At 40.6% G+C, this 60,948-nt stretch overlaps 2 protein-coding genes across 3 annotated transcripts; both read right to left on the reverse strand.

The window, feature by feature from the left end:
- Positions 1 to 13,686: 13,686 nt before the first annotated feature.
- LOC120300116 (thrombin-like enzyme crotalase) lies at positions 13,687 to 19,559 on the reverse strand. 2 transcript variants are annotated; one of them, XM_039325707.1, is made up of 6 exons: positions 19,432 to 19,559; positions 19,226 to 19,307; positions 17,980 to 18,136; positions 16,711 to 16,970; positions 14,808 to 14,953; positions 13,687 to 14,473 (listed from the first exon to the last, which is right to left on the reverse strand). In XM_039325707.1, the coding sequence occupies exons 2-6, from the start codon at positions 19,275 to 19,277 to the stop codon at positions 14,300 to 14,302; spliced, it is 789 nt and encodes a 262-aa protein (XP_039181641.1). In that variant the 5' UTR covers positions 19,278 to 19,307; positions 19,432 to 19,559; the 3' UTR covers positions 13,687 to 14,299. The 2 variants fall into 2 exon arrangements, with proteins under 2 accessions (XP_039181641.1, XP_039181640.1); XM_039325706.1 differs by lacking the exon at positions 19,432 to 19,559 and adding an exon at positions 18,690 to 18,752 and having other exon boundaries at positions 19,226 to 19,292.
- Positions 19,560 to 31,072: 11,513 nt separating this feature from the next.
- LOC120300052 (snake venom serine protease-like) lies at positions 31,073 to 60,722 on the reverse strand. Its single transcript, XM_039325550.1, has 7 exons — positions 60,614 to 60,722; positions 42,118 to 42,166; positions 41,868 to 41,990; positions 40,514 to 40,756; positions 35,460 to 35,470; positions 32,136 to 32,275; positions 31,073 to 31,793 (listed from the first exon to the last, which is right to left on the reverse strand). Exons 1-7 carry the CDS (start codon positions 60,720 to 60,722, stop codon positions 31,620 to 31,622), a joined length of 849 nt encoding a protein of 282 aa, XP_039181484.1. The 3' UTR covers positions 31,073 to 31,619.
- Between the last annotated feature and the right edge of the window lie 226 nt (positions 60,723 to 60,948).

Genomic DNA, 60,948 nt, shown 5'->3' on the forward strand with positions numbered 1-60,948 from the left:
AGAATACTTAGAGAAGGCAGACATACCAAAGATTCCAGAGGAAATAAAATCTATGTTAAATAAGGAAATAAGAATGGCTAAAATAATCAGGGCTATAAATAAACAAAAGATCAATAAGGTGACTGGCCCAGATGGAATACCAGCGGAACTATATAAAGAACAACATGTACTCAATCAATACCTACCAGAAGTTTTCAACGCCGTATTAACCGATGCTAAAATACCTAAGTTCTGGTCAGAGGCAAATATAATATTGAATCCAAAAGAAGAAGCGGAAAAAACATGGATACAAAATTATAGACCTATACCTAATTGATTTCATACATTCGGATCAAAATGGGTTTTTACCAAACTGACAGACTAAGTGGAATATAAGAACAATCTTAGACATTTTCGAATTTTATGAATCGCATAGGGATCGTCAAGTGGCACATCTGTTCCTTGATGCACAGAAGGCTTTTGATAATGTCAATTGGCAATTTATGATCCAACAACTATAATTAATGGATGTTGGGGAAAATTTTTTAAATGTGATAACCGCTATATATTCTGAACAAAAGGCCCAGATCATAATAAATGGAGAGGCCACTGATAAATTCAACATACAGAAAGGTACAAGACAAGGATGTCCTCTTGTGCCATTGTTATTTATATATACATTAGAAATTCTTGCTAGAATAGTAAGACAAAAAGAGCAGATTAAAGGATTTAAGATTAAGAAAGAAACATACAAACTCCAAGCTTATGCAGACGACTTAGCATTTATATTAGAAGACCCAGAACAATCAGGGCAGAAACTATTCGAAATATTGGAAGAGTATGGGAATCTGGCAAGTTTGAAAATAAATAGAAAGAAAACAAAGGTTATACCAAAAAACATGACTAACATACAAAAAGGAAACCTCGAGGCAAAATTCGGCATACAAGTAGTTTCCAAATTAAAATATCTAGGGATAGTTATTTCAGCATGCTGCTCATCAATTAAAGAAGACAATTATGGCAAATTGGTAAAGAATATAAAAGTAGATTTAGACCGTTGGAAAAATTTGCATCTTTCATTACTTGGGAGAATTGCTGCAGTGAAAATGAACATCTTACCTAAAATGATATTCCTGTTTCAGAATATCCCAATTCAATTAGACAAGAAATTTTTTAAGGAGCTGAATAAATTAACCTTAGAATTTGTGTGGTCCGGTAAGAAGGCAAGAATAAAATTAAAGGCATTACAGGATGCCAAAGAAAGAGGAGGTTTAGGTTTCCCATATTGGGAGCTATATTACCAAGCAGCGGTCCTAACATGGATTAGAGACTGGATAACCTTAGAAAATAAAAGATGTTTATATTTAGAGGGTTATGACCTCCAGCAGGGTTGGCATGCTCACATATGGATGGGGCAAAGCAGAAACCACCAATATTTTTTTAAGACATAAGGTTCTGCAAGAATTAATAAAAAGCTGGAATATAGTTAAACGTCAATATTACACAAAGATTCCGGCTTGGCTATCGCCTTTGGAAGCAGTCATCTATCCCAATTTGTATAGGAAAGACAAGGCTATTATATATAAAGACATCTTGACAGAAGAAGGTTATTTAAAACAAAAACAAGAGCTAAAACAACAAGGAATAGATATGGAGTGGTGGTCTTATCTCCAGATACAAGCAAGACACATGAAGGATAAGCAAGAATGGGGTATCAACAGATAAGATACGGGGTTAGATAAAACACTGCTAGGCCCAGAGAAAAAACAAATAAAGAATATTTATAAACACTTGTTAGAACATAAGCTATACAAGGAGCAGGTTAAAGAAACAATGGTGACATGGGCAATAGATCTAGGATATAATATAAATATGGATCAATGGCAGCAAGTATGGGAGCGAAATAACAAAATCACTTCGGCGACATCGTATAAAGAAAACCTATATAAGATGGTTTATAGGTGGCATTTCCCACCGGCCAGATTAGCCAAAATGTATAACAGATATTCATCTATGTTTTGGAAATGTAAAAAAGAAAAGGGTACCTTTTTTCATGTATGGTGGACATGTAGAGAAGCACAAGTGTACTGGTGTATGGTCTGGGAATGGGCAATAGAAATGACTAGGCAAAACATTCTATACAAACCTGAGGCATTACTATTAGGAATACTAGAGAAAAATGTAAATAAAGAGGACACATATTTAATTATTCACGTGGTCATGGCGGCAAGGATACCATTTGCTCAAAAGTGGAAAGCAATTGAAATACCGAGGGAGGAAGTACTAATAAAGAAAATTATATATCGCGCAGAACTAGATAGGATAACTAAAAGATTAAAAAATCAGGAAGAAACAGAATTTTATCGAATATGGGATAAATTTTATAGATGGAGGGGAAAAAATGAATAAAGAGATAAGTTAAGATAGAGACCAGAAATGTATAGTTTGTATATAGATATATTATATGTAATTAATGTACAATATGGACTGAGATGCCAGTCAAAGACAATTTACCATGTTCAATGTTTTAATCCTTTTTTTTCTTTGTACTCAATAAAAACTTTTTTAAAAAAGCTTGTCTGATATAGTGCCTTCAGAAATATTTATGTGTCTTATATTTATGATCTCATAACATAGTGTGCCAACCTATTTGTAGGTCATGACATTCCAAACATAATAGTCTTCTATTCTTTAATAATATCCAATCCCTTACCCATAATAGTACTATGGCCCGATAATATTTTTCCAGATCAGGGAGGCCAAGTCCCCCCCCTTTCCTTTGAATCCTGCAATAATTTTAATTTGATCCTTGCTCTTTTTCCTCGCCAGATGAATTTGAGTATAATTTTATCCAGGTTTTGAAAAAAATTCTTATCCAGTTTTATGGGTATATATTGGAACAAAAATAAAATTTTCAGTAGCACATTCATTTTGATTACAGCGATTCTGCCCATGAAGGAGAGCTGTAGGTTGGTCCAAATATCTAAATCCCTTTTAATCAATTAACTTATCATAGTTGTCTCTTTTGAGTGTAACGCATCTAGCAGTTAATTGTATCCCCAGATATCTTATTTAATTCGTAACTTGAATACCTATTCTGTCAACCAATTCATTTTTCTGTATCTTGGTCATGTTTTTGACGAGCATTTTAGTTTTTTCTTTATTTATCTTCAGACCTGCTATTTCCCTGTATTTACTCAATGTTTCCATCAATCTTGTCCCTGATTGTAGTAGTTCTTCAATTATAAAAACTAAATTGTCTGCAAAAGCTTGTGTTTTAAACGTTTCTCTCTTGATCTCTAAACCTTTAATCTGTTCATCTTGCCGAATTACTCTAATTAATACCTCGAGAGATAATAAGAACAACAGTGGCGATAACGGACAACCTTGCCTCGTACCTTTTTGAATTTGGAAGCTCTCGGTCATTTCTCCATGAATTACTACTTTTGCTGCCTGTTTAGAATAAACTGATTTGAACATATTTAAAAAATTTCTCCAAAATCCATATATAATAATTGATTGAACATAAAATCCCATTTCACATTGTCGAATGCTTTTTGTGCGTCGAGGAAAATTAAACCATTTGCTTTTCATTGTGCACTTCATAATACTCTAATATGTCCAAAACAATCCTAACATTATTTCTTATGTGTCTTTTGGATAGAAAGCCATTTTGATCAGAATGAATAAAATCTGTTAGGAATCTTTCCAGCCTTTGCACCATTATAGCCATGAATATCTTATAATCCGAATTTAATAGAGAAATAGGTCTATAGTTCTTAATATGCGCCAAGTCTGAATTTTCCTTAGGAATCAAAGTGAGAAGGGCTTCTTGCCATGAGGCTGATATTTTAGCTTTGGTTAGGACCTCATTGAATAGATCCAACAACATTGGGCTTAAAGATTCAATTTTATGCATTTCTACAGGTATACCATCTGGCCCAGGTGCTTTATTACATTTTTGTTTCTTAATTGCCTCCAAGAGTTCTGAAGATGTTATCTCTTTGTTCAACAGAGTTCTAAATTCTTCTGTCACTTTCCGTAAGTCAGCTGATTGTAAATACTGTACAATATCATAATTGCAGAAACTTACATTCCTGAAGATGCGTCCAGTAGTGAACATTTTTCCATTATGTCGGTAAATTCAATAATTCCTCCATATTCACTTTTGCCTGATTACATTCGATGTCCATGTGTGCTGCATCATTGGTTTGCACAAAGACAATTAAACACGAGCTGGCACATAGCCAGGATATCCTGTGATGAACTTTTTTTATATAACAAATTTTATTGGTTTTTTAACTTTTACAATAGAATGCTCAAGACACACCGTGGTGGTTAGGTGATCAATCATCCAAAAACAAAATCATATAATAGCTAAAGTAAATACATTAAATGTTCCCTCTCTATTTCCCTCAAATAATATAACCTATTTAACATAATCCATTTCTACATTACATATCTATAAATCCGAATCCTAATCCTTTATTAATTTACAATTACCATAGTCCAATTTAATCTTAGATAAATATATTATCACTTTGGCTATCCCTTCTAAAATACTAATCCAGATATATTCTAATTCATAATCTCATAAATCATTGATTTTATCACAGATCTCTCTTATTTCTTCAAATAGCATTTAAATCTCATTCAAATAATTATCATATCTAAAAAAAGAACACACCTATTATTACACAAAACATCGTCTTGCTAACTTAACACACTCAATTAGTTGTTAAAGCAATCCGAATTTCTAAAAACCTCTTTCATATTCTTATTCTCATTCCATTACAAAATAATTTTCATACAAATAAACATATTATTTCAAAAAATACATTCTTACTCTGTTTAACATATATATTCTAATAATCACAAATTTTCAACTCTAAATCTTAATCCTTAAATCAATCCATATTTCTCAAAACCTTTTTAATCCATTAAATATAATTTTAAATTTCTCTTTTTAGTCTTATTCTGGCTTTCTTTTTATGCCAACAGGTTTCCATAACAAAGACTCTATTTCAGCAAATAGATCTCCCATTATTGCTTGTAATATCATTTGGGTCAGTAAAAGACCTCCCATCCTCTGTTTTTGATGCCTGGTTCCTGTCTGCTGGATAAAACACTCGATCATGTCCAATTTTATAATTAGTAGTTGATTATCAAAGTTGTCATAATTCTCCAACAGTTGTAATTTCAAGTCCATTTCTGTTAGTTTTGCAACTGTAGATAGTTTAGTTACAATCATTTTTGGGTCATCCAAAGTCTCCATAGGTTGTATGTAAATTAATTCCTCTTCTGTTGCTTTTTGGTCTATAGAATGATCAAATAGAGTCTGAAGGTCAGTCTGTAAATTCACAGTAGAATTTCTGTTTATTATTTCTGCAGTTCTCTCTCTTATTTGGGAACATATTTCCTCAGTAGCTTCATAATTTTTTCCAGTATGAGTTTACAGTTGAGTTGTGAATATGGTTTCTCCATTTCAGTAGTAACACAAACAAGAAACAATTTCTCCACAAGATGACCTCAGTAAACTATGAAAGTCTCTTCCAGACATCAAGAATGAGATTAGCAAAGTCAAAGAGCTATGGAGTCTCATTTCCGGCTCTTCATAGAGTTGTTGTTGTTGTTTTTTCAAACAATAAAGATTTATCCCTTTAAAAAAATAAGTCCAAGACATAGGAAAACAATATTCTCCAACTTAGAAGATATAATAATAAAGTTTTATGATAAGGATTTTTCCAGGGCCCCCAAGTAATCAAAAATAAAAATAGTCAATAAGAAGTTTTTTCCTTTGTTATGGAAAGCTCTTTTCCCCAGATAAACAAAGGCAGCTCTTTCAAAGCAGGGAAGTAATTCCAAAAGGCTTTTAACAGGAGAGTAGTTAGGCAGAAAGAGAGAGGGAAAAGTCTCACCGGGATCATCCACGATGGTTTCTTAACGCTTAGATGTTCTTTTGACTTTCGGCTGGAGCAGCTAAATAATCGGCCATGTTACTGGCCGATCTTTTCTCCGTCGGCCCTGAGGAACTGCCTCGGACCGTGGAAGGAGCTGCCTCCTCCCCCCACAATCAACGAGAGTCCTCCAGGGTGACTTTTTGACCCGATTAAGAGTCTACCGGCAGAGGAAAAGCAGGTAACGAAGAGAGAGAGCCTCTTCGTGTGCCTGCACCCACTGCAACCCAAACCGGAAGTCCTGTGATGAACTTTAGTGGCTCCTCCTACATATCTGTTAACATGTGATTTGCTGAATAACTAAAACTACATTACAAATAAGCCATCTCTTAAGGAGACAGCACCTAACACTATAAATGCCAAACATTCTAACATACAAATCTATATGCTCTAGTCAGGGTTACATTGATCCAGCACATGACCACAAATGTGTCTAGCTGAGGAATCTGGGAATTGAAGTCCACAAGTCATAAAAGGGCCAAGTTTGAAGTTCCCTGCTTTGTAGTGTCCAAAGAATACTATCCCAAACATCTGGGTGAGGACAAAGGGTGGGAAAGGTTTCCAAAAACTGACTCACAAGGAAGCCAAGTAAAAGGGTAGCTCTTACAGCCCCTTCCCCCATTCCTCTGTCCTTTGGAATGCTCACTCCAGCACTGAGATAATTGGAAAAGAATTAATGTTGGTATTTACATTCGTTATAGAGGAAGGGATTACAAGAGAGTAAGAAGGCATACTGTTAAGTACTGAGTTTGACTTGGAACAGGTGCAGGGAGCTGCACTTAAACCATTAGCAGACCTCGTGGCCTGCTAACCCAGACAGGCTGTCTACAAGTTAGTTAGTATGAATTTAAGCGGGAAAATACGTTGCATTCATTGGCTGACACCGCCCTTAGCTGAATGTATAAATAGGTGCGGACCCATCTTGTTTTGAGGTCTGTTTTAGTCTGAAATAAAGAAGTACCTGTTTGTGAGTCCTGCCTCTTCAATGCCTACCAATGCAAGAAACAGAACATTGGCGATGAAAGTAGGATCATGCTGCCGCAAATGCAAAGGCTGACTCACCACGGCAGTGAGTAGTAGAGAATTACAGAGCACTGTCTTGTGTTTTGGAGAGGTTGATCTCCACGACATGCCTTTTTTTTTTTTAGGAGACTTGACTTAGGTCATAGCTGAAAGCTCTTGAGCACTATTTGAATGCTGTTCCAGAACATTTCAGCTGGAGAAGCATCTCAATGTAGGGCTGGTTAAGTAATGCTGGGCTCCTGCCTAATGCTTATCACTTTCCCCTTGTCAATTTGTCTGCTGGGGTATAGAGTTGCCACTAATAGCAAAACCTCCACATTGCAAACTCCACATGGCTGTGCATATTTTGCTAGGCTGTTTCAGGTCTGCTTTGGCTAGATCCTATGGGAAGTCCCCTCAGAGACTTGCCGTGACACTGGGCAGACCCATCAAGGAAACCAGTGTTGGCATTTTTAGCAGCAGCCACACCATGAAATATCCATCTAGAAATCTCTTCTTAGAGATTCCAAAAAAGACTGGTTATTTACTAAAAAAACAAGTAATGTTCTAATTGGCAGACCAGCCTCTTTCTCTTGAGGTTTGTGAAATGTTATTGTCAATGGCTTAGCCTTAGAATTTAAAGCAGCCATTCTGATGTACAAATCAGAACTCACCTGATGGGCCAGCTGTGGATTGCATGTCACACACCCTTTGAACACAGCAGACTTTTTTCTCTTTAGCAGCAGATTGGTGGATATTGGAGGAAAACAAATTTGTAGCTGGCTTTTCCCCTCTTTTCTTCTGATGTCATAAATATTGCACCAGAACTCCTGTAGGTAGACAACTTTGTTTTTGAACCTTTTTTCAGTCCTAACACAGTGTTGCAAAAAATGACCATATTTTTAGCCATGCTTTTATTTGCATAAACAAACAGGGTTATTTTTAGATGGGTGCAAGGAAAAAAGAGACTTTCTTACACATTGACTGAAAATATCGTCTATTCATATTCTTAAGAGTTTCTTTTCCATTTTTTTCATATCAGTCTTACTACATTCAAAGAAAGTGGGGGGGTCACTTGCAAGGCTACTGGTTGCTTGGCGTGCCCATGTTTAATTTCATTTAACCATTCCTAAAAATATAACCTATACTTGTAGTCTTGGGCCATAAGCATCATTGGCAGGGTTCACACAATGCAAAGATCCAGGAGCTTAACTTTTTTTTTCTGGCTCAACAGATTTGCCTACTTTTTGAATGGCCTACTGGGATGCAGCTATAATAATAATAAAGTTGGAAGGGATCTTGGGGGTCATCTAGACCACCCCCCTGCTCAGGAAGGAAACCCTATACCATTTCAGACAAATGGCTGTCCAGTCTCTTCTTAAAAACTTCCATTCACAGCTTCTCGAGGCAGGTTGTTCTATGCAGTGTTTCCCAAAGTGTGGTACGCGTACCCCCAGGGGTACGGGAAGAGTTTGGTGGGGGGTACGGGTTGCACCGGAGTTTAGTGGGGATCACATGGGAATATCCACTGCACTGTGCTTAGCTGCGCCCACAGAACAAAGAAAGAAATAGGCACGTATCGCAGTTTTTACATGGGAACTGGGGCCATCATACATCGTATCGCAACTCATTATGACGGGAACTTCTGCACATCCTTCGCACAGCTCTGGTTCGGCCATTTTTAAACCACGGGAACATTAACAGTTAACATTGAGCCTCGGAGCTGTTTAAAAGCCAGAGAATTGCAGTGTTATCAACGGTTAGACAGTCTTGTGAGGCGTGACACAGCGTGAATATACTGCACTTCGTTATAAAGACAACTTACTTCTTTAATAGTTAGTTACGGGCACCTTTTATCGTGCTTTAGTAAGTTCCACTGATTTTGATTATTTTTATAAAATACAATTTTTATCCCTAACAGAGATAATGGATCGCTGGTTGAAATCTGGAACTACTAAACTGAAAGAAAGTAATGATTGTAATAGCAATCAACGAACAGGAAATAATGAAATTAACGATGAATCGATTTCAATTCTGAAAGAACCTGTTAAGAAAAAAGCAAGGAAAATTCACAAGTACGACAAAGAATATCTTAAATTTGTATTCTCATGGACTGGAGATGAAAATGAGCCTATTCCACTTTGTGTCATTTGTTTTGAAAATCTAACAAATGAAAGCATGAAACCATCCAACTTAAAACGCCATTTTGAGATAAACCATAATCAGTACAAAGATTTTTTTGAAAATAAACTTAAGGGTTTAAATCAGTCTCGAAAAGTAATGCAGGGTTTGACGGGAGGTGACAATCAAAAAATACTAGAAGCTTCGTATCGCATGTTACTTTTAATTGCCAAATGTAGTGCAGCGGAAACCATTGGAGAAATTTTAATCAAGCCTGCAGCCAAGATAATGGCAGAAGTAATGACAGGAGATAGAGCGAAAAAAAGTTTTGACCGCGTTCCTCTCTCAAATAATACAGTTCATTGACGAATCATTGATATGTCTAATAATGTAAAACAGATGTTATTATCTGATATTTCTCAAAGTCGTTATTATGCATTGCAAGTCGATGAGTCCACCGACATTGCGAATTTTGCAAATCTTATGGCGTTTGTTAGATACGAAAAAAATCAAGAAATTCATGACGACTTTTTATTTTGCCAGCCTTTATTAGGTCTCACAACAGGAGAAGATATCTTTAATGTTATGAATACATTTATGCAAGAGAACAAAATTGATTGGAATAGATGTGTTGGAATAAGCACAGATGGAGCAAAAAGTATGGTCAGAATTAATAAAGGACTCGTTGCAAGAATTCAAAATGTTGCTCCAAATGTCATATCCACACATTGTTGCATACACAGAGAGGTTTTGGCAACACGTAAGATGCCCGCTGATCTACAGAAAGTTCTGGATGAAAGCGTGAAAATCATTAACTACATTAAAAGCCGCCCTTTGAATGCACGACTTTTTTCGCAAATATGTGAAGAAATGGGAAGTAGTCATACCCAGCTGCTTTTTCATACCGATGTTCGTTGGCTATCTCGGGGAAAAATTCTAAACCGATTGTTCAAACTTAGACATGAACTTCAATGCTTTCTTAATGATAGATTTGAGTTGAGAAATTGTTTACATGATTGGAAATGGCTTTGTAAACTAGCATGCTTAGCAGATATATTCTCTTTTTTAAATTGCCTCAACTTATCGTTACAAGGCAAAGAAAATTCATTTTTCACGTTCAAGGTAAAGTGAACGCTACCATCGCAAAACTAAATTTATGGCAAAAGAGTTGGTAATGGAGAAGTAGACTCGTTTCCCTCTCTTCATGAGTTTATAACAAGTTCGGCTACTAAAATTGAGGCTGATACTTTGAAATGCATAATACAGCATTTGGAAAGTTTGCAAGTTGGCTTGAAAAACTATTTCCCTGATTTAAACGAAAATATTGAATGGATAAGATATCCGTTCAACATTAACACAACATCCATGCCAGAAGGTTTGTCGCATGCGGAAGAAGAGCAATTGTTGGAGTGAGCTTCGGACGGATTCTTGAGAAATAAACATAAGGAGTTTACTTTAACATCATTCTGGTTACAAATGCAACATGTATATTCAGTTTTAACAGAAAAAGTCCTGAAATACATCTTGCCTTTTCCAACTTCATATTTATGCGAAGTTGCTTTTTCTGCATTTGTAGACATTAAGTCGAAAAAAAGGAACAGACTATTGGATGTGGAACCGCATTAAAATTAACAACCAGGGAACCAAATTATGATGATCTGTCATCTCAACATAAACAATTTCATCCTTCTCATTGAATAAAATAAATGTTCTTTATAATATAACTTTCGTTTATTTTGTGTATGTACAAAAAAAAGAAAAAATAAATATATTTTGATTTTTATTAAAGCACATGTTTTTTATGAGGGGTACTCAGCGTTACGAAAATTATAGAAGGGGTACATATATGTCAAAAGTTTGGGAAACACTGTTCTACTGGTTAATTCCTGGAGCTGGGCCAGACACTCAATTTGACTTAATTTTATTTATATGAAATGTTAATAAAAGTTAAATATGCAGTTCTTTTCCAGTCATGTATTTGATGGCTTTTCACCCCTGCTTTAGATAACAGTGCATAAATAGTTCTGCTAGGTTGACCAAAGCCTATCTCGGTCCAAGATTTTGTTTCTCGCAGTGCCCACTAGATACTGCTGGGGTACTCACAAGCAAGAAATGAGGGCATCCCCTGCACCTGATAGTTGGACCATACTACCCCCAGCTTGGAAGCGTTCACGATTAATAGCCCTTATTGCACCTGTCCTCAATGGGTCAAAAATCTATCCAAGATGATTATCCCTACGTTACATACTATTGAATTAAACAGGTTAAGAACAATGTATTTGGTTTGTAGATGAAAGGAAGGGCCAAGGTAGACTTATCCGAGAATGAATCCTGTTAAAGGACTGCAGAGGAAGGATTACCTAAGATGGAAGCCGAGTTCTCAATAATAGCAAAATCAAACCTAGCTCAGTTTAGCTTATGTAATGATCTGATCTCTGCTAGCAATCCATCAATGGCAGGAAGAAACGTCAGTTGCCTTTACACATTGCATTAAACAGGTTGGTTTGGTGATGGCTTCCTGACCTATATGAACCTAAGCAATTGTGAGCTTCATTGCCGTCCTTCAGAATTTTTTTTTCCAATTTCCCACTCTAGTAGTATCCTTTCCACCAAGTCAGACCTTTTTCTTTTCTTTTTTTTTGTAATTTATTGATTTTTTTAAAACACAAATCACTTAATAATTGGTGAACAGTGTGTTTTCTGGGTTTACATTTGTAAAACAATCACTAACAATTGATTTCTATAATCCATAATCCACTTCATAATTTTAATTGATTTCCTCGTTTCCCCAAAATATCCAATCATTCTGGTTGCCTTATCATGGATCCTGTTACAGTCCTTATTTAAATTTGTTTCTCCCACAAGATTCTAAGTATTCTGACGGGTTAAGATTTTCTCAAAAATTAATTACATTCAAAAATTTAATTCTATTTTTTTCCATATGAATCATCTCACATTTACATTTCTTAAGGAATAATGAAAAATAGTGAAAAATAGTGAAAAAAAGAAAGAAAGGAGAGCAAGAGTAAAGAAACATAAAAAATAACATACTACTTAAAATATATATCCCTCCTAAGCTAATATATATTTGTTTCCAAGTTTTCTTATTCTTTTTAACCATAATAAAAATATGTTTAATCTTTAAATATTGCATTCAATACATCTAGTCATTTAGTCCTTTAACTCTTATTCAAAACATTTTATCCATTATAATTTTCTTAAATTCAATCACATTTAATTATCTAAAACATTTCCTTTATCTAAGCCATTTCAACTTTTTTATATTACTCATATCAAGAAACAGAATAAAAAAGGGGGGGAAAGTATACTATATTATTTAGGGCATTCATCCCTCTTAGAGTGACATATATATTCCAAATCTTTTCTATTTCTTTAACCATATTCAAACAAATGTTTATTTTTAAGTATTCTCTCTGGTAGGTCCAATCATCTATTTTTTTTATTCCCACTTTGGCCTTTTTCCTTTGTTCGGTATCTTTCTTAATCAAATGTATTTTGCTGAGTCAAAAAGTTCTTCCATATGTTTATAAATGTTAATGTAGATATAAAAAGTAAATTAGATGAAGTGCCTTTGTACGGGGCTTCTGCCTTTCCATGTTTGTTGAAAATCTTTATTTCTTTCTCTCTGCTTCTCTTATCATTTCCTTTCTCTCCGATATTCCGGACATTTCTGCAGACCATTTTATCCAATCTGTTTTCTTGTCCTCAGATTTGTTTTTCAATCTTAAGGGATAAGTTGTTTTTTTCCACTTCTTGTGGTTTTTTCCCCCCACAGGGATTAAATCATGTTTCCTTGTTTTGTTAAGTTCCATCTTTAAGTCTCTATTCTCAATTTTGTATCCATTTATCTATTTTATCTGCTCCTTCTCTAATGTTTTTTTCTGGGAATTTTTGTTGTTGTAGAGTTAACTTGGAAATAGATTGATTTATATTTTCAAAGCTATTTTGGATTTCTTTCTGGTTTAAAATCATTGTTGTTTGAATTAGTTGCAGTATACAACATATCTCCTCCTATGGATTATTTATGCTTTCTTGATATATTCTTTCTACATGTCTCTGATCCATGATGGCCAAGAATTTGAGTTTTTCTCTTCTTTTCTTTTCTTTGCAAATAGCTTTAGGGTCCCGATTAAATAGATGTTTGTATTCCAAATTGTTCAAAAAAGATTTTTTTTCTGATATTTATACTTCTCTCAATAGGTGTCAGCATCTATTTGTTTTTTAATATTCAAAATGAACTATTATCTTTAGAATGAGAGTCTTAACCATTCAACAATTTTAGATTTATTCAGATTTGAGTTTTAAATTTCAGGTTTTCTATTTGTTTCCATTCCATATATTTTGATCCTCCATAAAAAGATTAAGTTGCCACTTCCATTTGTATAAGGGTGGGGCAGAAATCCCCCTCCTTCCCATTTAGAGGCATTTTGCTTCTTGGGAATCTTTTCCAGGAATTTAAATATAGAATAGAAAAGAGAAGATCAATTTCCTCACTCAGTTTAAAGCACACAAAACCAGAAGTCCAGGTCAAAGCTTTTTCAGCTTTTAAGCCCAGTTGGTCAAATGCTGCCATTTCTTTGCAAAACCAAAGGATCAGAAAACGAGCGACGACTTATATGATTTTATTGCTGTGGATTCCTGAGAATTTACATGAAAACATGATTCTCAAAAGATTCTATTTAGTGATTGGGAAGTGGGGGGTAATCTGGGATCCTTTTTAGGCAACAGTGGGACCTGGGTATATGGATATGTTTGTGGAATGGCTGCATGACTCCATATGAGCGTATTGTAAATGCCACAGAAGTACCAATAGAAGAGAATATTCTAGCACTGATGATACTACCTAACTGGGTAACGAAACATTTGCAAGAAGAGAAGCTCAGAGAGCATCAAGGACCTCACTGTCCCAGAAGTGGACAGAAATGGAAAGATATTCAGAGGTTAAAATATTTGGAATGGTCCATTTTAGAGTCAGAAAATTTTTCACCTCACCCTAAAACAGGCCTCCATTTTACTGAGATTGTTTTATACTGAAATTAAATGGGACATGATCCCTGCAGCACTATTTTGAGCATTTATTACTCCAAAGGCAGTCCTATTTGAGTCTAAAAAAAGCTTACTGCCTGGGAATATATTCCAATGTAGTTGGATATGGTTAGGGATATAGAAGATATGTACTAATATGTTACATTTTCTCCTCGTAACTTTTTCAAAAGTTTTCACGGGGGGCAATTCATAGTTTTATTTCCTGCAATAATGCTCTGGATCCAGTCAAGATGATCAAAGACCTTGGTGTAGAGGCCAGGCTTATCCGGTTGGGCACAAGGATAGGGTCCCCAAAATACAATGCCCTGGAATTCTCCATTACAGATGAGAGGTCCCCCAGAGTCATGCTGTTGAGAAAAATCAAACATGAAACATTAATAGCATATCTATGAATGGGAAGTGGAGCAAACAATTCTGTCCATTCACATATCGCCCCCAATGTTTCACTTCCATGTTCCCCAATCCAGGATCCTTGTAGAAGAATTTAACTCCTTGAGTTTCCCTCACCAGAATCACCAGTATTGGTAAGTCTGGAAATCTAGACACCTAGAAGGCACTTAGGTTAGCAAAAGTCGTAACTTTGTATATTTCTACAAGATGCCTTCAAGGTTAGATCTCTGTCATAGCTTTGAAAATTGGCATCATTTCTTTAGGAGTCTGTCTTAAAATGGATCATCTTACATTACATGTATCTATGCCTCCTTCCAGGACACCTGCACACAATGTTCTGCTTGTCGCTGGCAACCCAAATTTTGGGTGAGCTGCTAGACACACTTCATAATCGAGTAGGTTAATGTTAGCACAATGAGGGACATCGGGCAAAGTCTCTGAAAAAAATAAAAAATAGGCAAAATTCTACCTTTCACAATTTACCACCTAGATGCATAGAGCTATAATTTCCATTGTCTCCAACAAGTGGAGCTGATCTCATTGCCTGGAATAGGAAGTATTGTCTTTCAAAGCTGTTCAAAGGGATTCCTGGGAAAAACAGATTTACTTAAATGTTTTTGTCAAGATATTAATAGGTCTTAAATCAGCTGATGAGCATTTGAAGGCTTCTCAAATTTCTCCGGCATTCTATGCAAAGATTGCCTTGGTGGAAAAGTGGGGCTTTTGCTAGTTCAAAAGTTATATAACTGATCTCGCATCCCCTGGAGATGACCTAGAATGGGAGTCTCCAAACTTGGCCACTTTAAGACTCGTGAACTTCCACTCCCCAAATTCCTCAGCCAGCATACTGAAACTTCAATATCTGAAGATGAAGGAGATGCATAGGTTTGAATTGTGTACAAGAACAAAAAGCCAGGAATCTTGTCCAAAAGATCCCTTGGGAAAAACAGATGAGATGGAAATAAGTGTAAGGAAACAAAAGAAAAATGTCAGCTGAATCAGACAAAGTTGAGCCTGAGAATATGGAATAAACCCCAATCCCAACTAATCAACATATCAAGAACTTTTCAGGATAAAAAGGGGTCCTAAAGCTCACCCACTCCTTGAGTTAACTTTGGATCCATAACTTATGGATCTCTCTACCTGGTGCCTGGCAGCTTAATTGAGAAGGATGGTCTAAACATAGATGGGTGCATGAGAAAGAATAAATTTATATTGCAAGCAGTAAAGTTTTGATGTTACTTTAAATTCACTTGGTCTCCATGTACTCCAAAAAACCTGTGCTGCCTCAGTGGTTAGTTGAAAATTATTTCTGTGAGTCCTTAATTATTTCCCAGCTCTTGACAACGGCTGTGTGACTTGTCTGCTCTAACTACACCTATTTGGTAGAAACCTAGGTAGAAAACAAGGTGGGCTTACAAAATCTAACTACCTTGCAGGCTTGAATTGTGGATGACCATAAGCCAAAGCTGAGAGTGCATGTAACACTTCCATGGCCTTAGTAGCAATAGCAATAGCACTTAGACCATATATTGCACTCTCTGGGTGATTTACAACATCCACATATTGCCCCCAACAGTCTGAGTCCTCCTTTTATCAACCTCAAAAGGATGGAAGGCTGAGTCAACCTTGAGCCCCGTCAGGATCGAATTCCAGACTGGGAGCAGAGATAGCCTGCAATACTGCATTCTAACCACTGCACCACCAGGACTTCAAAGGAAGAAGTCCTCTGCAACCATCCACAGAGATTTTATATCCATCCAAGGATAGACCATGTGTTTGAGTTCATATTTGGTATTTTGAGAGCATGTGGTAAATACATTCTGAAAACATCCTCCGTGGGAGACTTTTCTATTTACAAAATGGCCATGACAAAACACAAAACACCCCATTATTAAAGGTAATGAAGCCCCACAAGACTTCCATGCTAATGGGACTTTTCTGATTCCCAACAGCACTGCTATAAATAAACCTGATCCTATAGGTTTTTTTTTTATCTATACAGCATGCCAGTTCCTTACTTATTTCTTTTATTCCAAGGACCTTGTGGGCGTGGAACTGATGAAGAAATGGAATCTTAGATAATCCCATTGTACATCCACATTCCAATATTCATGGGTGACATAGTGGGACCTTAGAGCTAGTTGATGTTACATCAAAAACTGGGTCTGAGAATATAGACAGAGATCCCTACCATTAGGAGATGTGATTGCGCCCCATCCCATAACACAGCAAACTGATCCCACAATGGGAGGGATGGAAGGCAAGCTGAGAGGCGCGATGTGTTCACTGTAACTAACAGGTTTGTTCAGCCTGATCAACATAATGTCCTTGTCCCATTTGGTAAAGTTATTGGTACAGTCAAAAAAGTACTTCTCCTTTGGGAATCTTCTCTGCTCCTTGTCAAATTGCACACTTCGGTCATGCACACCAACGTATATTAAGATATGTTTCCTACAAGAAAAACAACAAGAGGTTAACAACAACAACTTAAATTAAACTCTATATTACTTGGGGTGGTCCTTACCTCATTTTGGCCCTCTAGCAGGATTGTTAGCACCTGAAAGCTGGAAGATTTATGTCAATGTCCTAGAGATCTGGGTTCACTCAAGAAATTTATTCAAGGTGATTGAATAAGTTATTTCCATTGTTGATGTAAAATCTTGAAGGGTGAATTTACCTGTGTGCTGTTTAGCACTCAGAAAGCTCAGCATATAATATCTTTCTTGACTTGGATGTGTATTGTGTAAATATAAATTATAGATGAGTGTGTTAAAGATAGAACCCATGTGGTTACAGTACTAATGTTATGACTTTGCATTGCGCACATCCTCTCTCAACCCAGTCTATCTCAAAGGATGGTTGGATAGATAAAGACGAACACAAAAACTGGATGGTGCCCACTCTGCTCTTGTTTAGAAGAGATATTAAGATGTAGTGCCTCACCCAGGCCTTTGATAAGGGAGAGGGAAGCCTCTCACTTCATTATCTTTTTATCTTTTATGTTTTACTGATTTTTTTAAAAAAATATTTTCTTATGGTAAACCCCCAGAGTCAGGCAGCATATGGTTACTATTTTCTGGTTAAATGAGCAGTCAGTCAGATATTTAGACTAGATTTGGCATTTTTATCCAACTATCAAGTCCCTCCCAAGGACGTGGGGTAGGTAAATTTTGTGGTTCCATGGTATTAAAGGTAATGTTCCAGATTTTGTTATTCTTGTTATTATTATATCCCAGAAAAAAAAGAAAGATATGAATACTATGGTGAAGAAGATGGAAATTCAACCATAAATATAAACAGCACTGCTCAAGATATGATTGTGAGGAGCAATAGCAGTAGCAGCGGAACACTCATTCAAAATGCACAGAGAAGTCACTAAAAACTAGCAGAAACATTACAAAAAATCTGGATAGCTAAACACCATCTCCCTCAACCCTTCCACATTCTGTAATGCCCTCACCTGTCACAGTGTTTAGCGGTGAGCACCCATTCCTCGTTGAGCAAAGTCCCACCGCAGAGAAAAGTCTTAGACCAATATTCATACAAGGCTACAAGGAAACGATGTTCATTTATGTTACATTCATCACCTCCAATGACCAGCTCAGAAGACTTTTGTGCTGAAAAGAAACCAAAAATGTTCAGTGTTTGGCTGTGGAGTAGAACAGAATCGCTTTTATTGGTAGTGTTTCTATCAGTACACTAATTTTGGTGGGTAACAGATGACTGTGGGCACAGAGCATCAAACCAGTTGAATAAAATGTGTCATTTGCAAATGATACATATGCCTATGCCCATGTAGGTAAACTACCTGTGAATCTTAAGTGATTAATGTTTGTGTGTGTGTGTGTCTGTGTGTGTGTGTGTATACACACACATACACTTGAGAAAGGGCATCAGAATTTCATTTTTAACGTCTGCCAGTGTGTTCAGATGAGCTTCTGAAAAGGATGGACATTTAGAAGCATTTGGTCCAGAGTCTGATCTTGCTGTACTGCATTGTTAAAGCAAAAAAAATGTCCTCATGATGGGGAGAATAGGGGGCAGAAGAAGTGAAAATGGGGAAAAGATTAATGAAAATGGAATTTACTCTATGGGAAGTTGATAACATTAGTATTTAGTTCACTAAAAACAGTTGGAGCCAGCACTGATGGCAGTAAAATCCCTACATACCGGTTTTGGTATTTGTTTCAGAAGCAATGACCCAGATATTGCACGCTGTAGAATGCAGCAAATCTAAATGAATGGGAGCTAGGTTAAATCCAACAGATTTATTTTACCAATTTGGACAAAAATCAATGGCCATCTCGTACACCATTTTTTAAAGACCACCTTAACACTGAAACCCCACCCCAACTTTTTTCTCAGTGCATCTTATATTAATTAATATGTTATCTTTCTCTATTGAAGTCAGTTGCCAAATAAATAGAAACACGAAAGGAAGCTGACCATATTTGGGATTATATATTTTTAACTGGCTAGTGTTGCTGATATGAATAAATTTATCAATTCATACTATCATTACAAATACAGCAATGGTCTTCCCCATTTGCACCAACCGGGCCTTCTTCACCCACTCTCTACTTGTGACCTGCTTGTACATCTACAGTTAATAATTACATGCAAGTTTACTCCTGTAACTGGAGATTTAAACTGAAAAAGACACCTAAAGCTCCGTCCACCCTTTGCTCCATTGTCCAGACTCTTACCGTAAGAAAGCTGTAGTATCAGAAGGTTTGCTAGCACTCTGATCAGCACCATAGCTTCAACTCTGCACGGCAAGCTGTTTGCCTAGAATTTAGAAATGGGGAACAATTTTGGCAAGAATGCACAGTTCAAAATATTTGATTAATCACGTTGTTCTCTTCCACCCTGAGGCAGAAGGACAGATGGGGAAAAAACGCCAGTTTCTCACCTGTAAGATCCCAGTCCCTTACTTAAACTTGAGATACCGTATCAATCTAATCAGATAACCCAAGCGGAGACTTCTTGATCAAGCAGCACTTTATTTGATCAAATTAAGCAGCTGGGTGGCCAACAATCTGGAAAACTGGCAGAGTCACGTCCAGAAGTGCCACGTCTCAGAAAATTGGTAGCATTGCTTTATACACTTTGTTAGCCAATGAAAATCAGACAAAAGAGCCATTCCATCACAAGAAAGACATCATAAGAAAGACACTGCCTGATTCCTTCCATCCATATACATGTATATCCCATCCATGTACACGTTACCCAAGATTGCATGAAATTTCTCTGGTGCAAAAGCCGATTCCAAAAAGCAAGAAAGCAACAGTTAGACTAAACAATTTCCCTTTGTTCCAGAATCCTTCACATCCTTATGTAACTTGGCTCTATATCATGCAGCCTGACAATTGGTGGGATTCAAATATGTGAACAACCAGTTTTCTGTGTGGATTCCACTTCTGGAAGTCCATTCTGGGCCTGAGCAACAAAAAATTAGCTACCGGTTCTGCCAAATTGGTGCGAACCGGCTGAATCCCTGTATTTGGATGTGTTGTAGGGCAAAATGGTAAATATAGGGAAGTTCTTTTTTTATTTTGGAGACCCAGGTGTTGGACAATACACAGTCTTGTAGATTCTTCAGACTTATACACAGTTCTGTTTTAAGAGCTCTTCTGGATCCTAGATTAGATGCATTTTGATTTTTTTTTTCCTGGTAGATTTCCATCGCTGTATCTGTTAGTGGTATAAATAAGTATACTCATCCTTGTGCCCTTCTTTTTGGGTAAGTAAATTACGTAAGTCTGTCTAAAGCAGTGGTTCTCAACCTTTTTAATGCCGCGACCCCCAACCGGTCATAAGTCGAGGACTACTCAACCGGTCATAAGTCGAGGACTAATCAACTGGTGCAGCACCGTTTGCAGAATGGGACTTTTGGCGGGCTCAGCAGGGCAGAGACAGCCTGGACAATTCCTATTGGCTTTTGAAAGCCAATAGAATTAGACTCTATTCAAGAGAGTCTATTCTCTTGGCTTTCAAAAGCCAATAGAATAAAAGGGAGTAGCACAGCTTAGGAAAAGGGGAAAAAAATGGCGGACTGCGTTGTTTGGCGACCCCCGTGAAATGGTCGTTCGACCCCAAATAGGGTCCTGACCCACAGGTTGAGAACCACTGGTTTAAACAGTTGAGTGAAAATATCGCTCAAAACTCAAGTGTGCCTGGCTGAGGAATTCTGGGAATTGAAGTTTGAAGACCCCAGCTATATATCTTTCTACTGGAAAAAAGTATTTGGGTGCTATGTCTGGTGTAGTATATTTTCTATATACTCTTAAAGGCAGTATCTACTAGGGAATCAGAGGCATGAGTGCTGTGATGGTACCATACAAATGAAATACATGCATGGTTCTGTAAGGTCCCAGTCCCTTAAACTTGAGATACCATATTAATCTAATTAGATAATTCAAGAGGAGACTTCTTGATTAAGCAGCACTTTATTTGATCAAATTAAGCAGCTGGGTGGCCAACAATCTGGAAGGCTGGCAGAGTCACATCCAGAAGTGCCACGTCTTAGAAAGTTGGTAGAATTGCTTTGTAAACTTTGTTAGCCAATGAACATCACACAACAGAGCCATTCCATCACAAGAAAGACATCAATCAGTCCTGTACACTCCCTTATTCCCTCCTTCAGTGTATCCCATCCATGTACACGTTTCCCAAGCTTCCATGAAATTTCTCTGGTGCAAAAGCTAATTAAAAAAAGCAAGAATGCAACAGTTAGACTACACAATTTCCCTTTGTTCCAGAATCCTTCACATCCTTATGTAACTTGGCTCTATATCATGCAACCTGAACAGTGGTGGGATTCAAATATGTGAAAAACCAGTTCTTTGTGTGGATGCCACTTCCACAAAGAATTAGCTTCCAGTTCTGCCGAAGTAGTATGAACCAGCTGAATCTCACCACTGACCCTGAAGCACGAAAGAATACTGGCTTTAACGAATTATATTTTTAGTTTTAACACAATACAATAGGGTCCGTTCCAAAGCATTTGGCTCAGTGGTTGGATTCAAATATGTGAAAAACTGGTTCTCTGTGTGGATACCGCTTCCGGAAGTCCATTCTGGGCCTGGGCAACAAAAATTAGCTACCAGTTCTGCCGAAGTGGTGCGAACTGGCTGAATCCCACCACTGAGCCTGAAGCATGAAAGAACACTGATAAAAAGACTGGATATGTATCTCAATAAAAAAAGATCCTTCCGGAAAGCACAAAAAACCTAATATGTGATTAATGCAGTCTATGTGAGATGTTGGTACAGAATTCACTTCAGCTTTGGGATGGAAGGAAAACACATTTTTTTTCTTTTAACTGGAAATATTTTTAAACCTAAAAAAGCCAGGGAGTTAGACCATATAAAGGCAACCACACACTCAGTTGGCCCATTTGTTATGACTGTTTCTGTATTATGAATAGTGGGGGAACTGATACTAACTTAAGTCCAACAATTTTCAGGGTTGCAAGACTGGTTTGAAAACACTCCACATTTTCCATTCTAGGATCTAGTTTTGGAAAATGAGGTCAGGAAAGCTGGCTATGCACAGCACTGGATGGATGCTCTCCACAACTGTAATTTTTTTGTATTTGACTTCTTTAAAATTGGCCTTAACATTTAAATTTCATCCTCTCCAGATGCCTGGACTTCAACAACTGGGGGGAGAGTATCCAGCTATGGTACCGGACTGGCTCAGGAATTCTGGGAGTTGAAGTCTAAAAGTCATAAGAGGAGCCATATTTTCCCACCTCCACTCTAGAAGCAGCTGCACTTTTGGGGTTGGATCCCAACAAGAAAATGAGGGGCAGAGCTAGAGCGTCCTTGCGCCCGTTCTTCAGTTGCTACTCTAGCCTCCCCATCGCTGATTCCGGCGTCTTGGCCTGTTCTACAGGTGAAAGTCACTTTGAGGAAGCCACTGCTTCATTGGCCTCGTTGTGGTGAGAAGCCGGGAGCTCGCAGCTGGCCAGGGAGAGGAGCCCAGCTGCTGCAGGCCTTGCTTCCATCCTCAGAGGGGGTTCCCTGGTGATGCCAACCCTTAGGAAGAGCACAGGAAGGTCCAGTGCTCAGGTTGCCTCCACCCGCACGTGGAAACGTGCCTGTCCAGGCTGCATCCTCCTGGCCATTAGCATGTCAGTTTTGGGGATGTGTAGAGTTGGGAGGGAAATACCCTGGAAAAATGAGGAAAAAACAGTTCTCCCCCCCTTTTTTTTTCCAAAAACCATATTTTAAAAATGGGGGGAAACCGTCTCCCCCCCATTTTTCCAGGCCTTCCCATCTCCAGGGGTGAAGAAGGTTGGAGTCCCATGGATATGGTGGCAGCAAGAGGAGGAGGCTGGGGTCCTTTGGGAGGTTTGGACCCCAAACAGCCACAGTTCTGGTTCTGTTGATGGGGAACCTGCCTTTCCTTCCCCGGACATCCGTGGAGGAAGGGGCTCATGCAGACAGTCCTACTTTCCCTGGTTGCCTTCCCTTTTTCTTCTTGGCCGGCTTCCCTTTTTCTTCTTGGCACCCCCACCCCCCCAACTAATACAAAAAAGGGGGCTCCAGGAGGGAAGGAGGGGGTGGAGGAGGTCGGTTTGGGTGAAATCTGCCCCCCTCAATTTGTCCTGGGCAGAAGAAGTTCTTTCCATTCAGACCAAGCCCTTTGTGGCCTCACCCAAAGACAGTCTTCTCTGTAGTACAGGTAGTCCTCGACTTAATGTCCACAGTTGAGCCCAAAATGTATGTTGCACAAGTGAGAAATTTGTTAATTTTGCCCCATGTTATGACTTTTCTTGCCACATTTGTTAGCGGATCACTGCACTAATCACTAATTTAGTAAAATTAGTTAAGTTGGTAACACCGTTGTTAAGTGAATCTGGATTCCCCCATTGACTTGGCTTATCAAAAGGTCATGAAAGATGATCATGTGACCCCGGGACACTGCAGCCGGCATAAATAGGAACCAGTTGTGAAGCATTGGCACGTAAATTGCATGACTGTGGAGAAGCTGCACCAGTCATAAGTGTGAGAAATGCTGTTGTAACTTTAAACATTCACTAAATGAACTGCTGCAAGTCGAGGGCTTCCGGTAGCAAAAGAAAACTGTTTGGAAAGAATGTGCACCCAAGCTGACTTAATACAAAAGGTAACCTTGCAGACAAATGACACTATTACACAAGTTTAATAAACCACCATCATCATTAGTTGGGGGATTGTGTGACAGTCTTGGCCCAAATTGCTTGTCTTGTCTTTTCATCATAGATTAGCACTTACATGAAGATTAGGAACATTGGCAAGAAGGTTGGGGTACATCAGATTTGGGCATCAGGGTCCTTCCCCCCCCCTTGCTTTTGCCTTGATTTTGCTAAAACAACTTGAATTTCTAATAGTGGAATTCTCACAAAAGCTGGAGTAGCCTTGAAATGGAATGGGGCAGTAACTATGGTTTGGTGAATGGTGGGAAGCCACTGTTTTATCATGTCAGTCACAAGTGAAGCCCTCATACAATTGTTTTTTTGTGAGAACACAACATCTGTTTTGTATCTGAGCATAGGCTGCTGTTCAACCCAGCTAATGTGTATAAATCTTCAGTACTTAATACTACAGTAAGGGGCACACTGTATCACATGTGGCATGTCATTTTTGTTATTGTTTTCCTGTCTGCAGGCAAGATACCTTTGTACCTTTCATTCCTCCCCCAGGTAATCATTTTAGGAAAGGTGCTCTTCTGTTATTTAAAGTGTCATGACGTCTCAATTAAAGGGACAAAACTAGCAATTTAATGAAAACTTTTGCTTTCTTCCCATTATTCAATTGAAATATTTTAGGAGCTGCTTAGAAACTATCACTTTGGTAGATGCAAGTTTCTTTCCCACTGCATCTAGATTGTTATCAGAAGGTTTTTTAAAATGGAGAGGCATATTAATGTATTAGATTAAAATAGCTGTTGGTCACTGGTAAGGATATCAAGGCTTTTTTCTATTTAGCAGAAAGAAGTTCCAGACATATTTCTATAGCTGATGTGAGCAGAAGATTTAATTTGCTTCACTGATTGCAGCTAGGAGAATCAGATTGTACCAGGAGTCCTTGACAGGCAACTCAGTTGTTAAACAAAACTGTTACTAAGTCCAATCACATGACCACAAATGTACCTGGCTGAGGAATTCTGGGAGTTGAAGTCCACAAGTCATAAAAGGGCCAAGTTTCAAGATCCCTGCTTTGTAGTGTCCAAAGAATACCATCCCAAACATCTGGGTGAGGACAAAGGATGGGAAAGGTTTCCAAAACCTGATGCACAAGGAAGCCAAGTAAAAGGGCAGCTCTTACAGCCCCTTTCCCCATACGAATTAATGTTGGTATTTACATTCATTATAGAGGAAGGGATTACAAGAGAGTGAGAAGGCATACATTAGGGAGTAGACAATGATTTGTGAGCAGGTTCTACTTAGAATAAGATATCTAGGGCAATCCTGTATTAAATTCTTTGGGGAATAAAATTGCCATGGGGAAACCTGATCTTTTTCCTAAGGAAATGTCTTCTAATAGTTGACATTTTGAAGCACCAGGATATATCAATTTCCTGATTTTATATCTATTTTCAGAAAATGTCTGAATCCATAAGAAGCAAGATAGAGAACTACAAAACAGCTCCATGTGACTGTAGGTTCCCCAATCAAAATCAAACACGGGGCTGCTGGCAGAACTACCTTAATTAGTATAATTGATGCATGTGAACGTTTATGTCTCTGCATTATGGATAAGAAAGATTGTATTCAAAATATTTCTTGACCCTCTCTTAATTGAGAAGCATCACTGAATGGAAGAGTTACAGTTCTAAAGGGATAACTCTTATTGAGAAATGGTGATCAAAGGAATTATGTACTTGTGAGTCCTTTGAAGCAGTTCAGAAGAGAGGCCCTGCCCCCATCCCCCAAAAAATAATCATACCCCACTTAACTGATGTATCTGAGCCAGCTTTTGCATAGCCTCTTCTGTGGATAACATCTCTATTCAACTCTCCAAAATATGCTTAGGTCAGTGGTTCTCAACCTTCCTAATGCCGCGACCCTTTAATACAATTCCTCATGTTGTTGTGATCCCCAACCCCCCCATCCAGCTGGCCAGGGAGGGGGGGCAGGAAGGCCGCTCCACCCAGTCTGGTTGGAGAAGCACCATTCCTCTCCTTCTTTCTCGCTCTCTTTCTCTCTTTCTCTCTTTCCTCTCTCTTTCTTTCCTCTCTTTCTCTTTCTTCTCTCTCTTTCCTCTTTCTCTTTCTCTTTCCTCTCTCTTTCTCTTTCCTCTTTCTTTCTTCTCTCTTTCTCTTTCTCTTTCCTCTCTCTCTTCTCTTTCTCTCTTTCTCCTCTCTCTTCTCTCTCTCCCTATTTCCTCTCTCTTTCCCTCTTTCCTCTTTTTCTCTTTCCTCTCCCCATTTCTCTCTTTCCTCTCTTTCTCTTTCTCTCTCTCGCTCTCTTTCCACTTTTCCTCTCTCTCCTCTTTCTCTTTCCTCACTCTCTCTCTCCCTTTCTCTGTTTCCTCTTTCTCTCTTTCTCTTTCTCTCTCTTTCCTCTCTCTTTCTCTTTCTCTTTCTCTCTTTCCTCTCTCTTTTCTTCTCTCTCTCTCTATTTCTCTCTCTCTCTTACGGCAGCATCGTTGGAGGTCCCCGCCGCCCCTAGCCCGGCCTCCACCGCATCCTCAGCCGAATGGGTGGGGAGGGGGAGCAGGACAGGAGGCAGTGGCTCTGGTGGCAACAGCAATGGTCACTGCTGCATCATCCGGGGTCCCTGCTGCCCCCGGCCTGGCCGCCGCCCTAACCAGGACTCCGCACTGCCGGCCTCACCCTCTGCCCATCCGATGGAGCTGCAGTGGGGGCTGGTGCCGCCTGGCCCACCAGTTCCTACACCAGCGCAGCTGCTCCCCCCCAGGCAGCCCTCTTGCCCCAGCGCCCGCCCAAGCCGCCTTGGGGGCAGCAGGAGGAAGAAAGAGAGGAGAAGGGCAAGAAAACCACTGCCACAGCCCCAGCTGGGACTATGTGCTGCCTGGCCTCGCCCTCCACCCATCCGATGGCGCCACGGTAGGGGCTGGTGCCGCGTGGCCACTGCCAGCCCCTCTGCCAGCCCAGCTGCTCCCCTCCAGGCACCCCTTTTGCCCCAGCACCCACCCGAGCCACCTTGGGGGCAGCAGGAGGAAGAAGGGGAGAAGGAAGAGGAGGGCAATGAAGCCACCGCCAGTGCTGGGCCCCAGGAGGCGGCTCTCCTCTCCTACTTTTGCTGAATCTCCTTCTTCCTTCCCAGCAGCCTGGACTCCAGCATGCCTTCCTGCCAGCAGGTCCAATGGTCAGGCTGGCTGGGGATCGCAGGGGCTGGTCTCCCTTGGGTCGCGGCTTGTGGAAGGGCTGGCCCACTCAGCGGAGCCTCCAGTGGGCTGCTCCCAGCAGGGATCCCGGGGCTTTCCCAGGCGGCTCCACAGCCACAAGGCCCTGGCCTTGTGGCTGTGCTTCTCCCAGGGGGTGGGGCACCCAGGTGCAGGGCCAATCAGGAGCCCTGCAGGAGGTAAGTGCACATGAGACAGAGAAAGAAGGGAAGTGAAAGTGCCTCTCTGTCTGTCTCTGTCTTTGCAAATGGCAGAGGAGGTCATGCGGAGATGGATACGGAGCAGTGTCTAGGTTCCTAAGACCATTGGAAATATGTGTTTTCCAATGGTCTTAGGCGACACCTGTAAAAGGGTCATTCAACCTCCAAAAGGGTTGTAACCCACAGGTTGAGAATTGCTGGCTTAGGTGAATCCAATTTTCCTTACCCATCCACTAGTAGTCAGTAGTAGAGAATTACAGCATTTTGCTTTATTTTTTTTCTTCCAGAGCACTGTCTTGGGTTTTGGAGAGGTTGATCTCCTCAGCATGCTTTTTTTTTTTAGGAGACTTGACCTAGATCATAGTTGAAATCTCTTGAGCATCATTTGAATGCTGTTCCAGAAACTTTCAGTTGGAGAAGCATCTCAATGTAGAGCTGGTTAAGTAATGCTGGGCTCCTGCCTAATGCTTATCACTTTCCCCTTGTCAATTTGCCTGCTGTGGGTATAGAGTTGCCATTGCTAGCAAAACTTCCACATTGCAAACTCCACATGGCTGTGCATATTTGGCTGGGCTGTTTCAGGCATGCTTTGGCTTGATCCTATGGGAAGTCCCCTAGGAGACTTGCTGTGAGACTGGGCAGACCCATCCAGGAAACCAGCGCTGGTATTTTTAGCAGCAGCCACACCATGAAATATCAAAAAAAGACTGATTATTGGCTAGAAAACAAGTAATGTTCTAATTGGCAGACCCACCTCTCTCTCTTGAGCTTTGTGTAATGTGATTGGGTCCATGGGACATTGCATGCAAGCAGCTTCCCATGCCACACCTACCTCAGGCCTTGTGCCTATGGGACAGTGTTCCCAATCAGGATCTCTTGCTGATCTGGGGAATTCCATCCCACCAAGGAACTCTTGAGTTGGGCTTACCGGATAGAGCCAGCCGAAGTCAAATAGACAAAGGGTTGGGCTTACCAGACCAGGCCAGCCAGCAAGATCCGGGTTCACCCGCATCAAACGGGCCTCAAAGTCCCACTCTGCTGAGCCTGGCAGGCGAGCTTGCAGACCGGGTGGTTGTAGCAGCTCCGAGACGATCGGAGCGGGCCAGAGGCCGTCCAAAGTTCTTACAAGATTATGTAAGGTTCATGTCAGTAAGCAAGCAGACCTAGTGTTCCCTAGAAATAAGAACACGTGCAAAAGAGTACTGTGATATTATAAAGTATTAAGTATGTTGTGGAGAGAGACTTGTAGTGGTTCAAATAGTAGTATCTATTTTTTGAACCAAGAGGGGAGGGGTGTTATGTCCTGCTCCTGTGATTGACAGGGCAGGTGCAGGATGCTGCAGAGAGATCCGGGCCTGCCCGGGCCAGACAGGGTGTCTCCAGCCTATTGCGCTTGCGCGGACTGGGAAAATATGTTGCATTTATTGGCTGACGCTGTTCCCTGCAAAAGGTATAAAAGGGATCAGCGCCATTTTGTGTTGTTCTGTTAAAACTGAAATAAAGAAGCATCTGTTGTTACTCCTGCCTCGTTTCAATGCCTTACCAACACAGGAAACAAAACAAGTGTAGTCTTGGGCCGTAAGCATCATTGGCTGGGTTAGCACAACGCAAAGATCCAGGAGCTTAACTTTTTTTTCTGTCTCAACAGATTTGCTTAGTTTTTGAATGGCCCACTGGGATGCACTTTCTTGGAGCTGGGCCAGACACTCAGTTTGATTTAATTTTATTTACATGAAATGTTAATAAAAGATAAAGATACACTTCTTTTCTATTTGATGGCTTCTCACCCCTGCTTTAGATAACAGTGCATAAATAGCTCTGCTAGATTGACCCAAATGTATCTCGGTCCAACATTTTGTTTCTTGCGGTGCCCACTAGATACTGCTGGGGTATTCACAAGCAAGAAATGAGGGCATCCTCTGCACCTGATAGTTGGACCATACTTCCCCCAGCTTGGAAGAGTTCATGATTAATAGCCCTTACTGCGCCTGTCCTCATTGGGTCAAAAATCTATCCAAGATGATTATCCCTACGTTACATACTATTGAATTAAACAGGTTAAGAACAATGTATTTGGTTTGTAGATGAAAGGAAAGGCCAAGGTAGACTTATCCAAGAATGAGTCCTGTTAAAGGACTGCCAAGAGAGGACTACCTAAGATGGAAGCCGAGTTCTCAATAATAGCAAAATCAAACCTAGCTCACTTTAGGTTATGTAATGATCTGATCTCTGCTAGCAATCCATCAATGGTAGGAACAAACGTCAGTTGGCTTTACACATTTAGGCGATCGAGCAGGTTGGTTTGGTGATGGCTTCCTGACCTATATGAACCTAAGCAATTGTGAGCTTCATTGCCGTCCTTCAGAATTTTTTTTTCCAATTTCCCACTCTAGTAGTATCCTTTCCACCAAGTCAGACCTTTTTCTTTTCTTTTTTTTTGTAATTTATTGATTTTTTTAAAACATAAGTCACTTAATAATTGGTCAACAGTGTGTTTTCTGGGTTTACATTTGTAAAACAATTACTAACAATTGATTTCTATAATCCATAATCCACTTAATAGTTTTAATTGATTTCCTCTTTTCCCCAAAATATCCTCTTTTGAAAACATTAAGCTAATACAATTCTTATTGTTTTCATAGATAACAATTAAATATATTTCCCCAATATTCCTAAAAAGAATAATCACATCAATATAATATTTCTTTTCTATCCAATCATTCCGGTTGCCTTATCATAGATCCTATTACAGTCCTTATTTAAATTTGTTTCTCCCACAACATTCTAAGTATTCTTACTGGTTAAGATTTTCTCAAAAATTAATTACATCATCTCACACTTTTACATTTCTTAAGGAATAGATAAAATAATGAAAAAAAAATATAGGAGAGCAAGAGTAAAGAAGCATAAAAAATAACATAGTACTTAATATATATATCCCTCCTAAGCTAATATATATTTGTTTCCAAGTTTTCTTATTCTTTTTAACCATAATTAAAACTATGTTTAATCTTTAAATATTACATTTAATACATCTAGTTATTTAGTCCTTTAACTCTTTTTCAAAACATTTTTATCCATCATAATTTTCTTAAATTCAGTCTCATTTAAATATCTAAAACATTTCCTTTCTCTAAGCCATTTCAAATATTTCATATTACTCATATCAACAAATAAAATAAAAAGGGGGGAAAGCACACTATATTATTTAGGGGATTCATCCCTCTTAGAGTGACATACATATTCCAAATCTTTTCTATTTCTTTAACCATATTCAAACAAATGTTTCTTTTTTAAGTATTCTCTCTGGTACGTCCCATCATCATTTTCCCAATTATTGTGACATTTTTCCCACTAGGATTAAATCATGTTTCCTTGTTTTGTTAAGTTCCATTTTTAAGTCTCTATTTTCAATTTGGTATCCATTTATCTGTTTTATCTGCTCCTTCTCTGTTGTTGTTTTTTCTGGGAATTTTTTTGTTGTAGAGTTAACTTGGAAATAGATTGATTTATATTTTCAAAGTTATTTTGAATTTCTTTGTTGTTTAAAATCATTGTTGTTTGAATTAGTTGCAGGATACTATATATCTCCACCTATGGAGCATTTATGTTTTTTTGATATGTTATTTCTACATGTCTCTGATCCATGATGGCCAAGAATTTGAGTTTTTCTCTTCTTTTCTTTACTCTGCAAACAGCTTTAGAGTCCCAATTAAACAGATATTTGTAATCCAAACAGTTCAAAAAAGATTTATTTTCTCCTCAGATTTATAATTCTCTTTGTTTAGAGCCCAGATTATTGTCTCTCTTTTTTCTCACAGCTTTGAAGGTCACAAACACAGATTAGCTTTTCCTAGGCTTTGCCAAGTCTTATATTAAAGTCATAGCTCTCATAGTCTTCATCCACCACTAGATGTCAGCATCCATTTGTTTTTCAATTTTCAAAATCTTTAGAATGAGAGTCTTAACCATTCAACCATTTTAGATTTATTCAGATTTGAGTTTTAAATTTCAGGTTTTATATTTGTTTCACTTATATATTTTGATCCTCCATAAAAAGATTAATTTGCCATTTGTGGGGTGACTGCATGACTCCATATGAATTTATTGTAAATGCCACAGAAGTACCAATAGAAGAGAATATTCCAGCACTGATGATGTTATCTAGCTGGGGTAATGAAATGTCTGCAAGAAGAGAAGCTCAGAGAGCATCAAGGACCCCACTGTCCCAGAAGTAGACAGAAATTGAAAGATATTCAGAGGTTAAAATATTTGGAATGGTCCATTTTAGAGTCAGAAAAGTTTGCACCTCACCCTAAAACAGGCCTCCATTTAACTGAGATTGTTTGATACTGAAATTAAATGGGACATGATCCCTGCAACACTATTTTGAGCATTTATTGCTCCAAAGGCAGTCCTATTTGAGTCTAAAAAAAGCTTACTGCCTGAGAATATATTCCAATATAGTTCGATATAGCTAGGGATATAGAAGAGATGTACTAATACATTACATTTTCTCCTCTTAACTTTTTCAAAAGTTTTCACAGGGGGCAATTTGCAGCTGTATTTCCTGCAATAATGCTCTGGATCCAGTCAAGATGATTGAAGACCTTGGTGTAGAGGGCAGGCTCAAGTATGTAACCGCAAACATCACTCCTCCAAGATACAATGCCCTGGAATTGCCCATTACAGATGAGGGGTTCCCCAAAGTCACCCTGTTGAGAAAAATCAAACATGAAACATTACTACCGTATCTATGAATAGGAAGTGGAGCAAACAATTCCTTCCCACTGTCCATTCACATATAGCCCCCAGTGTTTCACTTCGATGTTCCCCAATCCAGGATCCTTGTAGAAGAATTTAACTCCTTGAGTTTCCCCCACCAGAATCACCAATATTGGGAAGTCTGGAAATCTAGACACCTAGAAGGCACTTGAGTTAGAAAAATCCATAACTTTGTATGATTCTACAAGATGCCTTCAAGGCTAGATCTCTGTCATAGCTTTGAAAATTGGCATCATTTCTTTAGGAGTCTGTCTTAAAATGGATCATCTTACCACACATGTATCTTTGCCTCCTTCCAGGACACCTGCACACAATGTTCTGCCTTTCACCGGCAACTCTGGGTAAGCTGCTCGACACATCGTATAATCGAGTAGGTTAATGTTAGCACAATGAGGGACATTGGGATAAGTCTCTGAAAAAAAATAAAAAATAGGCAAAATTCTACCTTTCACAATTTACCACCTAATTGCATAGAGCTATAATTTCCATTGTCTCCAACCAGTGGAGCTGATCTCATTGCCTGGGAATAGGAAGTATTCTCTTTCAAAGCCATTCAAAGGGACTCCTGGGAAAAAAGAGATTTAGTTAAATGTTTTTTGTCAAGATATTAATAGGTCTTAAATCAGCTGATGGTCCTTTGAAGGTTTCTCAAATTTCTCCAGCACTCTATGCAAAGATTGCCTTGTTGGAAAAGTGGGGATTTTACTAGTTCAAAAGTCATAGAACTGATTTTGCATCCCCTGGAGATGACCTAGAATGGCAGTCTCCAAACTTGGCCACTTTAAGACTTGTGAACTCACACTCCCAAAATTCCTCAGCCAGCATACTGAAACTTCCATATCTGAAGATGAAGGAGACGCATAGGTTTGTATTGTGTACAAGAACAAAAAGCCAGGAATCTTGTCCAAAAGATCCCTTAGGGAGGACAGATGAGGTGGAAATAAGTCCAAGGAAACAGGGAAAATGTCATCTGAATCAGACAAAGTTGAGCCTGAGAATATGAAATAAACCCCAATCCTAGCTAATCAACAAATCAAGAACCTTTGAGGATAAAAAGGGGTCCTAAAACTCACCCACTCCTTGAGTCATCTTTGGATCCACAACTTAGGAGTTTCTCTCCCTGGCAGCCTAATTGAGAAGAATGTGTCTAAACATGGATGAGTTCATGTGTGCATATGAGAAAGAATAAATTTACATTGCAAGCAGTAATGTTTTGCTGTTACTTTAAATTCACTAGGTCTCCATGTATTTCAAAAAAACTGTGGTGCTTCAGTGGTTAGTTGAAAATTATTTGTGTGAGTCCTTAATTATTTCCCAGCTCTTGACCAAGGCTGTGTGACTTTTCTGCTCTAGCCACACCTATTTGGTAGAAACCTAGGTAGAAAAAGGGGTGTTGTCTTACCTGAACGCCTTTTCTCAGCATGATGATGGAGAATCCACGGATGGGTTGTCTTAATCTATCTGCTCCAATTAGACTAAGTCTGAAATTTAGTACCACCCCCTCTGTGCCAACTGCACCCCAGTTTTAGGCTAAGGCGATACTCAGACTTTAGTCCGACGCGTCTGAATAATATGGGAACCAGGTCAACTGACCTAATGGGAGGGAGTGGATTCTCCATCATCATGCTGAGAAAAGGCGTTCAGGTAAGACAACGCCCCTTTCTCCAGCATGATTGGATGGAGACATACCAAAGCCCTGTGTCCCTAGGGTGGGGAATTAGATTGGGCCTGGGTCCCATCCGATGTTAATGCGTGTTCTAGAACCTTGCGGCCAAATGAAGCCGTAGAAGATGCATATATATCCATCTTGTAGTGACAGACAAAGGAAGAGGGCGATGCCCATGTTGCTGCTCTACAAATTTCCTCTACGGAGGCCTGAGTAGACCAGGCAGCTGTAGTAGCTGCGCCCAGGTGGAATGGGCCATGATATGCCTGGGATCTCGCAGTGACTGAGTCTGGTATACCAGAGAAATACAAGCTCTAATCCACCTGTGTATTGTGGGTGTAGAAACCCTCTAACCTAGTGATGAAGGGTGATAGGACACAAATAGAGCCTCTGTTCTGTGGAAGGATGAAGTTCTCTGTATATAACAACATAAAGCCCTGGGCACATCCGATTTTTTCCACTGAACCTCTATGTCATTAGATGTGTTAGGACAGAAGTCTGGCAAAACTATTTCCTGAGATCTATGATACAAGGACTTAACCTTAGTCACGGAGGAGGGGTCTAGACTAAGGGTTACCCTGTCCTTGTGGAAAGTACACAGGTCCTTCCTCACTGAAGAGCAGCCAGTCCAGAGATCCTTCTGGTTGAAGTTACAGCAACAGGAAGTGCCACCTTCATTGATAACTGTTTGAATAAACAAGTGTCAATATGTTCAAAGGGTGTGAAACTAGAGCCTATAAAACCGGATGAAGATCCCATGAGGGGTATCCTTGTACAGTTGATGGGCTGGCATTGTTAGCTCCCTTTAGGAAGGAGCGTATCATAGGGTGATGTGTTAAGGATTCATTACCACAGGAAATAACTGTGGCAAGTGTTCCTGCCTGCGGATGGTGCTTGTAGAAAGCCCCTTGTCTAGACCATCCCTCAGGAACTCCAAGATAACTGGCGTTGAAACCGCCAAAAGGTCAATTTTGAACCAAACACCAATTTCATGCCTCTCCACGTGGCATCGTATATTGTATTCGTCGAGGGTCGCCTGGATTGCTGAATCATAGCTATGACTTTCAACGAATATGAGTCTCGGCCTAAGTCCTGCCTCTCAAGTGCCAGACGGTTAACTGGAGCCTTTGAGGGACTGGTTGGCGTAGTTCCCCCTGAATGAGGGAAATGCGATTTGCTGGGACCTTCCCTGGAGGGGATGCGGAGAGCTCCATTAGGTCGGCGAACCAAGAGCGTCTCGGCCAATGTGACGCAACCAGGAGGACTTCTGCTCATTTGCGAAGGATCTTCCTGATCGTGGCAGGAAGAAGCGGCAGAGGAGGGAAGGCATAGAGCAGTTCCCTGGGCCAGTGACTGCGGAGCGCATCTGTTCCCTCCGCTGATGGAGATGGGAACCCGGAAAGGAATCTGGGAAGTTGTGAGTTGGTGGGGGAGGCAAAAGGTCTAAGGTTGGGGAACCAAACCTGTCCACGATCTCTCTGAACACCTTCAGATCCAGCTGCCATTCGGAATGGTCCATGGTTGCTCTGCTCAGTGAGTCCGCCTGCTGGTTGGTCACTCTGGATATGTGCTCCGCCCTGATGGAGGCAAGATTCAGTTCTGCCCAGGACCCCAGCAATTTGGCCTCCTGCATGAGAGGCCTGGACCTTGTCCCCCCTTGTCTGTTGACATGGGCCTTGGCTGTAATGCTGTCGGTTAAAATCAGGACATGTTGGCCCTGTACTATATCGCTGAATCTCTTTAAGGCCATATGTATGACTCTGAGTTCCAGCCAGTTTGTCTTGTTCTTTAGGTCCTGTTGGACCACCGACCTTAAGCCCAGTGCGTGTGGAGGTGTGCCCTCCACCCAAGCAGGCTTGCGTCTGTGGTAATGGTAATCCTGTCTGGTTCTTTGAATTCTGCTCCCCGTGACAGCGCCGGGGAGTCCCACCATCGAAGGGAGTTCAACACCGGTCGTGGAACTCGGACCTTCTGGTGGGATGTGCTGGTGTGAAGTCTCTGAAATGGAAGGAAAGGCCACTGTAATTCTCTGGCCTGGAGGTGTGCCCATGGCACAATTTGCACGCAGGACCGTCTTCCCCAGTAGCTGTGATAGGGAGGCCAATGTGCCTACTCTGTCCCTTCGGATCCGACATACAAGGGTCTGAATAGAGTTCTGTTGGTCCTGAGATAGGTAGACCGTACAATTGTCCATGTCTATAACAGCGCCCAAATGGAGGAGCCGGGTTGTTGGTACAGTATGACTTTTCTAGAAATTAACAGAAAACCGTGCTCCTGAAAAACCTTGATGGCTAGGGCGAGGTCTGACTGAGCATTTTGGAATGATGATGACTGAATTAGTATGTCATCTAAATAGCATTGAATTCTGATTGGAACTTGTCTAAGGTGAGCTGCGAACACCGCCAGTACCTTTGTGAATACCCTCAGTGCCGATGAGAGGCCAAATGGTAGGGCTCTGTACTGGTAGTGGCATTGGGCATAGCTGAATCTGAGGAATTTGTTGTGGTCAGATAAATGGAATGTGCAAATATGCCGCATTTAGGTCTATTGAGGTACGAGAGTCACCTTGCCTGATGCTGGCCAGGATTGATTGAAGTGATTGCATCTTAAACTTCTTATACTTCAAGTGAAGTTTAGACCTTTCAAGTCTAAGATTGCCCTCCAGCCCCCCAAAGTCTTAGGGATGACGAAGAGGTTTGAGTAAAACCTTCGTCCTTATGGTCTTGTGGTACTGGTTCAATTGCTTGTATTTGTAATAATGAGCTATGGCCTCTGACATAAGATCAGCCCTGGACCTGCTCGTTGGAATAGGGCAAGAGCAGAATTTGTCAGGTGGTTGAGAACAAATTCTAGTCTCAGACCTTGGGTGATGGTGTCTAACACCACACATCTGCAGTGGTGGCTGCCCAAGTGCTGGAATAAAGGGCCAGCCGGCCTCCTAAGGGAGGTGAGACTGTGAGATCACTTGCCTCATTTAGAGGAATGGCCCCCCACGCCTCGAAGGGGCCGCTTGGCCTGGATCTGTGGTCTGCTTCTGTATGCTGAACGATCCTTGAAAGGAATAGAGAGATGCCCGGGCCCAGTCCCAGGATGGAGGTGGTCGAAAGGACTGTCTCCTGTAATTGTTCTGTGACATGAGTTAACCAGAGTTTTATGTTTGTCCTTACCTTCAGTTAAGTATGGTTCTAGTGCCTTACCAAAGAGATGTCTACCTGTGTAAGGTTTAGAGGCCAGATGTCACTTGGCCTTGGTGTCTGCTCGCCAATTCCTGGGCCAAGGGAGCCTTCGCGCTGAGATGTCTGCAGCGATGGTCCGGACAGTGTATCTAGCCATGTGCCGAGAAGCGTCGGCTAGGAACTAGGATGTAGCCACTAACTTACCCAGATTTTGGTGAGCTCTGAGCTGGTCCAGAGGAATCATGTCCTGGAGCTCACATAACCCAAGGACTGAAGCCCTGGCGAAGAAGGCCATGGATGTTGCCACCTTTGTTGCCCAGGCTGATGCCAGATGGGACCTACGCAATGCGGAGTCAATCATTTTATTCTCCGCCCTAAGTGCCTCATCTATATCCCCAGGATGTTAGCATTGGAAAACAATGAGTTCAATGGTTCATCAGTCTCAGGAATCTCCAATAGGGAGGTCAGGGAAGGGGCAACATTGAATAATGTCTTCTCTACGGTACCAGGACTTGAGAGGGGTCCTAAATTCTCCCATGTTTTTGAACCATATGGAGAAAAAAGGGGATATGATTCTGAGAGGCTGAGGGCTCGGTATATATGGCATGGGGACCCTTGGATGTTGCAGGTGGGGCCTCCTGCTCTTGACAGAGGTTTGCAGTTGTGCAGGCCCTGATTAGCAGGGAATTAAAGTAAATGGTCAAAGAGACCGACAGAAGGGGTGGGGTCAGATGAAGTTATACCTTCGTCCTCTGACATAATCAGGCCCGATTGTTCAGCCCCTGTTGATTCTAGATCTGATGAAGGTTCATCCATGATATCTGGAGATTGGGAATGATACATGGATTGTGGGGGTGGCTGTTGGGCGTTGGAAGCCATGAATTGAGCCACAGCCTGGGCTATCATGGACTGAAGGTAGTCCGGGTTTAGAGTCTGGCTCTCAGGAGGGCGAAGCCCTGCTGCAGTGGGGGTGAATGTGGCCTGAGGGCCCAAATTAAGGGTATCCTGGCTAGTCAAGCCTGTCCCTGGGGCCGCCCTTGTGGCTGATTCTAGTTGGGAAATTCCCCTGGGGGGAGACCAGGCCCTTGGGGCTGAGGCACAATGTGAGGAAAGGGGTTCAAAAATGGGCCTTCCCGTTGTGCCTGTCTGACCTGGGGAATCTCTGTGGATTAGTGGTTTCCCTGCGTGACTTGGCTCGTTTGGAGTTATTCTTTCCACTTGCCTCAGTAGGATGATTCCTCTTGGCCGGCGATGGTAGATTTTTCTGCCATGATGAATCTGCTTTGGGCTCAACCTCAGCAAAATGACCCCCCCCTCGGCATTATAGCTTACTAAGGGAGCCCAGCAGAGATGATCCGGCCCGGTGAGGGGGGTGGGCCATGGGGGGTTGGTAGGCACTGCGTCCTTCCGGAACGAGCTGGCCCTCCCCAATCCAATCACTCTTGTCCTGTGATAAGGTTGATCAATCTAGAGGCCTCTGTCTCAACTTGTCAGAAAACTGCCTTCTGGAATGATCCTGCAGGCAGTCTGGGCCTCTGTAAGTTCCAAAATGGCGGCCGAGAGGTAATTCAAAATGGCGGCCACAAGCTCTGCGCACCAAAAATGGCCGTTAGAAAGGAGGCCTTGAGGCCTGAGGCCTAAACTGCGATGAACCCTCATTTCTGAGAATTGCCTGGGCTCCTAGCGCAGAGGAGGCCTGAACTGCGGTGAGCCCTCGTTCCGAAGAATCGCCTGGGTTCCTAGCGCAGCGGAGGGTGTTAGGATGGTCAGCTGGGAGGCGCTGAGGCTGGCCGAGGCCGATAATGCCTCCAGGCCTTGGAATTAGGTGAGCTGAGAGAGGCTGAGGCAGGCCGAGGCCTAGTAAGGCCTCCAGGCTCCGAAAATCGGATCGGTGCTAAAAACTTTCTCCTGCTGCTGGAGTGGTCTGCTGAGGCCAAGGGACCTAGAAAAGGCTCCCTCCAGGCCTGACAAGCCTCGTCGTCGCTTGCGGAGCCCCCCAGTCAATTGGCAAGCTTACCCCTGCCTCTAAGGCCTCCAGGCTCTGGTTAGAAGAACGGAGCCTCTGATGCAGAGGAACGGCCCCTGGTAGGAGATTTCTCTTGCTTCTGGGAATCGAATTTTCAAGCTGATTGTGAAGCTGAAAGGCTCTCAAAGGGAGAAAGGGAAAGTTTCCCCCCCCCCTAAAGGGAGGTTTATCAGCCTGTCAGCCTGCTAGGCTACAGGTTGGGATGATTACTGGAAAAAAAATTTCTTTTCTTTTTTTTTTTAAATTATCAAATCTATTAATAAAAATGGTTAGCACTAAGCTAAAGGGAATAAAATAAAATAGGAATAGTCTTCTCCAGGAGCAAAGAAAAAAACGCGTCTTAGAGCAAAGAGACTAAGTCTAAAACTGGGGTGCAGTTGGCACAGAGGGAGAGGTACTAAATTTCAGACTTAGTCTAATTGGAGCAGATAGATTAAGACAACCCATCCGTGGGTTCTCCATCCAATCATGCTGGAGAACAAGGTGGGCTTACAACATCAACCTACCTTGGCAGGCTTGAATGTGTGGATGACCATAAGCCAAAGCTGAGAGCGCACGTAACACTTCCATGGCCTTAGTAGCAATAGCAATAGCACTTAGACCTATACACTGCACTCTCTGGGTGATTTACAAAATCCACATATTGCCCCCAACAATCTGAGGTCTCCTTTTATCAACCTCAAAAGGATGGAAGGCTGAGTCAACCTTGAGCCCTGTCAGGATCAAATTTCAGGCTGGGAGCAGAGATAGTGTCAGAATCCAATTATATTTCATCTTTAATTATCAAACATAGAAAACCCCAATTCTGCCTTCTCTGGATTCTGCCATAAGAGGGAGAGAAGGGGGAGAACAAAGGGGCTTTATGGCCCTCACTTCCTTCAGTACACTTCTAAGAAACTGAATGTGTTTATTGCACATCAAAGAAAGACTTTGAATGTAACTAGCATCAAAGAACCTTACCATGACAAAGGGAGCTAATTACCTTTCATGTAGTTTATCTGAAGTCTCTATACAGACGGAAGAAAGAAGCAAAGGGGTGGAATTGTGATGCCTGAAACTATCACTGGAAGGGGGGGTGATTGGTTGGGACTGCTGGGGAACCCCTTAAAACCTTGAATGGGAGAGCTTGGACCCCAAGTCCTGTCTAGCATGCCTGCAACCACTTCTTCTTAATAAAGGATTCCTGTTGGAATAATTATTACAACAGTTCTGTCTTCTTAAGATGCAAAGTGGGGTGGGTCCTTACAGATAGCCTGCAATACTGCATTCTAACCACTGCACCACCACAACTTCAAAGGAAGAAATCCTCTGCAATCATCCACAGAGATTTTATATCCATCCAAGGATAGACCATGTTTTTGAGTTCATATTTGGTATTTTGAGAGCAAGGGGTAAATATACTCTGAAAACATCCTCCCCGGGACACTTCTCTATTTACAAAATGGCCATGGCCATTCACAAAACACCCCATTATTAAAGGTAATGAAGCCACACAAGACTGCCATGCTAATGGGATTTTTCTGATTCCCAACAGCACTGCTATAAATAAATCTGATCCTTTGGAGGGGGGTTAGCTATACAGCATGCCAGTTCCTTACTTATTTCTTTTATTCCAAGGACCTTGTGGGTGTGGAACTGATGAAGAAATGGAATCTTAGACAATCCCATTGTACATCCACATTCCAATATTCATGGGTGACATAGTGGGACCCTAGACCCAGTTGATGTTACATCAAATGCTGGGTCTGAGAGTATAGACAGAGATCCCTATTATTAGGAGATGTGATTGCGCCCCATCCCATAACATGGCAAACTGAGCTCACACTGGGAGGGTTGGAAGGCAAGCTTAGAGGTGTGATATGTGTACTGTTGTAAACAGGACTGTCCAGCCTGATCAACATGATATCGTCCTTTTCGTCATCTTTTTTCCTATTGGGACAAATGAACTTCTTTGTGATTCTTGTCGGCTTATCCTTATTTAATACCTTTAGGCTATGCACACCAAGGAATATGAGCTTATTTCCCCTACAACAAAACCAACAACAAATTAACAACAAATTAACTTAAAGTAAACTCTATATTACATGGAATGGCCTTGACCTCATTTTGGCCCTCTAGCAGGATTGTTAGCACCTGAAACCTGGAAGAGTTACAGTCAATGCCTAGAGATCTGGATTCACTTAAGAAATTTATTCAAGGTGATTGAATAAGCTATTTCCATCGTTTATGCAAAATCTTGAAGCGTGAATTCACCTGAGTGCTATTTAGCACTCAGAAAGCTCAGCATATAGTATGAATCCATCTTTTTATTGACTTGGATGTGTATTGTGTGAATGTTGCACTTATAAATTATAGATGGCTGTGTTAAAGATAGAACCCATGTGGTTATGGTATTAACATTATGACTTTGAATTGTGCATATCCTCTCTCAACCCAGCCTATCTCAAAGGATGGTGGGATAGATAAAGACGAACACCAAAATCTGGACGGTGCCCACTCTGCTCTTCTTTAGAAGAGGTATTAAGATGTAGTGCCTCACCCAGGCCTTTGATAAGGGTGAGAAAAGCCTCTCACTTCATCATCTTTTTATCTTTTATGTTTTATTGTTTTTTTAAAAAAAAAATATTTTCTTATGGCAAACCCCCAGAGTCAGGTAGCATATAGTTATTTTTTCTGGTTAATTGAGCAGTCAGTCAGATATTTAGACTGGATTTGGCATTTTTATCCACCTATCATGTCCTTCCCAAGGACCTTGGGTAGGTAAATTTTGTGGTTCCATGGTATTACAGGGATTGTCACAGGGTGTTCCAAGTAAGGATGCCTTTTGCAATTGACTGTGGTGATTTTGTCAGTGCTGATGGTGTTCAGATAATGTTCCAGATTTTGTTATTCTTGTTATTATTATATCCCAGAAAAAAGGAAAGATATGAATACTGTGGTGAAGAAGATGGAAATTCAACCATAAATATAAACAGCATTGCTCAAGATATGATTGTGAGGAGCAATAGCAGTAACAGCTGAACACTCATTCAAAATGCACAGAGAAGTAACTAAAAACTAGCAGAAACTTTATAAAAAAATCTGGATATCTAAACACGATCTCCCTCAACCCTTCCACATTCTGTAATGCCCTCACCTGTCACAGTGTGCAGCAGTCAGCACCCATTCCTGGCTGATCAAAGTCTCACCGCAGAGAAAACTGCTAGTGATATACATGAATACAAGGGAACGATGTTCATTTACAGCAATGTTTCCCAAACTTGACAATTTTAAGGCATGTGGACTTCAATTCCCAGAATTCCACAGCCAGCAATGCTGGCTGTGGAATTCTGGGAGTTGAAGTCCACATGCCTTAAAATTGTCAAGTTTGGGAAACACTGATTTACAGTATATTACATTCATCACCTCCAATGACCAGTTCAGAAGACTTTTGTGCTGCAATGAAACCAAAAACGTTCAGTGTTTGGCTGTGGAGTAGAACAGAATCCTTTTTATTGGGTAGTGTTTGTATCAGTACACTAATTTTGGAGGGTAAGAGATGACTGTGGGACACACAACATCAAACCAGTTGAATAAAATGGATTGTTTGGAAATCATATATGTGCCTATGCCCATGTAGGTAAACTACCTGTGACTGTTGCTGGAAGTAGGGGGTGATTAGGTGGGGCTACTGGGAAACCCCTTAAAACCTTGAATGGGAGAGCTTGGACCCCAAGTCCTGTCTAGAACTCCTGCAACCATTTTCTCTTAATAAAGGATTCCTGTTGGAAGAATTATTCCAAGAGTTCTGTCTTCTTAAGATGCAAAGTGGGGTGGGTCCTTACATTAGACAGAACTTGCAAAATTAATCCACCTGGAAGGGAGACCCTTGCCGGGGGATTTTGCAAAAAATTACCATGTCAGACAATGGAGCAAGAAAGGGGGGAAACTCCCTGGAAAGAGAGCCGCTGATCCAATTGGAACCTTGCCAGATGTTGGGATCCGAGAGGTCAGAGTCCTCAGGAGAAGAAGTGGTGGAGACACGGGAACACAAGCCTTGCTGGTCAATGGGTGTTGGAAAGAAAAGTGAGTGGGGAAAGGAATCAAGAAAGGTGACCCTGAGACGGGGGACCAAGCAACCAGAATGGAAGCAGGAGATGGAGAAATCCTGCACACAAGTGAAGAGGGAGAAAGCTGAGCACCGTACTCAGACTGGATCCTAGAGAAAGCTATTGACCTGATGAAGAGAACTCTCAGCTCCCTAGGAGAGGAGAATCCTGAGCCCTACGGCCGTCCCAGCTGCTGGAGTCGCAAAGGGAGAGACACCGAGGGGGAAGTGGAACCTGCAGCCCCGGGGACGTCTGATGATCCAGTAGTCCCCACCCCCTACCGAACCACAGATGGCGATCTGGACGGAATACACTACCACCAACAACGGAGGCACCGATCCATTCCAAGACGTCCACCGTTGGAGGTGAAATTCAAAGGGGAGCCAACACGCTTGGGGTTTTTTCTAACCCAAGTCCTCAGCTACATGGAGGAATACGGGCAGGACATCCCCAGTGACAAAGCCCGCATCCGGATCATGCAATCTGCCCTAGACGGACCGGCTGCAGATTGGGTGGTAAACTTGCATGACTCCAATGCCCCAGAACTCAGCAACTTCAACCGTTTCATGTCCTCTCTGAGAAGACGATTTGAAGACCCCCTGGCTGATCGCAAAGCCCGCGAAAGAATAAAAACGATGAGGCAATGCCCGGTGGCTGAATATACAAAAGAATTCCGGGCCATTGCCAGCAAACTGAACTGGCCAGAAGACATCCTCCTTAGCCATTTCAAAGATGGACTAAATTATGACTTATATGATGCTTGCCTGTCCCGAGGGGACCCATACCAACTTGAGGAATGGTACGTCTTGGCAGAGGAAGCAGAGATCGACATATTGAAGAGACACAACCAAGGAAAACAATGGAGCCGCTCCCCGCCTGAGTTGACACACGAACCAGTGAAACCATTGGCTACAGCCAAGAAGCAAATGGGGTGTTTCAAGTGCAGAAGAGAAGGGCATTGAGCTGTAGAATGCCGGTCCAAAGCCCCCCAGCCAAACCCAGACAGATCCCCAAACAGCAAATCCGGAAAGTCTTCAGCTAAGCCAAAAGAAACTGCCATGAGAATGATGGAAATTGTGGAACCCCCCACCTCTGCTCATCAGGGGGAAAAAACTCCAGCCTACACTGCAGGGCCAGTGGACGCCTCAGATGACAGCTCAGAGGGCGAACCCCTGGTAAGTGGACGCATCGCACCCATCCTCAAGACAATGACAGTAACTCCCCCCATGCCCGAAGCCGTGAAGGTGAAAGCCTTAATAGACTCTGGCTGCACCCGCTGTTTCATTAGCCCGACACTAGTGGGGAACCTGGGCATTCCATCGAGGAGACTGGAACAACCGATCTCATTGGTCCAGTTAGATGGATCCATAGCAGGGGGGGGGATGCCAGCTACCCTAACCACTTTACCAATACACCTCTCCCTGGACAAACATGAGGAGGACATAACGTTTGTGGTGACCCCAGGCATGGAATTCCCAATGATCCTAGGGATGGAATGGTTACTTAATAATTGGTCAACAGTGTGTTTTCTGGGTTTACATTTGTAAAACAATTACTAACAATTGATTTCTGTAATCCATAATTCACTTAATAGTTTTAATTGATTTCCTCTTTTCCCCAAAATATCCTCTTTTGAAAACATTAAGCTAATACAATTCTTATTGTTTTCATAGATAACAATTAAATATATTTCCCAATATTCCTAAAAAGAATAATCACATCAATATAATATTTCTTTTCTATCCAATCATTCTGGTTGCCTTATCATAGATCCTGTTGCAGTCCTTATTTAAATTTGTTTCTCCCACAAGATTCTAAGTATTCTTACTGGTTAAGATTTTCTCAAAAATTAATTACATCATCTCACACTTTTACATTTCTTAAGGAATAGATAAAATAATGAAAAAAAAATATAGGAGAGCAAGAGTAAAGAAGCATAAAAAATAACATAGTACTTAATATATATATCCCTCCTAAGCTAATATATATTTGTTTCCAAGTTTTCTTATTCTTTTTAACCATAATTAAAACTATGTTTAATCTTTAAATATTCCATTTAATACATCTAGTTATTTAGTCCTTTAACTCTTTTTCAAAACATTTTTATCCATCATAATTTTCTTAAATTCAGTCTCATTTAAATATCTAAAACATTTCCTTTCTCTAAGCCATTTCAAATATTTCATATTACTCATATCAACAAATAAAATAAAAAGGGGGGAAAGCACACTATATTATTTAGGGGATTCATCCCTCTTAGAGTGACATACATATTCCAAATCTTTTCTATTTCTTTAACCATATTCAAAGAAATGTTTCTTTTTTAAGTATTCTCTCTGGTACGTCCCATCATCATTTTCCCAATTATTTATTTATTTATTTATTTAATTAAAAGTTTTTAAAATTTTACAATAAAAACCCCTTCCCCAATCCCTCCCAACCCACCCCAAAACCCTCCCCCGTTCTTCCCAGAGCTGAATACAGGCTTAACTAGATCTTAAAAGAAAAAAAGTTTTAAACCCAAATAAACCTTAAGTAAATATAATTACGCTCAATAAACAAATTGTAAAATACTTTAACTCCATAATATGTAAGAAACAAAAAGAGGAAAAACAAAAGAAAAAATAAAAAAGAAATAATAAAAAATAATAATAATAAAAAATTAAAGAATAATAACAATTACACTTCTAAATAATATCTTAAACTTATATAAATTATTCAAAAACTAGATGGTATTTTCTTATATCATACTTATATTGTATAAAATTTATCCATCTTTTCCACACCGAAAGATACTTCTCTTGCGATTGATCTTTCAAGAAAGCCAAAATTTTTGCCTTTCCGCTAAGTAAGAAACTTTAAAAAACCATTCTTGCAAAGTAGGCAAAAATTCCTTCTTCCAATATTGCCCTATTAACAACCTAGCCGCAGTAATTACGTTTAACATTAAAATAATCTCTTTTTCATCACAATCAGAAACAATACCCAACAAAAACAATTGTGGAGTAAATTTTATCCTTCTTTTAAAAATTCTTTGAATATTCCACCATATCTTAATCCAAAAAGCTTTAATACTTTTACATGACCACCAAATATGATAATAAGCAGCATCCAAACAGCCACATCTCCAACATTTAGGCTGCAGGTTTGGATACATACGAGACATTTTTTGTGGATCAAGGTGCCATCTATAAAACATTTTATAAAAATTTTCCCGTAAGTTTTGGGCTTGCGTGAATTTAACATTCCTCACCCAAATAATCTCCCAAGTATCTAATAAAATTGGTTCATCAAAATTTTGTGCCCACTTAACCATACAATCTTTAACTAGCTCTGCTTCTGAGTCCAATTCCACCAAAACACCATAAATTCTTTTAAGGTGGGTTCGACTTTGATCTCTAATTTGTTTTAACAAATTCTCATCCTCTCTAAGCAAGCCCATCTTATAATCTATCTTCCACCTTTCCAATAGTTGTCTATACTGAAACCATGAATAAATAATATTTTCTTTTGCTAATTCATCCATAGATTTTAATTGCCAGTTCTTACCATCCCACTTAAGTAATTGTGTATAAGAAGTAATATCCATCTTAACTCCTCTCCTTATTCCTTCTATTGCATGCCATGGAACAGCCCATAATGGAATTCTTGAATCACTTCTATAGTATTTCTTCCAAACCCGAAGTAAAGAAATTCTTAAGATATGAGATCTAAAGACCCTATCAACCTTTTTGTTATAAATTAAATAGGCATGCCATCCAAAAAGTAAATCCCATCCCTCCAGAAGGAGTATATCTACATTTGTTAGAGTAACCCAATCACTAATTGATGTTAAAACCACAGCATCGTAACACAATTTCAAATTCGGTACCTTAAGTCCACCTCTCTCTCGTATATCTTGTAAAATTTTAAGTTTTACTCTTGGTTTTTTCCCTGCCCAGATAAATTTGTTGATACCTTTCTGCCACTCATCTAAATTTGCTTCTTTCTTTAAAATAGGTATCATTTGAAATAAAAAGAGAAATTTTGGCAGAACATTCATTTTAATCGCTGCTATTCTCCCCAAAAGGGACAATTGCAACTTTTTCCAATTATCCAAATCCTTTTGTATTCTAACCCACAGTGTTTCATAATTATTTTTATACAATTTTGAGTTGGAAGCAGATAAAATAACACCCAAATATTTTACCTTATTAACAACCTCAAAGCCTGTCAATCTAACCAATGTCTCCTTATCCAAATTGGTCATGTTCTTAGGCAATATTTTAGTCTTATTGTTATTAATTTTAAAACCTGAAACTTGTCCATATTGATTTGTCAATTGTAAAAACTCCATTACAGAATAAGTTGGTTGAGATAATGTAACAACTAGATCATCTGCGAAAGCCCTTAATTTATACTCTTTCCCTTAGAGGTTCTATCAGCTCATCTATCAAAGTCTTGTAGTAAATTGATGTCAGTCCATCAGTACCAGCCTTACCTAACTTTAATTCTTTAATTGCTTTCACAATTTCCTCCGTGGTAATTAATCTATTGATTTCTTGTTTCTGATCTTCTGTTAGTTTAGGAAAATGAGCAACTTGTAAATATTTATCTATATCTAAGGCCTGTACTTTCTTACCCATATATAATTTTTTATAATAATCTAAAAAAGATTTCTTAATCAAGTCCTTCTGAAATACCAATTTACCTTTATAATTTATTTTGTCTATAATTCTCAACTTCTGTTTCTTTCGCAATTGATAAGCCAGCCATCTTCCTGGCTTATTTGCGTTACAAAATGTGTTATGTTTCATATACAGTAAATTAGTTGCAGTCTGATCTACCATCAACATATTAAATTGCGATTTAAGCAATTTTATAGATTCCTTAATCTTCTCATCTGTAGGATTCAAAATTAAAACTTTTTCTTTTAATTTAATCTCATCTTCCAACACCTTACGTTTCTGCACCTGTTTCTGTCTATGAATCTTATTCATTTGCATCAAAACCCCACGCATATAAGCTTTACCTGCATCCCATACCATTGACATTGAAGTACCCTTATGCATATTTAAAACAAAATATTCCTTTAAATGCTCTTTAAGTTTCTGAACATTCATTTCTTGCCTAAACAAATTTTCATTCAACCTCCAAGATCTTCTCTCCTCTTTTTCAGTAACCAATTCCATCCATACTGGACTGTGATCTGTCAATGTCCTTGGGAATATCTTTACATTCTTTACTCTAAAGTATAAATCCATTGTAATAAAAAAAAAGTCAATTCTTGAAAAAGATTGATGTCTATCCGAAAAGAAAGTGAAGTCTCTCTCTTCCAGATTGTGTTCTCGCCAATAGTCTCTCAACTCCCAGTCCTCTTTCAAATCAAAAAAAGCCTTAGGTAATTTAGCCTGTTTAAAAGAAGTAAAAAGTCCTTTTTTGACTCTAGATCTGTCTAAAACTCCATTCCAATCTCCCATCAATATAACAGATCTATAATCCAGTAAAATCAGTTTTTGATGTAGCAACCTATAAAATTGTTCCTGTTGTTGATTTTGTGCGTACAAACCTACTATAAGTATTTTCTTACCATACAGTCCCATTTCAATCATAACATATCTCCCTTGAGGATCAGAATCTACTAAACAAGCTGATAAATTTTGCTTTACATAAATAACTACACCCCCTTTCTTCCCAAGAGCAGGAGATACAAAATGAGATCCCAATCGAGCATTAACTAAATATTTTTGATCCTTAGAGATAATATGCGTTTCCTGCAAACAAATGATATCATTGTTATGCTGCTTCAAATAGTGAAATATTTTCTTTCTCTTTTGAGGGGAATTAAGGCCATTAGCATTCCATGTCAGGAGCTTTACCATCTCCCTCATCTAAAAGCCTGGAGAAGACTGCTTGAAGATCTGCCATTGAAGATTGTACCGAAGATCTCTTAGGTCTTGCTCCTCCCACAGGCTCAGAAGCAGATTCTTGTAAAACTTCTTTAATATCTTTCTTCTGTTGTTCCTTTTCCTTACGTCTATGTGCTGCCCGAGTCATTCTTTGCTCTTTCATCTCAACTTGTTGAAACCACTCAGCCTGTGATTTTCCAGCTTTCATCAACACAGCTTCTTCAGACTGCTGTTCAACCTCCTTCCCATCCAAGACTTTAAACATTATAGGTGGTGATGAGCGTGCTCCCAGGACCGAAGTATAAAACTCCTTTGCTTTAAAAACAATATTAAGTCTATAACGTGTCCCCGCAAAGCTCACCACTATTCCAGTTGGAATATCCCATCTGAATGGCATTTGCCTTTTTTTAAGTTCGTCAGCCAGAAAAGCAAACTCTTTTCTTCTTCTTAAAATTTTAGATGGGATCTCCTTTAAAATTATAACATCTTGTGCAGCAATCTGAAACCTCTTGTTATAAAAAGCTTGTATGATTTCATTGCACAGAGATCTTTTCCCAAAGTAAATTACCACATCTCTTGGCAGGTTTCTTTGCTTTGCAACCCAGGAATTAACTCTAAATATTTTTTCAATTTAATAATAATAATAATAGTAGTAGTAAAGTTGGAAGGGACCTTGGAGGTCATCTAGTCCAACCCCCTGCTCGGGCAGGAAACCCTACACCATTTCGGACCAGTGGATTTCTCTAGATATTTCCTCTTTTTCTCTGTCCAAGATCACAGCAAAATCATTCACTACCATTTATCTCAGGTCTTGTTGCATGTCCTCTCTCAAGCCCCTGATTCTTAAAGCAAACTCCATCTCTCTATATTGGGACATTACAATTTCATCTTGTGAAATTTCCACCTTTTTCTCCATTCCTTCAAACTTTTCCTCCAAAACCTCCACCTTGTCTGCAACTTCTTCAAGTCGAGAATCCAATTTTTCAACCACAGAAGTAAGTCCTTTTAAAGCCAAAACTATATCTTGCTTCAAAGTACTATTATTCTCCACTAAAAGCTCTTTCATTTCACCTCTAATTTGAGATATAGCATTTCCCATTATATCTTGCATATCTTTTACCGTTATTGGTTGCAGAGGGGGAGAAGATGGGTTGGTTGTTGTGCTGGTAGTATCACAGGAGAAGAAGCCACATTCAGTACTGTAGAAGTTGCTTGACGCTTTGAAGCCATTTTCAGAAATTTATTTCTCCTTTCCTCCTTCTTAAGAAAAAAATACAAAAGATACAAAAAAAAATCCCTTTAAAAAGTAAAAAAAAGGGGGGGTTAAGCAAAAAGGGAAAATAATCCTCTTAAAACCCAAATCCACTTTCAAAAAATCATTATAAGTAATCAAATCCGTTCCGTTCCATTCCGGTCACTTAAAAAAAAAAAAACCCTGCCGATCGCCATTTTACTTTCCCTTTCAGCAAAAGAAAAAAAACGGAATAAAAATAAATCTTTAAACTAAAAGTCCAAATAAAAACAAAAAAAAATAAAATCCTTTATTCAGCTCTGTCCACTTTTAAAATAACTCACCAGATCTCTATAATCGCAGAGGTGGGAGCAGCGTCTCGATTTCTCCCTGGAGACAAAGACAGCTGAGAAGCAGAGACAATCTGAACTCCATGAGAGCACTCTTTTCACCCCCCAAAAAAAAATCCTTGGGGGGGTTTCAGAGGCTCTACCACTATTCAGATGATACTCCCCTCCCTCCCTTTGCCCGGGAAGGAGGTTCTGAACTGCAGAACAGCTGATGCCTGCTGTTCTTAGCGGTTCTAACACTTTCTCAGGAGGACGGCTACAAAGTAGCCGCCATCACCAGCGCAAATCCACCGGAAGCCATTTTCCCAATTATTGTGATATTTTTCCCACTAGGATTAAATCATGTTTCCTTGTTTTGTTAAGTTCCATCTTTAAGTCTCTATTTTCAATTTGGTATCCATTTATTTGTTTTATCTGCTCCTTCTCTGCTGTTGTTTTTTCTGGGAATTTTTTTGTTGTAGAGTTAATTTGGAAATAGATTGATTTATATTTTCAAAGTTATTTTGGATTTCTTTGTGGTTTAAAATCATTGTTGTTTGAATTAGTTGCAGTATACTATATATCTCCACCAATGTAGCATTTATGTTTTTTTGATATGTTCTTTCTACATGTCTCTGATCCATGATGGCCAAGAATTTGAGTTTTTCTCTTCTTTTCTTTAATCTCCAAACAGCTTTAGAGTCCCAATTAAACAGATATTTGTAATCCAAATAGTTCAAAAAAGATTTTTTTTTCTCCTCAAATTTATAATTCTCTTTGTTTACAGCCCAGATTATTGTCTCTCTTTTTTCTCACAGCTTTGAAGGTCACAAACACAGATTAGCTTTTCCTAGGCTTTGCCAAGTCTTATATTAAAGTCATAGCTCTCATAGTCTTCATCCACCACTAGATGTCAGCATCCATTTGTTTTTCAATTTTCAAAATCTTTAGAATGAGAGTCTTAACCATTCAACCATTTTAGATTTATTCAGATTTGAGTTTTAAATTTCAGGTTTTATATTTGTTTCACTTCCATATACTTTGATCCTCCATAAAAAGATTAATTTGCCATTTGTGGGGTGACTGCATGACTCCATATGAGTGTATAGTAAATGCCACAGAAGTACCAATAGAAGAGAATATTCCAGCACTGATGATGATATCTAGCTGGGTAATGAAATGTCTGCAAGAAGAGAAGCTCAGAGAGCATCAAGGACCCCACTGTCCCAGAAGTAGACAGAAATTGAAAGATATTCAGAGGTTAAAATATTTGGAATGGTCCATTTTAGAGTCAGAAAAGTTTGCACCTCATCCTAAAACAGGCCTCCATTTTACTGAGATTGTTTGATACTGAAATTAAATGGGACATGATCCCTGCAACACTATTTTGAGCATTTATTGCTCCAAAGGCAGTCCTATTTGAGTCTAAAAAAAGCTTACTACTGAGAATATATTCCAATATAGTTCGATATAGCTAGGGATATAGAAGAGATGTACTAATACGTTACATTTTCTCCTCTTAACTTTTTCAAAAGTTTTCACGGGGGGCAGGTCACAGCTGTATTTCTTGCAATAATGCTCTGGATCCAGTCAAGATGATTGAAGACCTTGGTGTAGAGGGCAGGCTCAAGTATGTAACCGCAAACATCACTCCTCCAAGATACAATGCCCTGGAATTGCCCATTACAGATGAGGGGTTCCCCAGAGTCACCCTGTTGAGAAAAATCAAACATGAAACATTACTACCGTATCTATGAATGGGAAGTGGAGCAAACAATTCCTTCCCACTGTCCATTCACATATAGCCCCCAGTGTTTCACTTCGATGTTCCCCAATCCAGGATCCTTGTAGAAGAATTTAATTCCTTGAGTTTCCCCCACCAGAATCACCAATATTGGGAAGTCTGGAAATCTAGACACCTAGAAGGCACTTGAGTTAGAAAAATCCATAACTTTGTATGATTCTACAAGATGCCTTCAAGGCTAGATCTCTGTCATAGCTTTGAAAATTGGCATCATTTCTTTAGGAGTCTGTCTTAAAATGGATCATCTTACCACACATGTATCTTTGCCTCCTTCCAGGATACCTGCACACAATGTTCTGCCTTTCACCGGCAACTCTGGGTAAGCTGCTCGACACATCGTATAATCGAGTAGGTTAATGTTAGCACAATGAGGGACATTGGGATAAGTCTCTGAAAAAAAATAAAAAATAGGCAAAATTCTACCTTTCACAATTTGCACCTAGATGCATAGAGCTATAATTTCCATTGTCTCCAACCAGTGGAGCTGATCTCATTGCCTGGGAATAGGAAGTATTCTCTTTCAAAGCCATTCAAAGGGATACTTGGGAAAAACAGATTTAGTTAAATGTTTTTTGTCAAGATATTAATAGGTCTTAAATCCGCTGATGGTCCTTTGAAGGCTTCTCAAATTTCTCCGGCACTCTATGCAAAGATTGCCTTGTTGGAAAAGTGGGGCTTTTGCTAGTTCAAAAGTCACAGAACTGATCTCGCATCCCCTGGAGATGACCTAGAACGGCGGTCTCCAAACTTGGCAACTTTAAGACTTGTGAACTCACACTCCCAAAATTCCTCAGCCAGCATACTGAAACTTCCATATCTGAAGATCAAGGAGACGCATAGGTTTGTATTGTGTACAAGAACAAAAAGCCAGGAATCTTGTCCAAAAGATCCCTTGGGGAGGACAGATGAGGTGGAAATAAATCTAAGGAAACAGGGAAAATGTCATCCGAATCAGACAAAGTTGAGCCTGAGAATATGAAATAAACCTCAATCCTAGCTGGGGGAGTGGCAGTCATCGCTCGGAAGTCCTTGAGCCCTCGTGGGATTCCTACCCCGAAGGTTGTTGGGTGTGAGTCCCTCCTATTGAAGTTGGGTTCACGGGTTCAGTTGGGCTTGCTGCTGACGTACCTACCTCCCAGCTGCATTGCAACAGCCCTGCCTGCATTGCTGGAGTCAGTAGCCAGGTTGGCGGTGGAGTTCCCCAGACTTATATTACTGGGGACTTTAACCTACCATCACTCGGCGATCGCTCAGACGCGGCGCAGGAGTTCATGGTCCATGGCAACCATGGACCTGACCCAGGTAATTCAGGATCCAACTCATAGGGGTGGTCACACACTCGACCTTGTGTTTCTCTCGGGGCAATTGAGACATGATCTGGAATTAAGGGGAATGGAGATCTCGCCCTTGTCATGGACAGATCATTTCCTTTTGAGGCTGGACTTCAGAGCATCACTCCCCCATTGCAGGGAGAGGGAGCCGACTAGGTGGTTCCGCCCCAGGCACCTAATGGACCCAGATCGGTTCCAGGAGGAGCTTGGGGAAATACCTGACTCCCTTGTCCACAACTCGTCCGGGTCCCTGGTTGCGGCCTGGAATGAGGCGGCGTCCGGGGCCCTGGATCGAATTGTGCCTTTGCGACCTCTCTGTGGTGGTGGTCCCCAGAGGGTGCCTTGGTTTACTGAGGAGCTCTGGGAGATGAAGCGCCACAAGAGACGTCTAGAGCGACGTTGGAGGGCCAGTAACTCTGAATCTGACCGATCACTATTAAGAGCCTATCTTAGGACTTATTTAGTGGTGATAAGGGCGGCAAAGCGTGTTCACTTTTCCGCACTTATTGCATCCGCAGAATCTCACCTGGCCGCCTTGTTTAGGGTGACCCGCTCCCTTCTTAAGGTGGAGGAGGCGGAGGAACCCTTGAAGGGGAGAGCTGAGGAGTTTGTTCAGTTTCTTTCGGACAAAATCTCTCAGATTCAGAGAGACCTGGACTCCGACTGGGCAGTGCCAGCCGAGTTGCCGGGGGCTGGTCTTAGTCATGTTACCTGGAGCGAGCCTGTGACCCCTGATGAAGTGGACAAGGCCGTGAGGGCAATGAATGCCGCCACCTGTTTATTGGACCCATGCTCCTCCTGGCTGATTTCTGCCAGTAGGGAGGTGACACGAGGCTGGCTCCAGGCGATAATCAATGCTTCCTTGATGGAGGGGTCTTTCCCACAACCTTTAAAAGAAGCAGTGGTGAGGCCCCTCCTCAAGAAGCCTTTCCTGGACCCAGCTGTTTTGAAGAACTTTCGTCCCGTCTCCAACCTCCCTTTTGTGGGGAAGGTTGTAGAGAAGGTGGTGGCATCTCAACTCTTGCGATCCTTGGATGAAACCAATTATCTGGACCCTTTTCAATCTGGTTTCAGGCCTGGCTACAGCACTGAGACTGCTTTGGTCGCACTGACCGATGACCTCTGGCGAGCCCGGGATAGGGATTATTCCTCTATTCTGGAGCTTCTTGACCTCTCAGCGGCTTTCGATACCATCGACCATGGTATCCTTCTGCGTCGTCTCAGAGAGGTGGGCGTGGGCGGCACTGTATTGCAGTGGTTCTCCTCCTACCTCTCTGACAGGTCGCAGTCGGTGTTGGCGGGCAGACAGAGATCGACCCCTAGGCGCCTCGATTATGGGGTGCCTCAGGGCTTGGTCCTGTCCCCCCTCCTTTTTAACATCTACATGAAACCGCTGGGTGAGATCATTCGGCGACATGGGGTGATGTATCATCAGTACGCAGATGATACCCAATTATATATCTCCACCCCGTGTCCTTTCAGTGAAGCAGTCGACGTGATGTGATGGTGCCTGGAAGATGTGAGGGTCTGGATGGGGGTGAACAGGCTTAGACTCAACCTGACAAGACCGAGTGGCTCTGGGTCTTGCCTCCCAAAGGCCAAATGGATGGTCGATCTTTAGTCCTGGGGGGGGCAAATTTACCTCCCTCAGTGCAGGCACGCAACTTGGGTGTCCTCCTGGACTCACAGCTAAATTTGGAACAACATCTATCGGCTGTGGCCAGGGGGACCTTTGCACAGGTTCGCCTAGTGCACCAGTTGCAGCCTTATTTGGACCGGGAGGTTTTACTCACAGTCACTCATGCCCTTGTCACCTCAAGACTGGATTACTGTAACGCGCTCTACATGGGGCTACCCTTGAAGAGCGTTCGGAGGCTGAAGTTGGTTCAGAACGCAAGATATGAAAGATAAAGGGGGATTGGCATTACCAAAGTGGGAAATATACTACCAAGCATCGAGCTTAACTTGGCTGAAAGATTGGATGGATTTGAAAAATACTAGAGTTTTAACAATAGAAAGACATGACTTGCGAGCAGGGTGGCATGCATTCCTATGGGACCAAAAACATAAAATACACAGATACTTTCAAAGACACATAGTTAGGAATGCATTGCTACAGACTTGGGAAAAAATAAAACAAAAACATTATACAAGAATTCCAATGTGGTTATCTCCAACAGAAGCTCTGAAATACCCAAACCTATTGGATATAAATAAGATAATTAGATATAAGGAATTAGTAAATGAACAGGGAAATCTGAAAACAAAACAAGAATTGGAACAAGATATTGGCAGAAAGATTGACTGGTGGACATTTACACAAATTCAATCTAAATATACAAAGGACAAAAAATTATATGAAATCCAAAATGAGCCGCAATATTTGGATAAAATTAGAAATAAAATTAATTAGCAATTTATATAAATACCTATTGAGATATAAAATGGAAGACGAGGTTGTCAAAGACACAATGATTAGATGGGCAAAAATTTTGGATACAATATAGAATTGGAGAAATGGGAAAAAATATGGGAAATAAATATAAAATTGACTATGTCGGCGGCATTCAAGGAAAACCAGTTGAAGATGTTTTACAGATGGCATCTTCCACCAGCAAAGCTTGCCAAGATGTTCCAGAACAATTCGCCAACATGCTGGAAATGTACAAAAGTACATGGAACATATTATCATTTATGGTGGACATGCCCAGTTGCAAAAAAATACTGGACCACAATAAGAAAATGGATCGAAGAAATAATAAGCCAAGCCGTAGACTGGAAAACAGAGATCTTTTTGTTGGGTATTTTAAACAGGAAATACAATAAAGAAATATGGTACTTAATTTTACATATAATAACGGCGGCAAGACTAGCATATGCACAGTGCTGGAAAAGTGAGAATATACCATCAGAGGAAGAAGTGATAAGAAAAATCCTGGACTGTGCTGAGATGGACAAATTAACAAAAGAGATAAAAGAAAAGGAAGACACAGAGTACTATATAACATGGAACAAGAGGTATGACTGGTTAGAGACTAGAAATAATAGAGGAGAATAAATATGGAAAGCTCAAAAGTGAAAATATGTGTATAATAATGTATAATAATAATAATATGAATTATTCTTAGTAAGAAGTAGAATATGAAGGAAGGAAAATGTAAATAAGAATAGACGGTAATAAGGACAAATATTCTAAAGAAAAATAAGGGGGGAAATGTAAATAATAGATTACCATTACGTAATCGCTGTTAAAAAAAGGGAGAGGAATATATGTGTGTGTATGTGTGTTATGTTTTGCTTTGTTTTGTTTTGTTGGTTAAAAATAAAATAAATTAAAAAAAAATTCTCTGGTGCAAAAGCTGATTACAAAAACCAAGAAACCAACAGTTAGACTAAACAATTTCCATTTGTTCCAGAACCCTTCAAATCCTTATGTAACTTGGCTCTATATCATGCAACCTGAACAGTGGTGGGATTCAAATATGTGAACAACCAGTTCTGTGTGGTTGCAGCTTCCGGAAATCCATTCTGGGCCTGGGCAAAAAAAAATTAGCTACCGGTTCTGCCAAAGTGGTACAAACCGGCAGAATCCCACCACTGAGCCTGAAGCATGAAAGAACACTGATAACAAGACTGGATATGTTCCTCAATAAAAACAGACCTTTCCGGAAAGCAAAAAACCTTAATATGTGAATAATGCTCTCTATGTGAGAGGTTGGTGCAGAATAAACTTCAACTTTAGAACAGAAGGGAAAAATTTTTTTTTTCTTTTAACTGGAAATATTTTGAAGGAAGTTAGCCCAGAGAAAGAAATATTAAAAAGGGTAGAAAAATATATTTTTCCTCAAAAGGACTTTTTAAAACCAAACCTGGCCCCAAATTTATCTCTCTGCCCCAAGCAAGACTTTAGTCCCATACAAATGCAGATGTAAAACCATCAGAAAGTTGGAGCCAGAGCAATCAAGGAGACAAAAGAAAAGATCTGCATACCCCACCTAAACTCTAGGAATCATTAGCCCCATCACCTGGGAAGCAGGATATGATAATAGGATTAAACCACAGATATCAAGGCCTAGACAAACACTCAGAAACAGCCTCAAGTTTCATGCCACAGGAACAGGAGACTATTCCAAACGAAAGGCTAGTGGGGGTATAAAAACCTACTACACCATGTGCTCAGCCCTTCTCTCCTCTGCACTTTCCTGAAGAACCATCTTTCTGCAATAAACTGTAACCTTCTTCCCAAAGCAGTTGCCATGTTTGCTTATTTATTCCCGGCTTGGATGAACCAGGATGAAGACTTTACTTCTAACAATTTGGCACCACAGAGATGGGATTCCAAGATAATAATAATAATAATAATAATAATAATAATAATAATAATAATAATAATAATAATAATAATAATAGTAAAGTTGGAAGGGACCTTGGAGGTCATCTAGTCCAACCCCCTGCTCGGGCAGGAAACCCTACACCATTTCGGACAAATGGCTGTCCAGTCTCTTCTTAAAAACTTCCAGTGTTGGAGCATTTACTGCTTCTGGAGGCAAGCTGTTCCACTGATTAATTGTTCTAACTGTCAGGAAGTTTCTGGTAAGCCCCATCTTGCCGGCAGCAGACTCCCTGGTGTCTGTGGATGGGTTTCCCAGGCCTTGCCCATGTGGAGCTAGGGTAGTAAAGGGAGTTTTGAGAGTTTGAGCTCAAGGGCTGCTTTGGAAAGAAGGTGAAGGTGAGTACCTCTAAATTTTAAGTTTAAAGCCCAGGGGAACAAAGAAAATGTGTGTATTTCTGTTTGTGAGTGAGAAGACTTTTTTTCCCAATCACAGTTGGATTTTGCTCCTTCTGGTCTTTCCTAGCTGCAGAAAGGATCTGTTTAATTGGCAGAACCTGGAAAGCATGGGGATTTGGCCAGAGCACAGAACCTTTTGTTAGGGAAAAGGGAGAGACTGTGTGAAAATGAAATGGAATGAGTGAATGAAAGAATTGGATTTGGACAACTAGCTGGTAAGGCCCTGTAAGCAAAGCAAAGTTATGAAATTAAGCCAGAAGAAGGGAGCAGCCATCTACCTCCAAGGGCAAGCGGAGGTGCCCACGGACATTGGAGGTCCAGATACCCATCAACGGTGGCGTAAAGCTGGCCGGTCGAAGAGTAGACCGTACCTTCTAAGGAGGGAAACTAGAAGGTCTCTTCAGACTCTTTTTTGGTCTGAAAACATGGCGGATCCTCGGAGGAGCCCACGAACTCTGAGAGGGATCCAGAGAAGCTCCGTGAGTCCTTTTTTTTCGGACTCACAAAATCGTGATAGTAAGAAGAAGTCTCACAAAGAGACTTCCGACGGATCGTGCCCTTTAGCGGTAGGGAAATCCCGTTAAAGAAACATAGGAGGTTCTAATTCAAGGGCGGAAGTAGGTTTCCCCATTGAGAGCTTGCTCGTAGCCTGGGACAGGAATCAGCTACCTGTCCAGGCCGGAATGGAAAAGAGGTAGGTAAAGAAACTATATGGTGGAAAAGAAAAAAAAAATATATGGGCTTTGCTAGGAAACCAATTTGGCAAGATTCTCTTGCAAGTAAATGAATGCTAGAGTTCATATCAGCTTTGTAAAGGCAGACAGCGTTTCAGCTCTGCTCTCTCTGTGGCTTTTCACACTTGAAAGGATCAAAGGAATTCCAAGCAGCAGCCCCCTTCTCCCTTCCCCCGCCGAGGCAAAACGTCTTGAGGAAATGTGGGATAGTTGCAAAAGATTGTCTGTGAACTCAACTCAGTATGCCTGTAAAGCAAGGGAGCCAGTAAGCCTTGAAGAGTTTTGATGTTAGCACATAAATTCAACTAGCTTGTTTTGGGATGCTTTGATATGTGTGAGTCTGATCCTTTCTAAACGAACAGAGCAGGCTGGAAAAGTTCCTCGGCTAGAAAATTCAAGCCTTAGCAAATTTCTGTGGTCTTTGTTTAATGCTCAGAAAGAACAACTACCCCTTTCTTTCTGGCCCCAACAACAGGCAATAAAGCCATTTGTTGCCTTAGCAACCAAGCCTAAGGCCATTAAGGAGAGCAATAAAAAGGCAATCAACCTCTTCACTCAGCCACCCTTTGGAATTTCAACAATGCCAAAAGATGGTGTTCAGAGGTCCAAATAGCATTGCAGCAACACCCCCTAGAGGGCACAGAGTGAACTTACCAAAAGTACTCACTCACTCACTCAAGCTGAAGACTAAGTTGTTCCAGCTTGAGAGAAAGAAAGCAAGAGCCAATTGCCTTCGCCTATTATCACAGCTGATGACCCAGAGTTCCAGCCTGCAACTCACCAGGTGGGAGTTTGTACCTCTACATTCCCCAGTGGCTCACAAGCAGTAACGTGGCAATAGGAAGAATTTGGCTAGCTTTTCTCCAGACGCCCCTAGTGGTTAAAGCAGGCTCTACATGCAAGCCTTTAACCGCACCCAGAGAAGCCCCTCTAGTGGACAAAGGGTGAACCTCGAAAGAAGAACACCCTTGTAGCTGACCCGCAGCAAGTGACCCCTAGTGGTGACGGGATGAACTGTGCTGAAGTACCCACAAATGCAGGAGAATGCTCCCAGTGGCACCTCCATCCACAGACAGTACACCAGTAGCTGATCTACAAGCAGCAACCCCTAGTGGTCAAAAAGAAAAGTTCACCCAATTTGCTTCAAAATAGCTAGGAAGTGTTCTGAACCTGTCTTAGCCATGGCAGAGTATTCCACTGATCTAGCAGAAGTGGTTCAACCTACCAGCCTAGCTGAGATACACCAACTAGCTGGCCAAGGAGAAATGCTGCCAACAGCCAACCTTGAACTGCACAAAGAGGCCAAAGCTCAAGCCTCAGTGAAGCCAAAGACCTCTCAGAATCACTATGATCTGAGACAACAAAGAAAGCCCACAGAAGCCATGCACTCACATCTGATGGAGAAATGAGACACCATCTACAAGCGCCATGAAAGCGGCTGGGAGAGATTATACAAACTCTACCACGAACAGAAGGAGGAACTCCCCCCAGAACGTGCTCATGCAGTAGAAGGAGATAAGGAAGACGCCTATGTGCAATGGATGGACTCTGAACGGCAACTAAAGGATATTCAGGAACAATTAAGAGACTCAGGAGTCGATAGCAAGATGCATAGTCTCAATCTACTAAACGAGGAATGTAAGAAGCTTCTAGAAGGCGCACAGGGTTCCTCACAGTCTGAGTCTCACCAGAGAGGCAGACCAGCTGAAAGAGCCAAGTCCGAAGTTTCCTGTCGTTCATATGCACCATATCAACAGTCACACGCAGCTCCATCTCATGTGTCTGAAAGGGCTTCATCCTTGCGCCATATGTCCAAAGCATACTCCAGCGTGTCCCAACAATTGTGTGTCACAGGCGTCTCCCGCTTTTCAAAAGCATCCTCCCGTCATAGCCAAGCATCCAGAATTTCACATGAAGAGCAAATAATCATAGATGCTAATGCCGCTGAAGCAGTCTTCCGCGTGGCACAAGAGGAGCAGCTGAAGAAGAAGGAACTGGAAGCAATGGAAATAGAAGAAGCTTG

This window comes from Crotalus tigris, unplaced genomic scaffold (genome assembly GCF_016545835.1).
Source record: "Crotalus tigris isolate CLP2741 ecotype Arizona unplaced genomic scaffold, ASM1654583v1 scf7180000024338.4412243, whole genome shotgun sequence".
In the NCBI taxonomy this organism is placed as follows: domain Eukaryota; kingdom Metazoa; phylum Chordata; class Lepidosauria; order Squamata; family Viperidae; genus Crotalus; species Crotalus tigris.

What these genes read in the sequence shown, in the direction of transcription:
- LOC120300116 (XM_039325706.1), bottom strand. Translation starts at nt 19,277, where the DNA reads ATGGTGCTGATCAGAGTGCTAGCAAACCTTCTGATACTACAGCTTTCT. An exon ending in GATACTACAGCTTTCTTACG is followed by an intron (nt 18,753 to 19,225) that starts GTAAGAGTCTGG and finishes CCATTCATTTAG; the next exon opens with ATTTGCTGCATTCTACAGCG. An exon ending in GAGGCATAGATACATGTAAT is followed by an intron (nt 14,474 to 14,807) that starts GTAAGATGATCC and finishes TTTTCTCAACAG; the next exon opens with CATGACTCTGGGGGACCTCT.
- LOC120300052 (XM_039325550.1), bottom strand. Translation starts at nt 60,722, where the DNA reads ATGAAGCCCTTTCAGACACATGAGATGGAGCTGCGTGTGACTGTTGAT. An exon ending in TCAGCTGGTCTGCCTCTCTG is followed by an intron (nt 42,167 to 60,613) that starts GTGAGACTCAGA and finishes GTTTCATTGCAG; the next exon opens with CACAAAAGTCTTCTGAACTG. An exon ending in GAGGCAAAGATACATGTGTG is followed by an intron (nt 31,794 to 32,135) that starts GTAAGATGATCC and finishes TTTTCTCAACAG; the next exon opens with GGTGACTTTGGGGAACCCCT.